General features: G+C 39.4%; 1 long non-coding RNA gene across 2 annotated transcripts; it reads right to left on the minus strand.

Annotated features, from left to right (window-relative positions):
- Positions 1 to 9,584: 9,584 nt before the first annotated feature.
- LOC137637264 (uncharacterized) lies at positions 9,585 to 51,890 on the minus strand. Of its 2 annotated transcripts, XR_011043505.1 has the most exons (8): positions 31,159 to 31,310; positions 30,430 to 30,554; positions 20,967 to 21,119; positions 18,827 to 19,003; positions 15,875 to 16,104; positions 15,152 to 15,276; positions 12,469 to 12,593; positions 9,585 to 10,412 (listed from the first exon to the last, which is right to left on the minus strand). It is a non-coding gene; the product is annotated as an uncharacterized lncRNA (long non-coding RNA). The 2 variants fall into 2 exon arrangements; XR_011043504.1 differs by lacking the exons at positions 18,827 to 19,003; positions 20,967 to 21,119; positions 30,430 to 30,554; positions 31,159 to 31,310 and adding exons at positions 37,332 to 37,515; positions 42,411 to 42,494; positions 51,752 to 51,890.
- Positions 51,891 to 69,624: the final 17,734 nt, after the last annotated feature.

Here is a 69,624-nt window from a genome sequence, read left to right on the forward strand (position 1 = left end):
AAACATAGGATCAGCACCAAAGCACTCCCAAGCTGGGACCAAGGAGGGCCCGGCAATGGCTGCTGATGACTCAGCAGATAGACTTATAGGCTCCCTCAAACCCCCATCCTTAGCTCACAAGAATGGTGAGGTTGCAGCGACCAGAGAAAGTATATATTTTGAGTGGGACTTGAATCCCAGAATAGCGTTCACCAGTCAGGGATGTTTAGTAGGAGATGATGAATGGAGAAGTATTGAAATAAAAGCTCAAAATAAGAGACGACTGACGAAATCTAACTGAGGCCTTTTGCGTCAATAGATGTAGGAGGAGATGGTGAGGATGGTGTATTTGAAGACATTTTGCGTTTATGATATGAAAAAGCAAAAATCGAGATTTAACAAGAAATTTAGAAAAAAAACCTCTCCTTGTTTACTTTCAATTCGATGTTAATGGAACAATTACTCAACTGGGGTATGGATTTTGTTATCTAAGAATAGGGATTCCAATTATCGATCATGGTGTGGCCTCAATTTTACCTGGTGTAGTCTAATGTCCACCCAATACCCAGGTGAAAACCAATCTGAATTTGTTAATAAACTCTGGCTAACCTACTACGAATCTGCAACCAACATGTGAAAAATAATAGTAAATATCTCAATGAACATAAAACGGGAATATATATAAAAGCTAAATTGTACCTTAGTTTCAAAACAAAAACGAAAAGTATTGAAAATTCACTTATTGGCCTAAAACAAGGGGTCATTTACAATCATCTCTCTCTCTCTCTCTCTCTCTCTCTCTCTCTCTCTCTCTCTCTCTCTCTCTCTCTCTCTCTCTCTCTCTCTCTCTCTCTCTCTCTCTGCCCACACTCTGGACCACAAACAAAAGGATTATTATAAACAAAGGCAATTTGTGAATTCTAGATAAAACTACGATTATTGCAAGATGAGAAACACATCTGAGATCGCCAACATAACCTATGAACACATATGTGATTCAACATAGACACATACTATAGAATTCTACAATTGTGGAACCAATACTTGTTCAGTGGCCACTTTCCTCTTGGTAAGGGTAGAAGAGAAACTTTAGCTATGGTAAGCAGCTCTTCTAGGAGAAGGACACTCCAAAATCAAACCATTGTTCTCTAGTCTTGGGTAGTGCCATAACCTCTGTACCATGGTCTTCCGCTGTCTTGGGTTAGAGTTCTCTTGCTTGAGGGTACACTCGGGCACACTATTCTATCTAGTTTCTTTTCCTCTTGTTTTGTTAAAATTTTCATAGGAAATATTTATATTGATGTTACTATACTTAAAATATTTTACTTTTCTTTATTTCCTTTCCTCACTGGGCTATTTTCCCTGTTGGGACCCCTAGGCTTATAGCATCCTGCTTTTCCAACTAGGGTCTTAGCTTAGCATTTAATAATAATAATAATAATAATAATAATAATAATAATAATAATAATAATAATAATAATAATAATAATAATAATAATAATAATAATAACACTTTTCGATTAAATTACGTACCCCAGTATCTGTGCACTGCCAAATGTGTACTTCAAGTTAGATTAACATTTATAACTGTTATAACATCTCAAAAAAAGTCTTTGAGGGTTAAAACTCAACAGAAGCACTTGTCCATTATGACCACCTTGATCCAGGTCAAATATTTTGGCTGTTGGTTATTCTACATCAGTTAAAACAACATATTTCTTTACACAGAAAATAACTTGATACTAAACGTAGTCTTATTATTAATTAGTAAATAAGGCTTACCATTTCCAGATTAAAAACATTTTGTGGAAATTCACTGACAACGAGTAGGTCCGTCCTCTTAAACGAAGAACAGATACAGAAAACCAGTTCTGTCTGGTTGGTCGAAAAATAGGCAAGGAACCACACCCCCCTTACAGTAAGAGTTAATTGCTCATTGACTAATGAGGTAATTATAAGTCCGCTAATGGAATGAGAAAAAGACACGAATTGCATACAAAATAAATCGTTTATCAAGGTTAATCTTTTCTGTAAAGGTTTTCCCAAGAATATATCCTTAAAACTTAAATAAAAAGCTGTGTTCCTACTTGGGCTTTTATCACGGTCATTTCCTGCTTTAATTTATACATAATTTTTTCTACACTAACAACTTCAATTATAGGTGATTACAGTGTACCTACCCAGAACTCAAACTACACAGCTATAGTTATACAGACTCCTATTATTAATTGAACAGTTAAAGCCACATCTAGAAACAATTTCATTTAATAACCTTTCAATAATCAAGGGAATGACCACCACAAGCTAAAAAGGCCATTTCGAGAAATATCTTTTCATAAAAATTCTTCGCCATTAAAAGACCCTTACAGAAATTCTATGGTTTGCTATCAATCATGGTAACCTACAACACCTATAATATATTCGAATCTACAGTATTTTGAGTGATAAAACAACATTTAGGACACAATAGAACAAAAAATCTTGTAAAATTTGTCCCTTCTTACCCAGTAAAGCCTTCATTGTTCACAGAATCACAAGTTCAAAGACAAGACACACTTCCTTCTTCCTGTCCCAGTGTCTGGGACAGAAATGAACCTTCTTCTACTGTCTAACACTGTCAGGAACATCCCTAGACGGTACCTAAAAGTTCCCTAATCCAGAAGTAATTTTCTCCAGGTAGTCCCCAATAAATATTGGAACCTGTAGCTCACTAAATACTGTACTATGTACTCCTGTATCTTCTACGATCATAATACATTCTGTATTTACTTTTAATTATGGTATTTGTGAAACCAACAACAGCAAAATTCAGTTTTTAATAACCAATTTATGTTAATGATTTCAGTTTGTGCTCTGAAAGATATATTAATCAAATTATAATTGTATTTAATCTTATTGAAGACTGAATTATTCATGGGTATTTAGGTAGTGTTTTACAGTTACAAGATGTATAAGAATTCCCAATCTAGATGTCCCCTAAAACCTCTAAAAAATTCTCAGATTTGGGGACAAATTCTCAACAAGTTGTCCCCCTGGTTAAAGAATTGCTTTATCCAATCAGAGACCTCCACCATAGTCTGCGTTCTATATAATGCCTTTTCATTAGCTAAAATTATAGTATTTTGCTTAGGATATATTTAAATATTCTTCCAATAGATTAATTTAATTATAATAGGAGTTCGGAAGTTATTCGATTTTAGATAATCTAATATTTAATGGATATATACGAGGGAAATGTATAAGCAAGTTACCCCTGAATCAGCGGGTTTTAAGAAAAAGAAAACGGTGCGACTTTCTATTCAGAGAAAACGTTATTTAAGGGCAACTATATATTTAACCACCACGAAAAAAACTTTATTTTTCTTTTTGTTATAAAGTTATCTTAGCAAATTTATGAGTTAATGCCCTTAGGAATATTATCTTCCATAACTTATATAGTTGTATGGTACAAAATTAGTAAGATTCACTTAAGAATAGTTAAACTATCACCACAAACTAAAATCTAGGATTTATAGGGGGTGTATGTACGATAGCGGCCACCTGTATGTAGGATGATGGCCAAGAATACAGCAGTATAAGGGGGATCACAGGGGCGGGGGGGGGGGGGGAACCCCCTATTAGGCAAGTAAGGACATGGCATGTAGGTTAGGTTAGGAAGGTTAGGTTAGGAAGTTTAGGTTAGCTAGTATCCATTCTCATACAATGGGAGGAACTGGCCGCTAATGTACAAAGGCTCCATTTATAGTTAGCCTATAGACTTCATGTAAACCAGTATTAGCAAATGTTTGTTTAACTCTCTTTACAAACATTTATCTTTTAAATGAAGGGAGATGTTATGTAAATACTCTTATAATAGTTTTGACAGATTAAAGAAGCAGTTAAACGATGTAACTATATTCTTTGTGATGTATTTGTTGCCTAGTTCACACTGGGTGAATGGAGGAGTTTTGAAATGAAGGAATTAAGTTTGGTTGGAGGTGTCTGATGCATTTTATTGAACACCAAATGGAATTGGAAATACACAGTATTTTACATTAAAAGCAGCTGCTTAATTTCATGTTTAAATTAATTTAAAGATCTAATAGTTGAGCGTTTTGGTGTAGGTCTACTGTATACTTCTGTAAATAGACTGCTATTTGAATATATTTTTTACTAGCTAAGCTACAGCCCTAGTTGGAAAAGCAATATACTATAACCCCCAGGGCTCCAACAGGAACAATAGCCTAGTGAGGAGAGGAAACAAGGAAACAAATAGAATACTGTGCCAGAGTGTACCCTCAAACAAGAGAACTCTAACCCAAGCCAGTGGAAGACGACCATGGTACAGAGGCTATGACACTACCCAATACTAGAGAACAATGGTTTTATTTTAGAATGCTCTTCTCTTAGAAGAGCTGCTTAACAAAGATGATGCCAATATAAAAAATGTCACTGAAATATAGATTGACGTATTGCTATAATTGTGAATGTAGCATTTGATAATGATAGCTGGCAAACACAAGATGAACCTCAAACTTCATTAGAATAGTTAATTTCAATTTTGGACATTATGAATACAGTAGGCCTTAAGTAACCTAAGGACAGAAGAGGTTACAAAATTCTCTTGCCTGAGTATACACTCGGGCAAACTATTATCTTCTTTCTCTTCTAGTTTTTTTTCCTAGCTTTTATAGTTTATATATGAAAGATGTTTTATAATTTTGTTACTGTTTTTAAAATATATCATATTAATTGTTAGTTACTTCTCTTGTAGTTTATTTATTTTCTTGTTTTCTTTCCTCACTGGGCCATTTTCCTTGTTGGAGCCCTTCGGCTTATAGCATCCTGCCTTTTCCAACTGGGGTTGTAGCATAGCTAATAACAATAATAATAATACTAATATTAATAGGTGGACTTAACACTAAGGAAGCAGTAATAATAAAGAAGACAAGATTGAATACAATAATTTAATAATTTAAAAAAAAAAATTATGGACATCCAAATGTGTAAGCTACGGACGAGCATCAGGTAACATGTAAATCGCATTGCTAACTCTCTTAACTTTGGTATTTTCTTGACATTTAAAATGAATTCCAAGAACAAATGACATCTATTGTCATGAAGAGGTGAACTATTGGACATTAAACATCACCCCCAAAAGATTTAGAATTTCAAACTCCTCATGTATATCAGTAGGCCTAGACATTTTCTAAATACCTGTATGATTAAAAATGTGAATGATTTAGGAAGGTTGACGGCTGTACTTTACATTGAAAAAGAGAACACTATCTGTTGATGAATCCACTTACCGTTATACCCAAAGCTTGTGTTCATCATAGCAGATTTTGCTGACACCAGCATTGAGCGATGGTTTGAAGGCTATTGTTCTTTAAAGGTTGCACATGAATGGCAGAGGTATGGCACAGTGACAATGCCCTAGAGACTGACCTTATATACATATGATCAGTGCTCAAGTCCCCTCTCCACCCAAAGGACAGGGGAGGAGCAGACAATGGCTGCTTTTAACACATCAGGTAGACCTATAGACTCCCCTCAAACCATATATACTTACTTCACAAGGGTAGCGAGGTTGTATACACTACAAAAAACTATCGAGGTTGCGCTGGTCTCAAGCCCCAGTCCAACACATTACGAAGACAGGGTTGTTTTCAATAGGTACCATTGAAGAAAATGCCAAGTGACGTGAAAAACTGCTATGCTTTACTTTACGTAGGAAGATGACATAGTTTAAATTAAATAGCCATGCTAACAAATGCAAGCCTTGACTTGCACTACAGAAGGATGGCAATGTAACACCAGAAAATTTCATGGTGCCTTTTTGCAACTTGCTCTAGGCTTCATTTGCACAAGAAGAATTGCGTACCTGTAGGTAGTAGGCTGGCCAAGGTACCAGCCACCCGCTGAGAAACTATTGTTGGAGAGTTATTGGGTCCTTTGACTGGCCAGATAGTGGTTATGGCTCAATTTTCTTTGCCTACACATACACTGAATAGTCTGGCCTATTCTTTACACATTCTCCTCTCTCCTCATACACCTGACAACACTAAGATAACCAAATAATTCCTCTTCACTCAAGGGATTAACTACTGTACTGTAATTGTTCAGTAGCTACTTTCCTTTTAGTAAGGGTAGAAGAGACTCTTTAACTATGGTAAACAGTTCTTCAGGATACTCTAAAACTAAACCGCTGTATTGTACTCTAGTCTTGGGGAGTGCCATAGCCTTTGTACAATGGTTTTCTATGGTCTTGGGTTATTGTTCTCTTGCTCGAGGGTACACCCAGGCATACTATTCTATGTTTCCTTATTTCCTTTCCTTACTGGGCTATTTTTCTTGCTGGAGCCCTTGGGCCTATAGCATACTGCTTTTACAATTAGAGTTCTAGCTTAGCTATATATAAATGTACATGTTCCCAATTATTGGCAATCAGTTGTCAGGAAATTTATAACGTGAATTAGACAACAAAGATTGGTAGTCAAATCAGAATACAGAGGACCATGCCCACTTAGTTTAGGCCTTACAGAGACATCCAAACAAAATATACAAAGCATTTTATCAACTCCAGGACCTTTGCATTAAATACATCTATAACATAAAAAGCATTTCTTGCAAAACAAAATAAAAAATAGTTAACACTACTTTAACATTACATAATTTACCAATAAACTAAAGGGACAACTTTACCACAAAGTTTATCAATTAAGAAAAATAACGTTTGTCTTAAGAAACCATAGAAACTTGAGGTATTAACATAAACCTGTGGAACACGAGAATAAGCATCAGATGGGTTAACTGAAAATATCCCATCCCTCCCTTTGATTGCATCTCAGGACAAAGGAGTACGAAGATATAAAAAGGGTAACATTATTCGAGAACAATTTTGGCTCTGAAACCCAGTAACAGTTGAATCATGATACCCTTATATTGAAGACCACTTGGACTGAGGCAACATAAAACTAACCTACTCTTTAAGCTGATGCTAAGAACGAAATAAAGTGTGTCAATGTTTGAAAGGAGATTCTTTCTATAGGTTCAAATTAAAAGGGGAATATTTCTTTACTAGAAATGAATGGCGACCGATTGTGCCACAGTTCCGATAGGCACCACTGCTATCTTGGGTCAACTTGGTGGGCGTTGAGGCAGATGCAGTACGGGAATCAGCCTATGAAGCTACATTTGCGGTGGAAAACAGGGAAGGGTGGGCTGTAGCGCCGTAAGCCTACCAACCAAACTCAGCTAAGTCCCTTGTCAGGCTACCTCACAAAATTGGAGAATACGCTATGGTAGATAGAATTGATTTTACAAAACAAATCTCGGCAAATAGGTGTATCACACATCTATATTGCACCATTACTGAAAAATTCCAGCCACTGCCCCAACTTTAAGGATCTTGAGCTAGAGAAATAGATGATATTTTCTTTATTACCAAGTTACAAACATGTCTATCAATTGCCATCTCTGACCTCTCCTTATGTTCAGATTCTTCAGTTCCAAAAATTAATGCATTCAGGACTTGATCATCTTATCCAAACAGGTAGATGCTCTGAGAATGGCTGACAAATCCTGTATAAAAGATATGATATTCCCAGAACAAACAATACGCTCTGTATAAAACCAGTTAAAGTTTTTTAAACATCTATTTCCCTCTGCATTAGATTAAACAATATTATATGAAAATCATGAGATTTGACTGGACTGCCATTCATGTGATAATTGCTAATAACAAGAAAAAAAATAATCTGCAGAATATGTCAGTAGAAGTTTTCTTTAGATCGACGCAGACAGATATTATTATTATTATTATTACTATCCAAGCTACAACCCTAATTGGAAAAGCAAAATGCTATAAGCCCAGGGGCTCCAATAGGGAAAAATAGCCCAGTGAGGAAAGGAAATAAGGAAATAAATAAGTGAAGAGAACAAATTAACAGTAAATCATTCTAAAAAAAGTAACAACGTCATAACAGATATGTCATATATAAACTATTAACAACTTCAAAAACAAATACTGTATGTCATATATAAACTATAAAAAGACTCATGTCCGCCTGGTCAACAAAAAAGCATTTGCTCCAACTTTGAACTTTTGAAGTTCTACTGATTCAACAACCCGATTAGGAAGATCATTCCACAACTTGGTAACAGCTGGAATAAAACTTCTAGAGTACTGCGTGGTATTGAGTCTTATGATGGAAAAGGCCTGGCTATTAGAATTAACTGCCTGCCTAGTATTACGAACAGGATAGAATTGTCCAGGGAGATCTGAATGTAAAGGATGGTCAGAGTTATGAAAAATCTTATGCAACATGCATAATGAACTAATTGAACGACGGTGCCAGAGATTAATATCTAGATCAGGAATAAGAAATTTAATAGACCGTAAGTTTCTGTCCAACAAATTAAGATGAGAATCAGCAGCTGAAGACCAGACAGAAGAACAATACTCAAAACAAGGTAGAATAAAAGAATTAAAACACTTCTTCAGAATAGATTGATCACCGAATATCTTAAAAGACTTTCTCAATAAGCCAATTTTTTGTGCAATTGAAGAAGACACAGACCTTATATGTTTCTCAAAAGTAAATTTGCTGTCGAGAATCACACCTAAAATTTTGAAAGAGTCATACAAATTTAAAGAAACATTATCAATACTGAGATCCGGATGTTGAGGAGCCACCGTCCTTGACCTACTTACAATCATACTTTGAGTTTTGTTAGGATTCAACTTCATACCCCATAACTTGCACCATACACTAATTTTAGCTAGATCTCTATTAAGGGATTCACCAACCCCAGGTAGTGGGCCAACCCACACCGTCTTAATTGTCTCAATACTATACTAGAGACTTAAAGGTTGAAGGTCTCTGGTTTCAGTTCCAGATTTATCAGAATAGATGCTCACCAGAACGTCAGGCAGGAAAGCCCTAACCCCCAACTGTGGTGCCCAACCACAGCAGTGGCCTCTCCAAACAGCTTAAACTCGCGGTCCCGGGCGGGGATCCATCTGCCGCCATGCGAATGCTAGGCAAACACGCTACCACTGTACTAGCCAGGAAGCTATTAAGCCTATTAAAAGGAAAGAAAACAGGGAAATTTTCTGGCTGTTGGGGTAAGCATCAACGTAAGGAAGCAAACAAGATTTTGAAGTATATGTGAACATCAGGTGAAGTTTGGAAAAATAAAAAAAAAAGAAAATGCTTAAAATTTACATTAATTTAGGATGGAAATAAATAAAATTAACTTATTCAATTTAAACAAAATTTATATATAAATTTGATAGTGTTGATTGAGGCATAAAACATCTGTTCAAGAAGTGTTATTCATTCAGCACAAAGGAAAATTCCCCAGTGAAAGAGACACTCATATTACACAATAACTGAAATTTTACATTTAATAGAAGACTGGCATGACAAAATAATTCTTACTAATGAATATTCTTCTATAAAGGTCTCAGGGCTTAACCCTTTTACCCTCAGGCTATTTGGAAATTTCCAACCCTTAACCCCCAGGGGTTTATTTTTTTCCCAGCACATTTTGCAGTATATTTTTTTCTTAATTGCTCTAACAGACTTAATTTTTGTCATAGAGAGGTCAGGTTGGTCTCATTCTCTTGGAAAATGCCTGAATTTTCTCAAAAAAATTATTAAAAATATGAAAAATAACATTTTTATAGCATTTTTTTGCAAGGACGTACCGGTACGTCCATGGGGGTAAAGGGATGGCTTTTGTGAAACGTACCAGTACGTCCTTTGGGGGTAAAAGGGTTAATACATTCTACCTCAAGTTAAAAAACATCCATACTTGTTTTAAATACTATAAAAGAGCTGTTTAGTTAAAAGATTCTCCCTCTTCAAGTAATTATACCAATCGAGATAGTCAACAACCTCTTTAATATCCAACTTTTGAGCCCTGCTGCTTATTATACATAACCCTAAAATGCAAAAAATAGAAACCTAAAAAACATCGGTGAAAGAAATTCTTTGAATGTAAAATGTATATAATGATGGACCAGAATCCTTCAAATGCTAATTTTTGGTTCTTTCTTTAAAAATAGTTCTTCACACTTTCCATTTAAAGGTTTAAAGTTTAAAGGCTGCTCATGAATAGCAGAGACAAGGGGCAGTTTCATTGCCGTAGATGCTAACCATATATACATATGATCAGCACCCACACTAGGACCAAGGATGGCTAGGCAATGGCTGCTGATAACTCAGCAGGTAGACCTATATAGGGTCCCCCAAAGCCGCCATCCTTACCTCACAAGGATGGTGAGGTTGCAGCGATCGTAGAAACTAACGAGTTTGACTGGGACTCGAACCCACGTCTGGCAATCAGCAGACAAGGACGTAAGCAACAGGACGGCGTCTTTATATGCAGCTCTTTCCACACGCTTCAACTTTACCGGGGCCAGATGACTTCAGCGTATTGCTTGCCTGAAATAGAAGTCTCGGAATTAGTCCTGTAGAAAAGACAATTTATGAAAGCTTTCACTGCAGAGATGACTGACGATTAATCTCACTTAGAAATTTGAAGGTTTAATATTTTTCATGAAATATTAATTTAGCTTATAATCTAAAGGTTTAAAATTTACAAAATTAATAATATATAATTGAATCTGAAAAATTCCTAATCATTCATTAAAAAGAAATCCCAAAATTGCTTTACAATTTAACCATATTCCTAAATATTCCCCTATGTCTCTCGCCAAGCTCTTCAAGTTTTCTAACACTGACAGTGTCATCTTTTCTTATTCCTGTACTGTACTGTGAAATCCAAAGGCTCTATCAACAAGAACAACCTCTAAATTAATTCATTGAAACCTAGTAAGCAGAACTATACAAAAAAAAAGGTCTGTGAGTTGTACTAGTGACAATTAAAATCATTAATAGCTAAGGTACAATCCAAGTTGGAAAAGCAGGATGCTATAAGCACAAGGGGTCCAACAGGGAAAAAATAGCATAGTGAGGAAAGGAAATAATGATATCAGTAAACTACAAAAGAAATGAACAATTAAATAAAATATTTTATGAGCAGTAACAACATTAAAATAGATCTTTCATATATACATACATATACCAAGGCCCTTCCCACAATTTTCGGGGGTAGCCGAAATCAAACAAATGAAACAAAAAAGGGGACATCTCTTTCATATATAAACTATAAAAACTTAAATAAATCAATAGGAAGAGAAATAACAGAATAGTGTGCCCGAGTGTACCCTCAAGCAATAGATCATTTATTCCAAAGACAGCAATAGATTATCTTCTAATGTAGGGGTAATTAACAAAGAGGCAAAGGGAAGAAAATCTTCAAGAGCAATCATCAGTACAGAATTAATATGGTGAAAATGAAGATGTTAGCTGACAGAAATAAAATCATGGTAGTTTCAAGATCTTTAATACTCTCAATTTCCGACTACTATTCGAATAAAATCATACCTTATTAACCTACAAGTGATAAGCACACTGACTTCTTACAAGACCCGGAGGCAATTGATACTTCAAAATACTAATGGCAATAATGTACATCATACACTGTAAGATTCCCCATCAGGTCACCTCTGTCAAACTTAGAAGTGATATTGTAACAGAGTTGACAAACATCAAGACGTTTGTCCACTACAGACATATGCATTACAGTATAGGCAAAGTTTGAACTCAGATTGGTTAAGTTTCCTCAGATATGCAAAACAAAGTAACTTATTAATACTATTATTACTAGCTAAGCTACAACCCTAGTTGGAAAAGGAAAATGCTATAAGCCCAAGGACTCCAACAGGAAAATATAGCCCAGTGAAGAAAGGAAATAAGGCAATAAATAAACAATATAAAAAGTAATGAACAATTAAAATAGAATATTTTATAAATTTAACTTTAAAAAATAATATATAAACTATAAAAATATTTATGTCATCCTGTTCAACATAAATTTTTTTTCGCAAGTTTGAACTTCTGAAGTTCTACCAATTCAACTACCCAATAATGAAGATCATTCCACAACTTGGTCACAGCTGGAATAAAACTTCTAGAGCACTGTGTAGTATTGAGCCTCATGATTGAGAAGGCCTGGCTATTAGAATTAACTGCCTGCCTAGTATTACGAACAGGATAGAATTGTCCAGGGAGATCTGAATGTAAAGGATGGTCAGAATTATGAAAAATCTTATGCAACAAGCATAATGAACTAGTTGAACGATGGTGACAGGGATTAATATCTAGATCAGGAATAAGAAATCTAATATATTAACATTATAAATATATAAATATTATAATTACTAGCTAAACTACAACCCTAACTGGAAAAGTAAGATGCTACCAAGGGCTCCAACAGGGAAAACAACCCAATGAGGAAAGGAAATAAGCTATGTATGATAATAGTAAAACAAAAATTCTTAAAATCAATAAATGTTAAAATAATCTATCATATATATATCACTGAAGAGAAAATACTGCCAATGCTCAATTCAGAAAGCCTATTTTACTTAGTTACCACTGCTTGAAGTTCCACTATAGAATGATCATTCTTAAGCCAAGGCATTGGTGGAAGGTAGTGTGCCAAACCTCTTATAGATTCTTGTAGATTTTAGTGTCTAGGAAGATACCGAGGTCTGACATCTGAAAGTATAAGCAATCTTAGACAAAGCGAGTGGTTGAAGGAATTAAAAAAGAAAACAAACTGAATATCAAACTCGCTTCAACCAATTTAAAATCATTAATGAAATACTACCACAAGAGGTAGTGGCACCCTAGCAGTACCAGCTGAACTCGGTTGAGTCCCTTGTTAGGCTGGGAGGAACGTAGAGAGTAGAGGTCCCCTTTTTTTTGTTTTGTTTAATTTGTTGATGTCGGCTACCCCCCAAAATTGGGGGAAGTGCCTTGGTATATGTATGTATGTACCACAAGAGGTAGTTTTTTTTAGCAAGTGTCAAAGTAGACCTTTCTCTCCTGTTTAGATTAAAATTCTAAAACTTTATTAGGAAATCTTATCTGAAGGTATTTTATAAAGCTTTCTCAATTCCTACATTTTTCTTTCTATTCAGAATTGATCCAAACTACCAAAGGTTATATCAAACTATAATCATCTTTTTAATCTACTGTAGTTTAATTTATAAAAAAAACTTCTCAGAGTAATTCTAAAAGCAAATAAAACTAGCACTCTGGAAATAACCAATTCACTGAATTATGTCTAAAAATTCTGAGCAGCAGAACTACCAAGCATGGAATATCTATTGATTAAATTATTGATATTTAGGATAATATAAAAACTAGCAACAGGCAGCAGTTAAACAATTTTGTCATCCATGGAGGTCCAGAAATAGGAAATATATTAACTAGGAGACATTAATGAAAATGAAAATAAAAATATATCGACACAATCAAATATTTTTGCAGGCACATTTCAAATTCCTTCTTGGTGAAGGAAAATCTTATCAACGAACTATAGTCAATTTCTTTTAGCGAGGCAGATTTGCACCGACTCGAAGGGGCGCCCTTTTAGCTCGGAAAAGTTTCCTGATCGCTGATTGGTTGGACGAGATAATTCTAACCAATCAGCGATCAGGAAACTTTTCCGAGCTAAAAGGGCGCCGCTGCGAATCGGTGCAAATCTGCCTCGCTAAAAGAAATGGACTATAGGACAACCGTAATCTCCTTCCTCTCTTACTGAACCCTATCATTATTATTATTATTACTTGCTAAGCTACAACCCTAGTTGGATAAGCAAGATGCTAATTTATAAGCCCAAGGGCTCCGATAGGGAAAATAGCCCAGTGCGGAAAAGAAATGAGGAAATAAACAAACTACAAGAGTAGTAATTAACAACTAACATGAAATATTTTAAGAACAGTATCAACATCAAAATAGATCTTTCATATATAAACTATAAAAATTTATAAAAAAAAAAAAAAGGGAAGAGAAATAAGACAGAATAGTGTGCCCGAGTGTACCCTCAAGCAAGAGAACTCTAACCCAAGACAGTGGAAGACCATGGTACATAGGCTACGGCACTACTCAAGAATAGAGAACAAAGTTTGATTTTGGGGTGTTGTTCTCCTAGAAGAGATGCTTACCATAGCTAAAGAGTCTCTTCTATCCTTATTCAAAGGGAAAGTAGCCACTGAACAATTACAGTGCAGTAGTTAACCCCTTGAGCAAAGAAGAATAGTTTTAAAAAATTTCTAGAAAGCCTAAAGGCTTAATTACTAGTTCTAATTATTACCAAGATTGAATTCAAAATAAAAAACTTTCCATATACAAAATTATAAAAATTAGCTACTGAAGAACACTGACTTTCAGAAGGTCCTCAAAGACATCTGGTGATACAAACAAATCCAAAATACATACATACATATACCAAGGCACTTCCCCCAATTCTGGGGGGTAGCCAACATCAAACAAATGAAACAAAAACAAAAAAGGGGACCTCTACTCTCTACGTTCCTCCCAACCTGACAAGGGACTCAACCGAGTTCGGCTGGTACTGCTAGGGTGCCACAGCCCACCCTCCCCCGTTATCTGCCTAGACATTATAATAAACTGCCAACTGAAATGAAGGACCTAAAGGGAGCAATTGAATTTACGAAGAAACTAAAGACATTACTTTTCACAAGATCATATGATTTGGAAGATGCTACAATAAAAAAATTGTATAAGTTATAATGAAAATGTTTCGTTAGATGATTGATATGGACCCGCCCGAGAAGTAGTTCACTCGACTTCAGTGGAAGGTTGGATTTAAACCCAAAATAAGTAAACACGTAAGATGAAGCTTCATAATGCTGCTGCTACCTCCGCTGTCATCTAAGGCATCGGAGGAAGCAGCAGGGCCTACCGGAACTGCCTCACAATCGCTCGCCATTCATTCCTATTTCTAGCACGCTCTCTTGCCTCTCTCACATCCATCCTCAAAACCAAAATGAAATCATAAAATCTCAGTTATTGTATCAAAACCTCATAATGAAGTACTGTAATCAAACAATATGTAATTCAATACAGTAAGCAAGACGACATGTGACTATTTGTTGACCTTTGCTGCTGAAAATTGTCGGCACGCAAGTTAAATGATGCTTACCCTAGGCCCTAATTTAAAAATTTGACTCGCATACAGTTTTTAGGAACCTATTAAGTTTTAAGTCGAGGACTTAGTGTAAAAACGGCTGCTGATGAGAACTTACCAATACAGGGTCAGTGGCAGTAGTGAGAAATAAGACTTCTTGAGCTCTGTCCTTGTTGTTAGCTGCAACAGTCGTCATAGACCTCTAACTTGCGCTGTGCTCTCGTTTCTCCCTTACACACCATCCTGTAATACGATAGAAAAGGAATTAAGCTATCCAAGCATTATCATTTTTATCTGGTTATTATTATTATTATTATTATTATTATTATTATTATTATTATTAGCTAAGCTACAACCCTAGTTGGAAAAGCAAGATGCTATAAGCCCAAGGGCTCCAACAGGGTAAACTAGCCCAGTGAGGAAAGGATATAAGGAAATAAATAATAAACAATATGAGAAGTAATGAACAATTAAAATAAAATATTTTAAAAATAACAACATTTAAACAAATTTCATATGTAAACTATAAAAAGAGACATATATCAACCTGTTCAACATAAAAACATTTGATGCAAGTTTGAACGTTTACCGATTCAACTACTTGACTAGGAAGATCATTCCACAATTTGGTTACGTCACTTTAAGCAAAAAGCAAACTCTTCTCAAAGACCTATAACACCTATACTGTTCTTTGTCCCCTATTGCCCCTCATCAAACCACAATAAAATAAGAACTCATCCCATTCTCAACATAATATACTCATTCAAAAAACTTTAGATTGAAGGGATTTCCCTCCTGTAAATAAGGCTTTGTTATAAAACGAATGATTGAGGAAACTCACCTAAGAGAAAGGGTCAGTGAGAGTAATGACAATCAGATTTCTTGAGGTCCATCCTTCTAGTCGTTTCTTGTATATGCCGAAAAACATCAGCCCTTGCGTCAGATGTATGCTGAATCGTCTACCTGAGACCGCTGCCAGTTTCACTCCTGCTGCTGAGCTTGCTCCAGAGCCTGCTCCAGAGCCTAGTCCCACGAGATGATGAGACTGGAGAATGCAAAGATGAAATATCACTGGAAGGAGAAAGGATTAATGAGGTAGAATCATTTTAAGTATTTAGGAACTATGATCTCCAATACAGGGTCTTTAGTATTACAATTCTTCTGTCTAGTCTTCATTTTGGGGCGATGGCAAACTCCCGTCAAAGATTTATGACAACTGTATTTTCATTTCTCTCTTCTTTAATCATAACAACAAAAGGAACTTAACCTAATCAAAATACAATATACAAAAAGAGCCCTAGAACGTTCAGAAACTTTCTAAGAAGCGGAATGACTGAAAACCAGTTTATCAAGTTTGGAGTTTAAAGAAAACTCTTGATTCTGTTGCATATAATTTTGATGTCATCAAAATGGCCACTTTACCATAAATATTTCAATAGAAATTCCTTATTTTTTGTCAAATTTCAATTATTCAAACCATTGTAAAGGGAATTTCATATACATAAAAAATGGTCTAAACATTTTTTTTCGTATAATGAAGTGTTTTTGAAATAAAAAGCTTTAAAAGTACATTTCTACGATTTGTTAAGTTTAAACAATATACATCATGATATCACTTTTAAATAAAAAACAAAATAATTATTCCTCTTATAATAAAGCTTCTTTTTTTGTGCCAGAATTGAATTGTGAATGAAGGATATTCTGATAGAAGGAAAAGGGAACATTTGGATGATGCAAGTGTACCCTCATGAGAAAAGAAATAATCAATTTAAATGTTAATTCATGTTTACTATGTCAGTCTTAAACAAAAGGAACTTAAGTTGAAAATTCAAAATGTGCTGGAAAACTTGTTGGCAGTATAAAGATTCGAAGTGACTCCGATAGTGATAATTATACGCATGTTTCGCAATATCTGAAGGACAATTCTATGGAAGACTTACTGAAGAACAATGTAAAATGGAAACTTTCTAGGTTTGGAGTTTGACTGGCCTGACATTTCCGTATCTACGCTATTTGAAGCATCTAAGTATTATTGTTTTTCATATTGCTTCATTCGTACAGTTTTGTACCGTTGATTATATTTACTACCTTGTCGAAGCATCCAAGTATTAACTTTTCATTTTGCTTCCTTCGTACAGTTTTGTACCAGTAATTATAATCATTTATTCTTACCCAACTTTCTTGCAATAAAAAAATGTACAGTACTTACAAAAAAATGCTAGAAAAATTCCATTACAGAAAAAATTATAATAAAGTAAATGAAGAGATGATAACAGTATTCTCTCAGATTTTCAATAAAAGACCCACAACCATATCCACAATTCACTCAAAACTTCTGAGTATGACTTGTATCTTTGGTAACCTTAAACTAGAAACCATCCATTACATACAGTTTCTACATCATCAGTAGGTAAAAAGCTGTATGATGCTCTGAACCAGGGAACTAATACAGAATAGAAACTTTAATTAAATGGATGTATTGACCTAAGAGACTGCCATGCCTGATTTCGCATACCACAAGGAGTGTTTAAGCAGAAATGTCGGCAATGTATTTAGAAAAACAAAAAACAGCTGAGGATTTGCCAAGAATGAGAGAATCTGGTAATCAGGTAGAATTTATTGATTTATAGTCGGAAGCTTTACTCTCAGGGAAAGTTGTCATAACGATGGACGCATAGAAATGTTACCAAGGAATTTGTCATTTCAAATGTGTTCGAAACCGATATGATTTCCAGAAAGTCCTTAATAGTTGTGTGGAAAATCCACAAACAGCAGTGAACGAGAAAAGAGACCTCATGGTACTGCACCAGTGCAACTCAAAATTATGAACTGCATCGGCATCACAGATGCGAATGAAAAAAAGTTGCTACCTCACTCTCATCATCACCTACGCTTATTGATGCAAAGGGCCTCTGTTAGATCTTGCATGTTCTCTATCTTGCACTTTTAATTCAATACTTCTCCATTCCCCGCTATTTCACGGTTCAATGTCCTTAGTCATGTAGGCTTGGGTCTTCCAACTCTTCTAGTGCTTTGTGGAGCCCAGTTAAATATTTGGTGAACTAATCTCTCATACCAAAGATGAATTATCATCTTATATTTCTCAAAAAGTCATCCATCATGCAGAAGAGAAAAAATATAAACCTTGTGGTAGTATGGCATAAAGAAGTAACTTCTGCCCATTGTAAACTAGTTCTTAAAAGTACACAAGAAGAAGCTGATACAAAAATGGTTCTTCATGAAGTAAATGCTACAGGAAGAGGTGCTAACAAGCTGTCTTCGCTCCAGACACAGTTATTGTGGTACTTTCTGCAAGACAATGACCAAAACTACCATTTCTGCCATTCTTAAAGACAAATTTTAGAATTGAAATCTCCATTGCTATTTTCATCATTGAGCACTTTGAAAGTATCTACATTACCTACAATTCACGGTCATTCAAGCTGTGACACAACTGCTGCCTTGGTCGGCAAGGCCAAACTCTTACTGAAGGCATTTAATATATGGAAACTAATTAAGCCTTGGAAGCATTGGCAACACTTGGACCAGAATCCTTCAAATGCTAATTTTTGGTTCTTTCTTTAAAAATAGTTCTTCACACTTTCCATTTAAAGGTTTAAGGTTTAAAGGCTGCTCATGAATAGCAGAGACAAGGGGCAGTTTCATTGCCGTAGATGCTAACCATATATACATATGATCAGCACCCACACTAGGACCAAGGATGGCTAGGCAATGGCTGCTGATAACTCAGCAGGTAGACCTATATAGGGTCCCCCAAAGCCGCCATCCTTACCTCACAAGGATGGTGAGGTTGCAGCGATCGTAGAAACTAACGAGTTTGACCGGGACTCGAACCCCCGTCTGGCAATCAGCAGACAAGGACGTAAGCAACAGGACGGCGTCTTTATATGCAGCTCTTTCCACACGCTTCAACTTTACCGGGGCCAGATGACTTCAGCGTATTGCTTGCCTGAAATAGAAGTCTCGGAATTAGTCCTGTAGAAAAGACAATTTATGAAAGCTTTCACTGCAGAGATGACTGACGATTAATCTCACTTAGAAATTTGAAGGTTTAATATTTTTCATGAAATATTAATTTAGCTTATAATCTAAAGGTTTAAAATTTACAAAATTAATAATATATAATTGAATCTGAAAAATTCCTAATCATTCATTAAAAAGAAATCCCAAAATTGCTTTACAATTTAACCATATTCCTAAATATTCCCCTATGTCTCTCGCCAAGCTCTTCAAGTTTTCTAACACTGACAGTGTCATCTTTTCTTATTCCTGTACTGTACTGTGAAATCCAAAGGCTCTATTAACAAGAACAACCTCAAAATTAATTCATTGAAACCTAGTAAGCAGAACTATACAAAAAAAAAGGTCTGTGAGTTGTACTAGTGACAATTAAAATCATTAATAGCTAAGGTACAATCCAAGTTGGAAAAGCAGGATGCTATAAGCACAAGGGGTCCAACAGGGAAAAAAATAGCACAGTGAGGAAAGCAAACAAGGAAATCAATAAACTACAAAAGTAATGAACAATTAAATAAAATATTTCAAAAACAGTAACAATATTAAAATAGATCTTTCATATGTAAACTATAAAAACTTCAAAAAAACAGGAGGAAGAGAAATAACAGAATAGTGTGCCCAAGTGTACCCTCAAGCAATAGATCATTTATTTCAAAAGACAGCAATAGATTATCTTCTAATGTAGGGGTAACTAACAAAGAGGCAAAAGAAAGAAAATCTTCAAGAGCAATCATCAGTACAGAATTAATATGGTGAAAATGAAGATGTTAGCTGACAGAAATAAAATCATGGTAGTTTCAAGATTTTTAATACTCTCAATTTCAGACTACTATTCGAATAAAATCATACCTTATTAACCTACAAGTGATAAGCACACTGACTTCTTACAAGACCCGGAGGCAATTGATACTTCAAAATACTAATGGCAATAATGTACATCGTACAATGTAAGATTCCCCCATCAGGTCACCTCTGTCAAACTTAGAAGTGATATTGTAACAAGAATTCACTGACATCAAGACGTTTGTCCACTACAGACATATGCATTACAGTATAGGCAAAGTTTGAACTCAGATTTGTTAAGTTTCCTTGGATATGCAAAACAAAGTAACTTATTAATACTTTTATTACTAGCTAAGCTATAACCCTGGTTGGAAAAGCAAGATGCTATAAGCCCAAGGACTCCAACAGGAAAATATAGCCCAGCGAAGAAAGGAAATAAGGCAATAAATAAACAATATAAAAAGTAATGAACAATTAAAATAAAATATTTTATAAATTTAACTTTAAAAAATAATATATAAACTATAAAAATATTTATGTCATCCTGTTCAACATAAATTTTTTTTTCGCAAGTTTGAACTTTTGAAGTTCTACCAATTCAACTACCCAATAAGGAAGATCATTCCACAACTTGGTCACAGCTGGAATAAAACTTCTAGAGCACTGTGTAGTATTGAGCCTCATGATGGAGAAGGCCTGGCTATTAGAATTAACTGCCTGCCTAGTATTACGAACTGGATAGAATTGTCCAGGGAGATCTGAATGTAAAGGATGGTCAGAATTATGAAAAATCTTATGCAACAAGCATAATGAACTAGTTGAACGATGGTGACAGGGATTAATATCTAGATCAGGAATAAGAAATCTAATATATTACCATTATAAATATATAAATATTATAATTACTAGCTAAGCTACAACCCTAACTGGAAAAGTAAGATGCTACCCAGGGCTCCAACAGGGAAAACAACCCAATGAGGAAAGGAAATAAGCTATGTATGAGAATAGTAAAACAAAAATTCTTAAAATCAATAAATGTTAAAATAATCTATCATATATATCTCACTGAAGAGAAAATACTGCCAATGCTCAATTCAGAAAGCCTATTTTACCTTAGTTACCACAGCTTGAAGTTCCACTACAGAATGATCACTCTTATGCCAAGGCAGTGTGGAAAGTATACAGTATACCGCACCACTTTCTCTTCAAAACCTTGTAGATTTTAGTGTTAAGGCAGAGTCAAGGCAAATATCGATGTTTGATATCTGAAAGTATAAACAATTTTAGACAAAACTAATGGTTGAGGGAATTAGAAAAAAGACAAATTGAATATCAAACTTGCTTCAACCAATTTAAAATCATTAATGAAATACCACCACAAGAGGTAGTGGCACCCTAGCAGTACCAGCTGAACTCAGTTGAGTCCCTTGTTAGGCTGGAGGAACGTAGAGAGTAGAGGTCCCCTTTTTTTGTTTTGTTTCATTTGTTGATGTCGGCTAACCCCCAAAATTGGGGGAAGTGCCTTGGTATATGTATGTATCACAAGAGGTAGTTTTTTTAGCATGTGTCAAAGTAGTCCTTTCTCTCCTCTTTAGATTAAAATTCTAAAACTTTATTAGGAAATCTTATATAAAAGTATTTTATAAAGCTTTCTCAATTCCTACATTTTGCTTTCTATTCAGAATTGATCCAAACTACAAAAAATTATATCAAACTATAATTATCTTTTTAATCTACAGTAGTTTAATTTATAAAGAAAACTTCCCAGAGTAATTCTAAAAGCAAATAAAACTAGCACTCTGGAAATAGCCAATTCACTGAATTATGTCTAAAAATTCTGAGCAACAGAACTACCAAGCATGGAATATCTATTGATTAAATTATTGATATTTAGGATAATATAAAAAATAGCAACAGGCAGAAATTAAACAATTTTGTCATCCATGGAGGTTCAGAAATATGTTATTTTCATTAGTAAGATAAATTTTTGAATATACTTACCCGATAATCATGTAGCTGTCAACTCCGTTGCCCGACAGAATTCTACGGAAGGGATACGCCAGCGATCGCTATACAAGAGGGGGGTGTACTCACAAGCGCCACCTGTGGCCAGGTACTGCAGTACTTCTTGTTGACACCACCTCAATTTTTCCTCGGTCCACTGGTTCTATGGGGAGGAAGGGTGGGTCAATTAAATCATGATTATCGGGTAAGTATATTCAAAAATTTATTTTACTAATGAAAATAACATTTTTCAATATTAATCTTACCCGATAATCATGTAGCTGATTCACACCCAGGGAGGTGGGTGAAAACCAATGTACATGTATATCAAGAAGCTAAGTATCCCGTATTTCATATTATCAGTTATTCAAAATAACAATGAAATTATAAGTACCTGGTAAGGAAGTCGACTTGAGCCATTACTCTGCCTTAAATAAGTTCGTCTTCCTTACTGAGCGCAGCGTTCCTCTTAGGAGGCTGAACAACTCTAAGGTGCTGAAGTATCAAGGGCTGCAACCCATACTAAAGGACCTCATCACAACCTTTAACCTCGGCGCTTCTCAAGAAAGAATTGACCACCCGCCAAAACAACAAGGATGTGGAAGGCTTCTTAGCCGACCGTACAACCCATAAAAAGTATTCAAGAGAAAGGTTAAAAGGTTATGGGATTATGGGAATGTAGTGGCTGAGCCCCCGCCTACTACTGCATTCGTTGCTACGAATGGTCCCAGGGTGTAGCAGTACTCGTAAAGAGACTGGACATCTTTGAGATAGAATGATGCGAACACTGACTTGCTTCTCCAATAGGTTGCATCCATAACACTCTGCAGAGAACGGTTCTGTTTGAAGGCCACTGAAGTAGCCACAGCTCTCACTTCATGTGTCCTTACCTTCAGCAAAGCAAGGTCTTCTTCCTTCAGATGAGAATGTGCTTCCCTAATCAGAAGCCTGAATAGTAAGAAACTGAGTTCTTAGACCTTGGAAAAGAAGGCTTCTTGATAGCACACCATAAGGCTTCTGATTGTCCTCGTAAAGGTTAAGACCTTTTTAGATAGTACCTAAGAGCTCTAACTGGGCAAAGTACTCTCTTCAGTTCATTCCCCACCAAGTTGGACAGGCTTGGGATCTCGAACGACTTAGGCCAAGGACGTGAAGGAAGCTCGTTTAGCAAAAACCGAGCTGCAAGGAACATGTAGCCGTTTCAGATGTGAAAACTATGATCCTGCTGAAGGCGTGGATCTCACTTACTCTTTTAGCTGTTGTCAAGCACACGAGGAAAAGAGTTTTTAATGTGAAGTCCTAAAAAGAGGCTGATTGGAGAGGTTCAAATCTTGATGACATAAGGAACCTTAGGACCACGTCTAGATTCCAGCCTGGAGTGGACAACCGACGTTCCTTTGAGGTCTCAAAAGACCTAGGGAGGTCCTGTAGATCTTTGTTGGTGGAAAGATCCAAGCCTCTGTGGCGGAAAACCGCTGCCAACATGCTTCTGTAACCCTTGATCGTAGGAGCTGAAAGGGATCTTACTTTCCGTAGATGTAACAGGAAGTCAGCAATCTGGGTTACAGTGGTACTGGTTGAGGAAACTGCATTGGTCTTGTACCAGCTTCGGAAGACTTCCCCTTGAGACTGATAGATTCTGAGAGTGGATGTTCTCCTTGCTCTGGCAATCGCTCTGGCTGCCTCCTTCGAAAAGCCCCTAGCTCTTGAGAGTCTTTCGAAAGTCTGAAGGCAGTCAGACGAAGAGCGTGGAGGTTTGGGTGTACCTTCTTTACGTGAGGTTGACGTAGAAGGTTCACTCCTAGAGGAAGAGTCCTGGGAATGTCGACCAGCCATTGCAGTACCTCTATGAACCATTCTCTCGCGGGCCAGAGCGGAGCCAACCAACGTCAGCCGTGTCCCTTTGCGAGAGGAGAACTTCTGAAGTACCCTGTTGACAATCTTGAACGGCGGGAATGCATACAGGTCGAGATGGGACCAATCCAGCAGAAAAGCATCCACGTGAACTGCTGCTGGGTCTGGAATCGGAGAACAATACAACAGGAGTCTCTAGGTTATCGAGGTAGCGAACAGATCTATGGTTGGCTGACCCCACAGGGCCCAAAGTCTGCTGCAAACATTCTTGTGAAGGGTCCACTCTGTGGGGATGACCTGACCCTTCCGGCTGAGGCGATCTGCCATGACATTCATACCGCCCTGAATGAACCTCGTTACCAGCGTGAGCTTTCGATCTTTTGACCAGATGAGGAGGTCCCTTGTGATCTAGAACAACTTCCACGAAAGAGTCCCTCCCTGCTTGGAGATGTAAGCCAGGGCTGTGGTGTTGTCAGAGTCCACCTCCACCACCTTGTTAAGCTGGAGGGACTTGAAGTTTATCAAGGCCAGAAGAACCGCCAACAACTCCTTGCAATTGATGTGAAGTGTCCTTTGCTCCTGATTCCATGTTCCCGAGCATTCCTGTCCGTCCAAAGTCGCACCCCAGCCCGTGTCTGATGCGTCCGAGAGGAGACGGCGGTCGGGTTTCTGAACAGCCAAAGGTAGACTTCCTTGAGAAGAAAGCTGTTCTTACATCACGCGAGAGAAGACCTCCTCTCTTCGGAAACAGGAACTGAGACCGTCTCTAGCGTCATGTCCTTTATCCAGTGAGCAGCTAGATGATACTGAAGGGGGCGGAGGTGGAGTCTCCCTAACACGATGAACAGGGCCAGCGATGAAAGTGTCCCTGTTAGACTCATCCACTACCTGACTGAGCATCGGTTCCTTCTCAGCATGCTCTGGATGCATTCTAGGGCTTGGAAGATCCTTGTGGCCGACGGAAAAGCCCGAAAAGCTCGACTCTGAAGATCCATACCCAAGTAGACAATGGTCTGGGATGGGACGAGCTGGGACTCCTCAAAATTGACCAGGAGGCCCAGTTCCTTGGTCAGATCCATAGTCCATCTGAGAATCTCCAGACAGCGACGACTTGTGGGAGCTCTTAAAAGCCAGTCGTCTGACGGAGCCGGACACAAGATCATGGTCCTGCTGCACAGTCTGTGAACTGTCAACCATGGGGAAGCGAGGAAGTACAGTGACAACCCGAAGCTGTCTAGACTGTCTGGGTCGTACAGACAACTCCTTATCGGGTTGCTGAGGTTGCCGCACTGCGTCACAACAAGTCACTTCTGCTGGTTGTTGAATGTCTTCCCAGTGACACACTGACTCCGTAAACAAAAAAAATCCTCTAACAAGGACTAAGCTTGGACTGCATGTCTTGCAACACAGCTCAAGGTCTATGGGAGCAGGTGTGGTAACAGACGGGGTTAGCGACTGAAGTGGAACCATTACCTTCCCTGGAAGCATGTTATGCTTAAATAAAAGTCCATAGGAGGCTACGCAGCTAAAGGCTCCTCTCCAAATGACAGAGTCCTCAAGGGAATATCAGAAGGAGGGAGAAAAGCACTTTCTCATCTACAGGGACCATATCCGAGAAAAGCTAAGTTCTCTCAGTGAGGGTTTCACTGGTGCAAAAGCAGCAGACTAGAAGGTAACGTTATGAAACTGCTTGACAGTCTAGTGAGTTGGCAACAACCAAAGATGTGTGACTGAGAAGCATGCGGTAAGGTATGCAGAGCATGCTGTATGCAGAGCATGCTGTATGCAGAGCATGCTGTATGTAGAGCATGCTGTAAGGTAAGCAGAGCATGTTGCATGGCGTGTAACATTTCTCAGAAATTCCATGACCAGTGCTAGATTGAGTAATATCGCATTACTGTCCATTGAAAGTGCACGTGCCGAGGGAATTGATTTAGACTGTTTTGTTGATGAATTTGATAGCCGGCATGATAATCGTAGAATTAAGCTGCACTAAATATACGTACTATAATCTACTTCACCTCAGGAAAGGGAAACTCGCCCTGTTGGCAACACTGCATTACTTCATGCATGCTTGCAGGGGGTTTTAATATCAACATAATATTTACATTACATTCATAACTCATGATTCATTTTTGTTTTGAAGATATTTTTGCCATATTTTTGCGATTTTGTTAAAAATATATTGCAAGGAATACATATATATTTTTTTTTTTTTTTTTTTTTTTTTAAGTAATACGAATAACCTCCATTATCATAATGTTTGTGTAGGCATACATGTATATGTTCTACAAATGCCAGTTATGAAAGTAATGAGGTGTTATTATTGTCATTTGTTATTTCAAAGTTGAATGGGAAGAGGCTCAAGCTGAGGAGAAAGTGGCAGATGCATGCGTTGAGGTGGCTGACTCATAGCATGAGGTTCCTGCCTCAAGAGTTGCGCTTGCCTCAAGGGTTGAGGTGGATGCGCAGTAGCAGGTTCCTGTCTCACGAGTTGAGGTTCTTGAGGTGTGAGCTGCGAGAGTTGAGGTAGCGGCTGCGCAGAACGCAGTTCCTGTCTCACGAGTTGAGGTTCTTGAGGTGCTAGCCTCAAGAGTTGAGGTTCTCGCCTTGAGGAAAGTGGAGGTAGCAGCTGCGAGAGCTGAGGTGGCTGCCTCAAGGATGGTAGAGGTTGTCGTACCTCAAGAGGTTGTTGCCTCGAAGATGGTCTAACTGCAAGAAACTCTTGCCTCAAAGGAAGAGGAGGAAGTAAGGCATAAGACTCCTGTTCCCATTGTTGAGGTTGCCTTAAGGAAGGTGGAGGTTGCTGCACAACGCTGGTAACTGGCAACTCCCAACGCGGTAGCTCACGCATGGAGGTAGCTTGAGGAACCTCAACCTCATACGTCTGGCAGATTGTACTGCGCAGAGGAGGAGGAGCGTTCGCAGGAGGAGGTGTATTAACCTTCTCTGCCTGAAACTCCTGCATCAACACCGCAAGCTGAGACTGCATTGTCTGCAGCAAAGACCACTAGAGTTTAAGAAAGACAACAACAAACGGAGCTACTGTCCGTTGAGACTGAGGGTCTAAAACAGCTGGTGCGGCAACAGACGGAGCTACTGCCTGTTGCGATACCACCTTGCCTCTCTGGGAGGTGTGCAGTTGTCGTACTGCAGCAAGTCCGAAAAGACCCAGGGCTAATGGCTACACCTAGGAGTTGGACTTGTGCGGAAGGGACCGACTTGCACTTAAAAGCTGCAAGATTTGGTCCATGGTTTCTGCGAGAAACCTCTTCCGCAGACGAGGAATAAAAGGGCTCTCTCGTCTTTGTGTGGGTGGGGTGATCACGTCGGCAACGTGTGTAGATACACCCGAAACCACGGAGGGAAAACGTCTGTTCGTCGATCAAGGCCTGCTGAACCCATAAGTCCTTCGACATTACTTCTCCCCTGGGCTTGGGAGCTTGTAAGAGGTCCCAGACTAGGCGAACAACTGGCACGAACAGACGAACCCTCGAACGCAACACTGTAACACTTTGCGCTAATCACTTATCACTTTTGATTTTCTGTTTGCACTTATTTCACTGAACTCGAAACTTTAAGTGGTTTGTACCTGAAACACGCAATTCTATCCTTCCTTAAAAGTTAGTAATTGCGAAAACAGAATTACAATGTAACAGAAAAATCTAATGAAAGATAAATAATTCAGTGGCTGGAAAGAGACTAAACACTAGATCAAATAAACTACGTTTAAAATCTCTCACCGCATAAAGCTTGAGAACAAGAATAAAACTCTAGAAATGTTTACCTTCTTCCCCTAAAGAGACTAGGGAGAAGAGCAAAAACGATAACAACGTTACTCGCTTGAACGAAACGTTTATCCTCCTCTCTCTCCCTCCGTCTCTATCTCTCTCTCTCTCTCTCTTTTGACTTAGAACCTGAGAGAAGAGCCCAATCATATATATCGTTAAAACATATTGTTGTTAAAGGAAAAAAACTGAAAGATTTCCCAAATAAAAAGTTCCTTTATTAGAATTAAAACCATTAAGCTAAGAAAGAATGAACAAAACGCTAGAAACGGTTACTCTTACTGCAACGTGACACCGTGAAAATTCTCTCTCTATCGTAACGATAGAGCGCAAGTTGAACGTTCTGAACGTCAACAACTGCAGAGACAAAACAAAACGTTAGTTCAACTTTGAAAACAGTACGAGACTATCAAAGAAATTCTTTCAAAAACATTAAAATAGCATAATATGTTAACAGGTAAAATCGAAATGACGGGCTCAATGTTAATTAACTTCGGTACCAAGAAAAGACCGCCTACTATTAGGAAAGGTCGAATATAAACAAATATAAAAATTAATTTTAATAAGTTTATAATAAAAGGAAGTTAATCGAAGAGGCCTATAAAAGGCGGAGAGATATAAAATAAATCTATAACTTTTGTTAAGCAAAATTAAGAAAGAGAGTCTATACTCTCTTAGACACCAACACTTCCGTCTAAGGGAAGGGTCGGCCATTTAAAAGTGAAAGAGTTCATACTCTCTTCGTCACCATAATTAATCAAATTAATTCCAAAAGCTAGCTAAGCTAATGATAAAACTTCCTGAATAGCGAAAGCTAAACTCTAGAGCAAATACATCACCAAATCGTGAGCAAAAAACTCCAGAATCAACAGCGTATCCATGTAGGTCTAGCCGGAGGCACGACAGAGGAAAAATTGAGGTGGTGTCAACAAGAAGTACTGCAGTACCTGGCCACAGGTGGCGCTTGTGAGTACACCCCCCTCTTGTATAGCGATCGCTGGCGTATCCCTTCCGTAGAATTCTGTCGGGCAACGGAGTTGACAGCTACATGATTATCGGGTAAGATTAATATTGAAAAAGTAAATATATTGACAAGGGGACATTAATGAAAAGGAAAAAAAATATATTGACACAATCAAATATTTTTGCAGGCACATTTCAGATTCCTTTTTGGTGAAGGAAAATCTCATCAACGAACTATAGTCAATTTCTTTTAGCAAGGCAGATTTGCACTGGCTCGCAGCGGTGCCCTTTTAGCTCGGAAAAGTTTCCTGATCGCTGATTGGTTGGACAAGATCATTCTAACCAATCAGCGATCAGGAAACTTTTCCGAGCTAAAAGGGCACTGCTACGAGTTGGTGCAAATCTGCCTCGCTAAAAGAAATGGACTATAGGAGAACTGTAATCTCACTCCTCTCTTACTGAACCCTATTATCATTATTATTATTACTTGCTATGCTACAACCCTAGTTGGATAATCAAGATGCTAACTTATAAGCCCAAGGGCTCCGGTAGGGAAAATAGCCCAGTGCGGGAAAGAAATAAGGAAATAAATAAACTACAAGAGTAGTAATTAACAACTAACAAAATATTTTAAGAACAGTATCAACATTAAAATAGATCTTTCATATATAAACTATGAAAACTTAAAAAAAAAAAAAAGGGGGAAGAGAAATAAGACAGAATAGTGTGCCCGAGTGTACCCTCAAGCAAGAGAACTCTAACCCAAGACAGTGGAAGACCATGGTACATAGGCTACGGCACTACTCAAGAATAGAGAACAAAAGTTTGATTTTGGGGTGTTGTTCTCCTAGAAGAGATGCTTACCATAGCTAAAGAGTCTCTTCTATCCTTATCAAGAGGAGAGTAGCCACTGAACAATTGCAGTGCAATAGTTAACCCATTGAGCAAAGAAGAATAGTTTAAAAAATTTCTAGAAAGCCTAAAGGCTTAATTACTAGTTCTAATTATTACCAAGATTGAATTCAAAATAAAAAACTTTCCATATACAAAATTATAAAAATTAGCTACTGAAGAACAGTGACTTTCAGAAGGTCCTCAAAGACATCTGGTGATACAAACAAATCCAAAATACATACATACATATACCAAGGCACTTCCCCCAATTCTGGGGGGTAGCCGACATCAAACAAATGAAACAAAAACAAAAAAGGGGACCTCTACTCTCTACGTTCCTCCCAACCTGACAAGGGACTCAACCGAGTTCGGCTGGTACTGCTAGGGTGCCACAGCCCACCCTCCCCCGTTATCTGCCTAGACATTATAATAAACTGCCAACTGAAATGAAGGACCTAAAGGGAGCAATTGAATTTAAGAAGAAACTAAAGACATTACTTTTCACAAGATCATATGATTTGGAAGATGCTACAATAAAAAAATTGTATAAGTTGTAATGAAAATGTTTCGTTAGATGATTGATATGGACCCGCCCGAGAAGTAGTTCACTCGACTTCAGTGGAGGGTTGGATTTAAACCCAAAATAAGTAAACACGTAAGATGAAGCTTCATAATGCTGCTGCTACCTCCACGGTCATCTAAGGCACCGGAGGAAGCAGCAGGGCCTACTGGAACTGCCTCACAATCGCTCGCCATACATTCCTATTTCTAGCACGCTCTCTTGCCTCTCTCACATCCATCCTCAAAACCAAAATGAAATCATAAAATCTCAGTTATTGTATCAAAACCTCATAATGAAGTACTGTAATCAAACAATATGTAATTCAATACAGTAAGCAAGACGACATGTGACTATTTGTTGACCTTTGCTGCTGAAAATTGTCGGCACGCAAGTTAAATGATGCTTACCCTAGGCCCTAATTTAAAAATTTGACTCGCATACAGTTTTTAGGAACCTATTAAGTTTTAAGTCGAGGATTTAGTGTAAAAACGGCTGCTGATGAGAACTTACCAATACAGGGTCAGTGGCAGTAGTGAGAAATAAGACTTCTTGAGCTCTGTCCTTGTTGTTAGCTGCAACAGTCGTCATAGACCTCTAACTTGCGCTGTGCTCTCGTTTCTCCCTTACACACCATCCTGTAATACGATAGAAAAGGAATTAAGCTATCCAAGCATTATCATTTTTATCTGGTTATTATTATTATTATTATTATTATTATTATTATTATTATTATTATTATTAGCTAAGCTACAACCCTAGTTGGAAAAGCAAGATGCTATAAGCCCAAGGGCTCCAACAGGGTAAACTAGCCCAGTGAGGAAAGGATATAAGGAAATAAATAATAAACAATATGAGAAGTAATGAACAATTAAAATAAAATATTTTAAAAATAACAACATTTAAACAAATTTCATATGTAAACTATAAAAAGAGACATATATCAACCTGTTCAACATAAAAACATTTGATGCAAGTTTGAACGTTTACCGATTCAACTACTTGACTAGGAAGATCATTCCACAATTTGGTTACGTCACTTTAAGCAAAAAGCAAACTCTTCTCAAAGACCTATAACACCTATACTGTTCTTTGTCCCCTATTGCCTCTCATCAAACCACAATAAAATAAGAACTCATCCCATTCTCAACATAATATACTCATTCAAAAAACTTTAGATTGAAGGGATTTCCCTCCTGTAAATAAGGCTTTGTTATAAAACGAATGATTGAGGAAACTCACCTAAGAGAAAGGGTCAGTGAGAGTAATGACAATCAGATTTCTTGAGGTCCATCCTTCTAGTCGTTTCTTGTATATGCCGAAAAACATCAGCCCTTGCGTCAGATGTATGCTGAATCGTCTACCTGAGACCGCTGCCAGTTTCACTCCTGCTGCTGAGCATAATATACTCATTCAAAAAACTTTAGATTGAAGGGATTTCCCTCCTGTAAATAAGGCTTTGTTATAAAACGAATGATTGAGGAAACTCACCTAAGAGAAAGGGTCAGTGAGAGTAATGACAATCAGATTTCTTGAGGTCCATCCTTCTAGTCGTTTCTTGTATATGCCGAAAAACATCAGCCCTTGCGTCAGATGTATGCTGAATCGTCTACCTGAGACCGCTGCCAGTTTCACTCCTGCTGCTGAGCTTGCTCCAGAGCCTAGTCCCACGAGATGATGAGACTGGAGAATGCAAAGATGAAATATCACTGGAAGGAGAAAGGATTAATGAGGTAGAATCATTTTAAGTATTTAGGAACTATGATCTCCAATACAGGGTCTTTAGTATTACAATTCTTCTGTCTAGTCTTCATTTTGGGGCGATGGCAAACTCCCGTCAAAGATTTATGACAACTGTATTTTCATTTCTCTCTTCTTTAATCATAACAACAAAAGGAACTTAACCTAATCAAAATACAATATACAAAAAGAGCTCTAGAATGTTCAGAAACTTTCTAAGAAGCGGAATGATTGAAAACCAGTTTATCAAGTTTGGAGTTTAAAGAAAACTCTTGGTTCTGTTGCATATAATTTTGATGTAATCAAAATGGCCACTGACCATATACAATTCAATTGAAATTTATTTTTGGTCCAATTTCAATTATTTAAATCATTGTACATACATACACATACCAATGCACTTCCCCCTATTTTGGGGGGTAGCCGACATCAACAAATGAAACAAAACAAAAAGGGGACCTCTACTCTCTACGTTCCTCCCAGAGAGTAGAGGTCCCCTTTTTGTTTTGTTTCATTTTTTGATGGTCAAAACATTCCAGATTTCATGTGAAAAGGTACTGAGACAGAAGGAGGTAGTGCAACTTGGAACACTCCGCCACCTGTACGTCCAAGAACTCGAGCGCTGTGGATTTCCAAATCATGATTCCAGAAGTAATATGCTGAAAAACAGACTTTATAGACAAAATAAGTGAAATGGATTGCTTTTACAAAAGTGATTCCTGTAGACAAGGTGTTCTAACCCTGATAAAATTATACTTTACTATTCCGAGACATTACTGTTTTCATACTTTGTAATGCTGACGGCGCCCGGTCAAAAAGAACAAGGGATGTAAACAGTATCCAAAGAGAGCAGCCAAGTAGAAAATAATTAAGTTATGTGTAAAATTTATATGTATCATCTGTAACATAGTGAGGGGACAATAAATATGTGAGTACTGTACTGTACACGCCCACATAAAGTGTTAATTTATGTCACAAGGTATGCATAACCTACAACGTGGTGTACATCACAAGTACCTGTGTTGAAGAAACCGTGACTTAGGCATAGAGGCTTCATTCCAAGGATAAATTCAAGGACGTTGCCTTGTACCTGTGCAGTGTTCAGGTAAAGTTCAACGATTCCCCACCACTTTCTTGGTCTCCTATAGCTGATGAGCTGGATGGCAGGGCAAGAGAATAATACCACCCAACAGGCTTAGTAATGTAAAGTTCCTAAAGCAGATGTGGACGAGTATAAGAAGAGCCGGCATCTGGTTCTTTCGATAGCTCGGGTGAGTTTTAACCACCGTTGTGTTCTAACAACTTTGGAAAAATATCAATAGTCAATCAAATCATAGTTAGTTAACTGGTTTCTATCATAAATCACATATCTATTTCATTTCCAATAAATCTGTGACAAAGGAGTGGAAGTTACCTAAACACATCCTCCTTTGCAGAACTCTACACCACCTGTATTATTATTCTTACATGCTGGACTAAAAAACAATCAAAATAAAATATTTCAAAAACGGTATTATTATCATTATTATCATTATTATTATTATTGTTATTATTATTATTATTATTATTATTAATATTATCATTATTATTATTATCATTATCATTATTATCATCATTAATTATTAAGCTACAACCCTAGTAGGAAAAGCAGGGTGCTAAAAGCCCAGGGGCTCCAACAGGGAAAATAGCCCAGTGAGGAAAGGAAACAAGGAAAAATAAAATATTTTAAGAACAGTAACATTAAAATAAATATCTCCTATATTAACTATAAAAACTTTAACAAAACAAGAGGAAGAGACATAAGATAGAACGGTGTGCCCGAGTGTACCCTCAAGCAAGAGAACTTCAATCCAAGAAAGTGGAAGGTCAGGGTAGAGGCTATGACACTACCCAAGACTAGAGAACAATAGTTTGATTTTGGAGAGTCCTCTTAGAAGAGCTGCTTACCATAGCTAAAGTCTCTCTTCTACCCTTACCAATAGGAAATTGGCCACTAAAACAATTACATTGTAGTAGTTAACCCCCTGAGTGAATTGTTTGATAATCACAGTGTTGTCAGGTGTATGAGGACAGATGAGAATAAGTAAAGAATAGGCCAGACTATTCGGTGTTATGTGTAGGCAAAGACAAAATGACCCGTAACCAGAGTGGAAGATCCAATGAAGTACTGTCTGGCCAGCCTAAGGACCCCATACCTTTCTCGCAGTACTATCTCAATGGGTGGCTGGTGCCCCGGCCAACCTACTGCCTACAATGCAAGGAACTCACGCATATGCTTCGTAGATTGGGTCCCTGTGAGTCGTATGATTTTGGCTTGGAAATTGAGACAGTAGTGGCAGAGGGTTCCATGCTTCCTTTTCTATCACTCCCCAAAGTGGTGCTTGTAAATGCCAAAATTTTCACGTTGAGTGGACAACTTGAACAAAATAACTATAAACGTCTATGATTCAAACCTGAAGGACAGCACTGGAAGGATCATGATACAAGAGTTGAAAGCAAACACTGACACTGCCAACTAGGTTAGAACCCTCCCCTCATGCAACGTATTAAAACACGTTATTTGAAAATTGAAGCCCCACCAATATTGCCCTTTTTTCATATTTATGGCTGCGTACGACACAAATTTCCCACAGGAGCTACGTTCAGTTCACCCATCAGAAGTTCAAAAGTTCAAACTGGCAGGAAATGATTTTATGTTGGACAAGCTGACATAATTCTTTTTATAGTTTATATAAGAACTATGTTTTGATGTTGTTACTGTTTTTAAAATATTTTACTTTAATTGTTCATAATTCCTCATATCGTTTATTTTCCTTATTTCCTTTCCTCACTGTGTTATTTTTCCCTGTTGGAGCCCTTGGGCTTATAGCATCTTGCTTTTCCAACTAGGGTCGTACCTCAGCTAGTAGTGATAATAATAATAATAATCAGAAACAATAACATGTACTCAGACTGCACCCAAGTGTACCAACTGTGGTTCCTTAATGCGAATGATCAATGGCATAAAAGAAATACAACAGGTCCATGGATTTGGAGGCTTCATTTCAGCTACTGGCAAAGAAAATATTCCTAAAGATAACCTTTGAGTATTTCAACCCCATCAATCAGCCGTTCACTGAATATTCTGTCATCAGGGAGTTGTTGAAGCAATCGGATGATTGGCCGGAAATATGTTCTCAGCGCTTATGACCTTGCAAGTTGCATAAAAGCACTCCTCTGATTTGGAAATTTCCAGAATACAAGAACCATGTGGTACCTTCGGGGCCTTTAGACACAGATGAACTACATGGGCATGTTGACTGGTCATAAATGCATTGGTTTAGGCTACTCTGAAATCCTCCTTGAGGCTGGACTTCTAACCAATGGCTGCCTTAAGAGTCTGCTAAAAGGGAGAGCATATGCGAAAGCTCTGTTCTGGCTCAAGATGGTAAGTGAAGCAAAGAAGCAATATTTGATAGTACTTCAGTGAAGAGGAGAATGTAACTTCACTAAGTCGCTGATATTGAGGCATTTAAATGTCTGATGTGTGGCTTTAACTACAGACAGAAATCTATTGACATCATGTAGAATCATTTTAAGATGGTTGGAAAAGATGAGCGACTGACAGCGAAATCTAAGACTGACCTCTCCCATGGCCGTCTTTCCGAGACAACCTCATTCCGCACATTGGTTGTGTGAACCATCCCCTTGCTATCTACAAGCGAGCGGATATTCCAATCTTCTGGTCTCCAAAGTCACATGACCCTGGACAAGTTTGGGAAAGAAATGATGAGGGTGTTTGGAGCCAGTGTGGTCATGCGGGCCAGTGCTTCCCCCTGACCTGATAGATACAGTTGAGAAAACTACAGATATGGAACAGTGTGATGAGGACATTGATGAAGGACAGCATAGTCAGGATGGTGATTATGAAGAACATTGCAGCGATTATGATTATATCAAAGTATGAACAGTTTTTGGAGTCATTATGAAGCTTCAAATTTGTGGGTCTCAGATTTATATCATCTTGTATTACTGGGATCTGCATGTAATATATATTCACATCAATTAGTTACTGGAATGATTGGAAGATAAAGGTACCAGAGGAATGTTACAGCACCTTATTCCAGGAATCTTTGGAATATGTAAAGCCTTTTTATCATTACAAAAATACTCGTTTGGCATCTGCAAAAGACTGTCCTCTTTTCTTATGAGCCCAAAAAGCAGTTTGTCTTGGATTGTGATTAATTCAACCAATATTTACAGATTTTAAAATAATGAATCTGCATCTCCTGCCATTCTGTGGAAGACTTGAAGCAGCATTAACTAAGGTAAAGTATTAAAAATACTGGTGGTTTTCTAAGACAGTAAGACCTCTATTTTTTTTTTTTCAATTTTTCTTAGGACGCAAAAGTTATGGGTAGGACAATATAAAGGACCTTTTCATATAGAAAGAAATTAATCACAAGTGCAAATTAGGAATCATTGGAAAGGCTATTGCCTGTACAATCACAAGAACTCTTTAATTATTCAACTAGGGTATCCACAACATCAAGTCAGAGGCCCAAGGGTAAAACATTACCCCATTTTTCATTATCTGACCTGTACCTCTATAACTACCCCTATTAGTTTCAAGTTTGCAGGGAAGAAACTGTACATATATGGGCTGTTTTTGAAACTACAGGTACCATGAATCATCAAACGTGTATATCATTAGCTGTAAATATAGAGTATGTGAAAATATTGGAAAAGACATTTTTTTTAATGAGTTTATTGATAAATTGCAATTTGACACAAGAAAAGAGGACAGTCTTTTGCATGTGCCAAACAAATATTTCTTCTCTCTTGTTTTGATTTTAATTATACAAATGTTATTCTGAAAGTCATATTTCCTCTAAAATAGTTTACAAAGGCTGACTCAATTAAAATTATCTGCTCTCTAGTAAAAAATTTATCACTGATAACTTCAACCGAAACAAACTCATTCATAATTACTATAAAAATCTTTAATCTTTACATTTAAATAAAAATTCTCCAGCAGAGTAAGTCTTTAAGTACAAAAGAAAACGGCAGCAAGTAAATTTCCAACTCACTCTGGATTATGTAAAAACATTTTAAGGAGGATGAACTACCAAACAAAATATCTATTAATGAATACAAATAAAAATCTTGACAAATATGACACTTAATTTTGTTTCTCCCTTACTGACCATTCTTTAACAATAATAAAAATTACAAATTTGAAAGTAAATTGTATTTTCCCTAACGATAAAAACCTTGAGCTCTTTATATAAATTTGGCCTGCCATCACCTATCCCCTCATATTCCTGTCTTCAATCAAAAGTGATGAGACAACACTGGTGTGTCTGTATGCATGTGTATGTGTGTCTGTGTGTGAGAGGGGTAGCCGGCTACCTCCCCTACCTGGTGCTAAGTAGCAGTAGGGTAGTTACACCTTGCTTAAAGTCTTATGGCTAGTCTTCCAGTTTCGCTGAAAGTATATCCCTAATAAAGAGCGAGAGGGTTTGCATTTAGCGTCGGAACAAAGAAGATTTGATCCTACCCTCAACACAATAGCCTATACAGTACAGTACCTCAAAGTAACCTATAAGGTTACTTTTTTTCCTAGCCAATAACACTTCAATTTGTGAAAAAAAAAAAACCACTTTCCAGATAATCAAAAACAAAAAGCAACTTACTTATAAAGGATTTCCATCCAGTACAAACAGATGGGATGTTTTACGAGTTCCCAAGGGAACTTTATAATCAGGGTCGGTGAGAGTCACAAGACGCAAGTCTTGATAGTCGCATGTTGGTGCAGCCAGAAAAGAAAAAACGTGGCAGCGTCAAGTCACATTCATCTTGGGGTGACAGCAACCTTACCTGGAATATTGCTCAATTAAAATAAATCAATATAAAAAAAGCCCTTTTCCTAATAGTGTCACTTGAAAAATTCTAAAATTTGATCTAAATTCAGAGAAATTCATTGCTAGGCACCAAGACTTCATTCCAAAGTTACATAGTACATAAAATATATAAATAATTCCATTATGTTATAAACTAAGCATTAGGTTTATCATGCTGTTATCCATTTACAAAATATTTGTACGACCTTAGTGAGTATTCTTAACAAAACCAACATAGCTTCAGTCGTGATAGAGCTACACGCTTCAACCTATACACAGTACTGAACAGCTTTGAGATACAAACACAGTTGTCAAAACATAACTTATGTTTTTGTTTATCACACTTCTGTACTTATATTTTCTCATTATGCTATGTATAATACCATTATACCATTATCAGAGATAAGTATGTACTGTATTTTTTAATTTCATGAATAGAACTGTTTTTTTGTAATTCATCATCATAACTGCTTGTTGCACACCTCGTCACAAGGTCACATATATCAGCATAACATGTCAAATTTGAAAGTACTTTGTATTTTTCCTAACGACACAAACCTTTAGCTATTTACACATGGATATTACTTTATGCGAAGCTGAAAGAAAACGGATTTTGATGTAGGAAAAATCTATTTCTAGGTGAGATAGCCATGTTGTCCTGATGGAAGGTCCTTCAGACAGCTTCCTTACTGTATAATATTTCTGCGAGTGATATTATAAGAGAATTACCGTCAGGTATCACGGGGTTCCAACCCCCGGAACGACTATCCTAAGATATCGTGTGTAATCAGGGACGTATCCGTAGATAACCATAGATATCTGCACCCCTAACAGACTTAACCAAGTGAGGAGACTTTTAACGAGGGTTAAGCACCCATCCACTAAGTAGCGGGGTGGGGGGTGGGAGTAGTAGCCACCCTGCTCACTAACACACCTGAGCTATTAACCTAATTTGCTAGGAAGTAGGACTTCAAGAGGGACAGGTACTGGCGGGCCAATTTATATAAATAGCTAAAGGTTTGTGTCACTAGGAAAAACACAAATTACTTCCAAATTGTCATTTATTCCGTCACTAAATAACAAACCAAAGCTATCTATATGGGATGACTTACCCTTGAGAAAGGTGGAAGTCTGTGCCAATTGGCTTTTTGGCTTTGACCCGGGGTTTTCCCCTTTATGTGTTCTGCACATAATTGGCGGAAACCCTACACCTCACTAAATCTGTACAATGCATGGTCCGAGCCTACGCAAGCTGTGTGCTCGTTATACTAGCAATGAGACTGTCTTGCTAAGAGTTCTTCTGAGCCATAGGTATCTTCAGAGGTCACCAAGACATTACCTAATACCCCATCGTTAGGGTATGGGGACGCAACAAGTATTGAAACAGTAAGAGGTTACACTAGGGAAAATGGTTTACCTGCAGATAGTTGAAGTCAGGTTTGCAGAGGACCCTGGGGGCTGATTCCTCCAGAGAGGGAAAGATGAAGAAAAGACTAATCCCATATAACCTTCGCCTTCAAACCCTCTGCTGATTATCCATCCAGGAGCATAAGGTGTTTAATCCACTTGTAGTGCAGCCACCACGGGACCAATGGAAAAAAAGTTTCCATGTTCCTGTGTGTTGAATAATGAGTTAGGACAGGTCAAATCTGGCGGGCAAACGGCATGTGTGCCACCTACGGGTACAAAAGGTAAACAGGGAAATAAACAGATTCACGAGGGAAGTCTCAGCTACCGGAACTGTTATACTACAATAATCTTAGGAATATTATCTTGATCTATTTGTAAGTAAAGTATAAGACGGTGCATTATTATTATGAGCCCAGAGGGGGCATTATGTTTTATATATATTGCGGGCTACATAGCAGTCAGATGAGATTCACACCTTTGGATAGGCCAATCAGGGGTGCATTTTACAGTTCTCCTAATGAATAATTTTATGCAGGTCTGGCATTAAATATAAGCACGCTTCACAGTGTACATACATAGATTAATATATATGACAGTGCATATCCCATATCCATGCATGCCACAGGAAGGTCATATTTATATGTATAGATATGTATGTAGCAGGATGGCCTATCACAGGTATGGTAGCCTATTTTATTTTATAACCATTACAAGTGTGTAATTTCGTACATTTATTTTTTCAGCTTCAAACATTCGTTGCGTGTACCTCAAATAAAGTCATCAAATGCACGAATGTCTTATTGACCATGTTTGAAGACATATTGTAGACAAGAACGCAGGACATACAGACATGGCCACGTCATTGAGGTGTGAGGCTCCTGGGTACACGGAGGTGAAGCGGACGGATGATATGCCAATGTGCATAGCACTGATGCAATTACATCAAAAGAACAAGCATGACGAAAACTCGTCACGCCAGAAACCCCCCCAAAATTAACCGCCCATTACTGAAACAAGGCGTCTGTGAAGATGACTGGGCCGCTTTTACAAGGCGATGGGAAATGTTCCACGATGGAACGTCTTTGGCACCTAACCAGACAACAGCTCACCTGCTCGCATGTTGTGAACCAGAACTTGAAGCCGCCATATTCAGAGAGGACTCCGCCATCGCAACAAAGACAGAGGTGGACGTACTAGCGGTAATAAAACGTCTAGCAGTACTGAGTGTGGCCTTAAGCGTATGGATGACGACACTACTACAAACCACTCAGACCCCAAGTGAACCTGTAAGGCAATATGTGGCAAGGTTGCACGGGTGGCCAATGTGTGTCAATGGACCGTCACCAACACCTGCACAGAGACGATTACATGCGACTACACAGAGGAGATTGTGAAGTTGATCCTGGTAAATGGCCTCGCAGATGAAGAAATCAAGAGAGATGTGTTGGGAACCCCAGAGGTCGATAACAAGACACCAAGCGAAACGGTAACACTCACTGACAGGCAGGAAACAGCTAGCCGGGCCACGTTAAGTGCAAACCCATCAGTATCAGCCAGCGGTTACAGGAAACAAGCGAAAATGACAACGAACACACGCCCCCTCGACCACATCGAAAAAGGGCGATGAACAAGACACCTCAAGGTATAAGTTTTGTTGCCAGTGCGGACGCCTCACTCCAAAGTTCGGAAAAGTGAGAGGCAAAGTAAAGGAGTTCAAGTCATGCCTAGTATGCTGGAAGGAAAATGTCCAACGGCAATAGAAGCCGCAGCAATAATCGGCAGGTACTGAGGCAGGGGCGTTATTCTGTCGCACGCAAGAAGAGGACACAGATGCGGAAAACAACAAAGTATACGCGTCAGGGATGAACTCCTCAAACGAACTTTTACCTCACCCATTGCTACCCATCCGCATATCGGTGAACCCTGCTGCTTACAACAAAAACATGACGAACAAATCCTCATCCCTTATGGCGGCCGCGGACTCCGGGGCTCAGACGTGCCTGATGGGGCTGCCAGTCTTACTGGAGATAGGTCTACACCAGCGACACCTCAAGCCAGCTAATAGACGCATCTTCGCAGTCAACAACCAGGAAATCAATGTGTTCGGCTCCATACACCTCATACTGTCAGGCAAGAATGAGCAAGGAGCGCACATCACAACAACTGCCACGGTGCGTGTCACAGACACCGTCAACAAGTTTTACATCAGCCGAGCAGCTATGACGAAGCTTGGCATCATTGACCATGATTTCCCCAGGATTGGTGCCACAGGCAGGGTCGCAGTATGCCTATACGGAAGGAAGTCCTACAGCAACAACTCGCTCGCAGAGTGCGGATGCCAAAGTAACACTCCACCTTCCCGGCAACCAGCCAACCTGATGTTCAAACCGTCAGCAGAGTTCACCAAAAATATGAAAGCGTGGCTACTGGAACGATATGCATCGTCAACCTTCAACACGTGTCCACACCAGACACTGCCAACAATGACCGGACCCATGGAAATACGAATCATCGACCCTCACGTGGAACCAACGGTGACAAAGAGACCCCCAAACATACCGGTACACTGGCAAAAAGAGGCAGAGGCCCAACTGGAAAGAGACGTAGCACTGGGTGTGATTGAACCCGTACCACCCAACACATCAGTGACCTGGCTACACAACATGGTTTTCACACAAAAACCAGATGGCCCACCACGCCGCACTATGGACACATAGCCCCTAAATCGATATTGCGTTCGAGAAACACATCACTGAGCGGCTTTCATCTGTCCCCTCTGTAAGAGAATGTAAGCAAAATAAATTGACTAAGGACCCATGTCCAATTCTTTTTGATACGCCTAATTTTAATACTAAATCAGAACACACACTAATGAGGTAATACACTATAGCTTACAGTATACTGATACAAGACACCCCAACCCAACCATTCAAAGCAAATTCATTTGAAATTCAGTTCCGTACCTAGTGCAATATTCACGTTTTGTTGCACCTAGAACACGTTTGTCGTATACATTAGACTATCACAGAAAATTTGAACTTTGCTATGTCAAACCTTCATTAACCCTTTTACCCCCAGGCTCTTTGGAAATTTCCAACCCTTAACCCCCAAGGGGTTATTTTTTTCCCAGCACATTTTGCAGTATATTCTTTTTTAAATTGCTCTAACAGCCTTAATTTTTGTCATAGAGAGGTCATGTTGGTCTCATTCTCTTGGAAAATGCCTGAATTTTCTCAAAAAATTATAAGAAATATGAAAAAAAATTTTATAGCATTTTTTTTGCAAGGACTTACCGGTACGTCCATGGGGGTAAAGGGATGGGTTTTGTGAAACGTACCAGTACGTCCTTTGGGGGTAAAAGGGTTAACATGAAAACATACACCTTCAAAATATAATTCATTCATGTCAGCACAATCTAGGAACAAACTACTGTCAATACACATCTTAAGAATACCATTTCACCTTGGTTAGAACAGCTTCAAGTTCCACTTCAGTGCAGTGTTGGAAGGCAGCTTCACGATAGAAAAATTTCAACTTGTTTGATATCTGAAAGTATGAGTCATTTTAAACAAAACTAATGGTTGAATTTACAAGTCAAACACAAAATGAACTTTTGGTTTACTTCGATGAATTTAAAACCCCTCATAAAACACTAACGAGAGGCAAGGTCTCTTGCAAATGACAAAGAATAAACTCCTCTCTCTCTTGTTTTGATTAGAATTATACAAATGTTATCACTAGTTTTTTTTATCTGAAGTTTTTTAAATAAAGCTTTCTATTTAGAACTGGTCAAAGATTCAACAATTTCAATTACCAAAAATGAATTCATTACTACAAAAAATTATAAATCTACGTTTAAATTTATGGAAACTTCTACAGCAGAGTAAATCTATAGGTATTAAAAAAAAAAAAAATTAGGTGAAGGCATGACGGTAGAACTTACAGTCTATTAAGTTTCTTATTCATGATGAAAAATTTGGAAATAATTTGTATTTTTCCTAACGATACAAACCTTTACCTATTTATTAGGGGTACTGTATTACTTTCAGCAAAGCTGAAAGGATGAGCTAACAGAAAGACACGCCCTGGAAGGGCTGACATCTTCAGGAAAGGCTCGCGAACGAGACCTCCATGGTGTGTCATGATCCGGGGTATATTGAGGAGAGGGTGAGCAGTGAGATAGCGATCGGAGATATGGTAATCGCTGGTGTGCTGGAGAGCATTGACGCGCTAGAGAACGCTGGTGCGTTGGCGAGGTTGGCGAGCCACTGGAGCACGATCTCGACGGTGCCTAGCATCAGGAACGGAGACGGCAAGGAGGATGATGAGTCGTAGAAGATCAGCGCGTAGGATGAACTAGAACAGGGATGTGTCTTTTGGAAGGACGAACATCCTCCGAAGGGGATCGTGCGCGATCCACAGGAGAGTTCAAGGCTGAAATCCGATGATTAGCGGCAGAGTCGTCGGAAGAAGATCCAGTAGCAGGTGAAGGTCGAGGGCCAGAAGACGACTGACAAGAAGGCTCCTCTGCGGAGGAAAGCTGCGTTGATGAAGCTGAAGAGCCAAAGAGGCAGGCACACTTCTAAAGTGATGACGCCCTCTGAGGTTGTTGGATCAGCAAGCTGACCTTCAGCAATCCTCTGAAGAGGCGTCTCTATGAGTGGCCCCTCCCGTGAACGAGAGAGGTGATCACTTCACAGGACAGACTTGCCTTGGACTTTGTTCCGGCCCCGACAGTAGAGGCGACTCAGCAAGGGGGAAGCGTAATCTCAGCTAAGATACAGCAACCGCAGTTGGTGTCGATGTGAAGTGATGAAGATGATGAAAGAAAGTTCTCCCTTGGAAGAGAGGACAACCCAACACATGGGGAGGAAAACTCACCCTCGGAAGGGAAAGTAGTCCAACCCCTGGAGGCGGACCTCAACAAGCCTTGTTCATGTTGAAGATCTGCAATGAGCAGGAAACGTAGCCGTAGCTAGTTCCACGAAGATGGAGTGCTGATCAGGAGCGGCCACGGTCGTAGAAGAACAGGAAAGTGACGGCAGATTCCCCAGGCACGACCAGAACTGCTCTACTTTGTCGGCTTTCTTAGATAAACGAAGAATGGCATCGCTAACTGAGGAAAATAAAATAAATTATGTAAGAAAAACTCCCTTGGGAAAAGTATTTAGTGAGCAGGCGGGAAAGGTGTCCACCGAGAGAACAGACACAAAATAAGAACTACGCACTCCCTTCCCAGGCCGACATTGATGGGAAAAGGATAGCGGCAGCGAAAAAACTGCAATAAAACAAGAATTACAATGAATTAATTCAGGTAAAAATACTCACTAATCGGAAGAGCCACTGGACCCTCTGGCGGGAAGGGTTCCCCGCGGAGAAGCTAGAAAGGTAAACAACAAACAATTATAATTTCACATAATTAATGACGAAACCAATCGGAAGAGCAACCTAACCCGCAAACGGGAAAGGTGCTCCGCCCTGCAGAGTATACTGTCGGAAGCCATTGAAAGGTGAACGACGATGACCTTGAGAAAGAGTAAGACAGATGTCAAGCTCTGAAAAGGCCGCACTCCCTTCCCCGGGTAGATTCCACGCAGAGGGGAAGGCGATGACAACAGGTGAACGATGACGATTCCCCTGCGGTGTCGGCCGACTCACACGGAAGACTATTCGCCAACGGGATGACGGATAGTCAAGGGGGAAAGGTCGGAAGGGAAGGTTCTCCGTCCTTAGGAACCTACCGTACTACGTTGTCACACACACAGATTAAACACTTTAAAGAAAACAACCGGTCTCCACCCGAGCCAAAAGCAAAGTGAGCTCAATCACTGGTGTGTGAGTGGGAAGGGTAGCGAGCCAACTCACCTAACCCCCACTAACTATCGGGATGGGTGGTTAACCCTTGCTAAATTTTAATGGCTTACCCTTTCAGCTTTGGCAAAAGTAATACCTGTAATAAATAGCTAAAGTGTGTATTGTTATGAAAAATACAAAATATCTCAGAATTTGTCATTTTCAGCTTCATCTCATTATTATTATTATAATAATAATTATAAGAATAGAAATTATAACACTGTGAAAATATTGCCAAAGGAATTTGATCGGCGACTAGCTGAAGTACTTTTTAGGATGCGAGCGCGTGCGCCCGCAAAAAAAAAACATACAGCTGGTGTAGCAATCATACCCTCACTGGTTTGCCTACCCCTCTTGTGGGCGGGGCTTGCTATCGTTCACAAGCGTAATGAGAAGCTGACAACATTCGTCTGGCTGCCTTGTGGACGGGGCTTGCTATCGTTCGTAAATGTAAGCAGAAGCTACTACTGTTTCCTTGGGACTAAAGGCTTGAAATAATAACCCTGTAAGGGTATACAGTACATCACAAGTCCGTTGTGCGATTGCTCCGAAGAGCTCTCCATTCCGTCGGGCAAAAAAGCCCAAGAAAATAACCCTGAAGGATTATGTTTCAAAACTCGGTGTCTAACGAGAAGTCGTCGTGTCCTGGGGCATACTGATACATGCGGCTGACTCCAGCCATCGATAGTAAATCGTATTTGTGGCAATAACCTTGGGGTTTTGTTTTGGTGGGAGCGCATGCGCCACTAGAGTTCGTTTCAGCCTTTATACAGTTTCAACAAACATCTGTAGTTGTGTAAAACTTCTCCTCAGGGAAGAAAGTTACCCACGAAGAAGCAGTCTCGCATGAAGGGTTTGTTGTCCCAGAACGTAAAGAACACAAACACTAGGCAGATTCGTATAGGCTTGCTAGCAAACATGGTGAGAATCAGTGAACGGTGGCAATTGTCCGCAAACGCATGCAAGCGCTTGAGAACGCCATCTGATACTGGCGAACTTTGGTGAACGTTCACAAAACACTGGCAAGCGCTCTAAAACGCCAGCGAGAATTTGAAAAATGGCAGCAATGAATCTTACCTTCACTGCTAGAGCCATTAGTGTACACTACTGTAGCGCTGATGAGGAGGGTTTCACAAAATCGCCATGGTCCATAAGGCGAGGCGAGGGTCTCACAAGCTGCCATGGGTACTCAGGTGAGGTGAGGGTCTCCCAAATTCACCATGGGTACTAAGACGAGATGGGGATCTCGCATGAGGCGATAGGCTCGCAAACTGCCATGAGAACTAAGGCTCGCTGAGGGTCTCGCAAACCCTCGTCTCGGGTTTCTCGGGTACTAAGGCACTGAGGTTTCATATAGGCTTGCCATTGAACGTGGTGAGAATCAGCGAACGGTGGCAAGAGCTCGTGAACGCTACTCCTCATACCCAACGGCACTAACGGACTCATTACGGCACAAATCATTTTGCGTTCTGGCGTTTCCAAATGCAGTTTTGCCACGGCAATTAGCTACTACTCAGCAACTTGGAATTCCTACTCTGTTAGTGGACTAAATACGGTTCATTACTGAGTTTCGGAGTGTGAGGTCAGATGACAGATTCAGACGTCTACCGTAACTCGCCCCTCGCAACCGAAGGGCATGGCGCGATATTCACACAAGTAACGCAAACGGCTCCACAGATGTCGATGGGACAGAAGTTACAGCTCCCTCCATTCACACCGGATGCAGCAACGGTATGGTTTCAGCGTGCTGAGTCAAACGTCAGGTTGGCAAACATCATCGATGAAATAATTAAATCGGACATGGTGATGTTAATGCTAACACCAGACGCATTTAGGGGGAGTTCCCCTGGCTGAAACAGAGGCCGGGACCCATGAGGTACAGCGACCTGAAGAAGAAACTGATGGACATCTACGACCTCCCGGTACCCCTGAGGGCCCAGAGAGCCCTCGACCTGATGACAATGCCCCTCGGCGACATACGTCCCTCAGCAGCCTGGGACGAACTGATGGACATCCTCCTGCTGAACGAGCTCGGCTGCGATGGGCGTCCCAAGGGGATAAGCCTGTCAAGGTAGATCTACGTGCGTTGCCTTCCCAAAAGCATCAGCGCCCAGTTGGAGGGTGCCGAGGGCCTGGACGTTCCATCGTTGGTCGCGAAGGCCGACAAACTCCACCTGGCAGCCCAAACTGCCAGATACGCGCCACCACCTCTGTCAACGCCGTCACGGAGGAGCCAGACAAAGTAGGGGTCAACGCGATCCACAGCGGGAGACCCCAATACTGTACTCCTGCCCACGGCTTCTGCTGCATGGACAGTAGCAGCAACGCCAGCAGCGGCCCCCAGCAGGAGCAACAGCAACAACGAGAGGACCACTACCACAAGGCCTTTACTTTCCCAGATGGTGCTACTTCCACCAAGTCTGGAGGAAAGGGGAGAAAACGAGTCCAACAGTGCACTCATCTAAAAAATCTAGGTGGGCGACCACACCTACAAGCAACCGTGGAGCAGGCGAGGCCCGATCACACGGGCTTCTACATCCTCGACGTAATCTCAGGAAAAAGGTTCTTAGTGAGTACCTGCGCTACGGTGTCAACATTCCCACCTTCAAAGAATGGCCAAGGCCTCCAATCAGACGAAAGGGCCGCCCTGGTTGTCACGAACAGCAGCCCCATAACCTAATACGGGATAAGGACACTGAAGATATCAATCATAGGCCCGGAATTACAGCTGGCCTTTCCTGATCACAGATGTCAAGGTGCCCATCCTGGGCGCCGACTTCCTCGCTCACCACGGACTGCTGGTAGACATGCGTCGCAAACGACTAGTCGAGCAAGGGACCTACCAGTCCCACCACCTCTCCAGCAGGACCAGCCTTCCCAAATGTGCTCAGTCACGCCCCATGAATACAGCTGCCTGCCGCAGGAATTCCCGGAGGTCTTCAAACCCGAGCTCCACCAACTGAAGGGGTTCCCTGCCAAGCATGGGATATTCCACCATATCTCAACGACGGGTCCCCAAACCCACTGATGGTTTAAAAGCTTCCCTTCGCAGAAGTTACAGGACGCCAAGCATACCTTCCAGGAGACAGAGCGCATAGGAATCTGCAAAAAGGCGATTATAGACGCCTAAATCTGGCCACGACACTTGACCACCTACCGTTGCCAAACATGCAGGATCTCACCGGGGCCCTCCACGGGGCCACTATTTTCTCCGAGATGGATCTCAAAGTCTTATTATAAGGTCGCCATTCAGTACGACGACATCCCAGAGATGGCCATCATCACCCCCACCCCATTCGGGTCCTACGTCTTTTCCTACTCGACATTCAGCCTGAGAAACGAGGGACAGCATCTTGGGGGACGTTCCATTCTGTACCGTCTACGTCGATGGCATCCTCATGTTCTCTAAGACGCGGGGGGAACACCTGGGGCACGTGAGGACGGTTCTGAAGCACCAGTAGGAGAATGGCCTCGTGGTACGCTTCGACAAATGCACGTTCGAGGCTGAGAAGGTGGAGTTCCTGGGACGCGAACTATCAAAAAAGGGGCATGCATCCTGTGACGTCGAAGGTGGAGTCCATAAACCAATTCTCCACGCTGACCTCCGTGAAGTCCCTTCAAGAATTCATCGGCATGACGAACTACTACAAGAAGTTCTTACCCAATGTCGCCAGTTTGATGAAACCTCTTCTCAACGTCCTGAAGGGGAAACCAAAAAAGCTACAGTGGGGTCCCTCTCAACAAGTACTCTTCGAGCAAACAAAAACTGCCCTCTACATGGCCACAACCATGGTGTACCAAGACCACGGGTCACCCGAGGTTAACTACGGACGCCAGTACGTTGGATGCGGCACCATCCTAAAGCAGGTGATCAGCAACGTGCCCCAACCATTCACCTTCTTCAGCAGGATGTTAAAACCATCCGAGACTCGCTACAGCACTTTCAAACGCAAGCTTCTGGCAGTGTACCTCGCCATGAGGGACTTGAAATACCTGCTGGGGGGAGCTTCATTCATCATCCAGACAGACCACCAGCCTCTGGTCCACGCCTTCAACAGCCCAGGAACGACATCTGGCGGCCATCTCTGAGTTCGGCTGCACTATTAGCTATGTCCCGGTGGGAAAAAACCCTGTGGCCGATGCTCTGTCAAGAATCAGCATCAACTCCATCCTCATCGGGGTGGACTACGAGGAAATCAGCCCAGGAACAAACAGGCGACTCCACCACAGCAGACGCGAGGTCCTCCTCGACCTCCTTTCGATGGCAGGACGTCAAGTTACATCCCAACGGCCCCACTCTGCTCTGCGATATCAGCACAGCCCGCCCTTGACCTTTCATCCCACCGATGAGATAAAGGCTGGTATTCAATGTCATCCACGGTCTCTCACACCCCTCATCGAGGACTACCACCAAAGTTCGTGTGGCTGGGGATCAGGAAGGACTCATACGAGTCGGCAGGTGCATGTACGGCGTGTCAAACCAGCAAGGTCAGCCGTCACACCGAGTCAGGAGTCGGCAGTTTCCCTCAACCTAAGCGACGGGTTGGACATATCCACGTCGACATTGTGACGCCTTCACCACCCTCGGGTGACGCCAGGTACTTCCTCACATCACCAAGCCTGGGGATGCATGGTCCACCCAACAGCAACGATACTTGGCGCCCATCTCCGACTTCGGCTGCACTATTAGCTACGTCCCGGGGGGAAAAAACACTGTGGCTGACGCTTTGTCAAGAATCAGCATAAACTCCATCCATAGTCAGCAGTTTCCGTCAACCCAGGCGACGGTTCGGACATATCCACGGCAACATTGTGGGGCCTTTACCACCCTCCGGCAACGCCAAGTACCTCCTCACAATGATCGACCGTCCAATGAGGTGGCCAGAGGCAACTCCCATGACCAAAGCATCGACTGACACCTACACCCAGGAACTTCTCTCCGGCTGGGTCAGCCATTTTGGGATCCCAGACAACATGAAAACCGACAGCGGACCCACTTCCATATCGAACCTGTGTGTATCCCTCACTCGCCTGATGGGGACCAACCTGCACAGCACGACTGCCTAAAACCACACAGCCAACGGCATGGTCGAAAGAGGCCATTGGTTCCTGAAAGCAGCCTTAATGGCTCGATGCACAGACGAGAATTGGGTTGAGCAACTTCCCTGGCTCCTCCTCGGTCTTCGAACGGCTGCGAAAGCAAACGGTGATGCCTCTTCGGCAGAAAAAGTCTATGGGGAAACGCTCATGGCCCCTGGCTAGTTTTTCCCCTTCAATCCAGACACCGAAGACGTCAACCTCGCCCAGCTTTGTGAAAGCACAGGAAAATTCACGCCTTGCCACAAAACGTATGTAGACAGGACAAAGCAATTTAGACCTGCCTCGCTGGACACCTGCCCCTACGTCTTCGTCAGACAGGACGGTCACTAGCTCCCACTCTCACGTCCTTATAATGGGCCCTATCATGTGCTGGAAAGGACGAAGAAGGCATTTAAGGTCAGGGTCCACGAAACAGAAGACTGGCTGACTGTGGACAGATTAAGGCCTGCTCGTTCACAAAGCGATGTCGACGTGTACGAGCAGCAAGGGCGGCGCCCACGAGTACTTCCCCAGAACAAACAAATAGAAGACGCAAGAAGTCCGACCAGACGCAGTTCCAAGAAACTACAACCAGCAGTCAAACCCCCTGTTTCTCCTCAACGGGGCTGCATCCTGAGACTGCGTATCGAGAATAACGGCCCTCCAGTCATAGTATTTCGACGAAGGGGATGCCTGCAACCCCCGTCTTGCTACAGCGACTAATATGTATATTTTACCCATTTATTTCTTTTCATACAATCATTAAAATGATCCCCTTTTAATAACTGTCTTGGGGAGGTAAGTAGTTGCAAAGACAACATGTAGGACGTTGTAGCACACTTTTCAGCATTGTAAATACAGTATTCTCTGTAAATACCCTGTATATATTGATTATGCATTTAGGCGCGAAATCATTTGCCCTTCATTTTTATGTGTGATTCATTATTATATGTACAGTAAAGTGTGGGCTTTTATATAAATCATAACGTCAATGTTAGAAAACACAAATGCCTGTTCGCAGTCGGTCAGGCACCTGCCCAGCAGGGTGCTACTTTGCTGTCCGCACAGGTCAATGTCCTCTGCCCATCTCAGGAATAAAGCATCACTCGGCTATGGTCAGTCTCTCGTACCTCACAACCTTCCTTGCACAGGGAACCCGTGAGAACCAATGAAGGCAGCTCAAAACAAATGGGCATTTTATTAAGCATTAGGCCAGTTACTTTTAACCGAAAACCGGTTAAAAAGGTTGGCGAGAGAGAAAGACTATGTATTTACCGAGCTGAAATAGAAAGTGAATGTTAGTCACTAGTGCTGGTGTGACCACTACCTAGAGGCGGGTTGTTACACCGTGAAAAAAAGTTTTATCGGCTGGTTTTAGCTTTGCCGTAATACTCCTCCATAGTAAAGAGCGGACGGTTTGTATTTTGCACAGGAGCAAAACCAGTTTCAGGAGTTAAGCTGTACAGAACCTAATAAAACCCACCTAACCTAACCTAGTAGTTCCCAGGTCACAACCCCTAGCCGGGGCAAGTCCCCAGACCCCCTTCCCAGGTCACACCCATTAGCCAGATTGATTTAAGTATAGATTTCTTATATACAATTTACCAAAAGTTTTTATTACAACATACAAGTGTTAATGATATATGGAATCCATATGATGTTATATTTAATCAAATAACTTTTATAATAAATGCACTATAGTATAAAGTTTGTGGGTCAGTCCTCCAAACGACTCTGGGTCAGTTTTACCCGAGATTATGGGTCAATCCTCTGCCTGGGTCAGTCCTCCGGCTACCATAAATTATGGACGCCTACTAAACTAACCTTTCCCCCCCTAACCTAACATACAAGCCATGTCCTTACCTACTTACCTAACTGGGGGGCTGACGGCCCCCTGCGACCCCCTTACACTGCTGTATACTTTATCATCATACAGTTGGCCGTTACTATACATACACCCCAGCACAAATGATGAAACTCCTCCATCTGAAAGAAAAATACACACGATCAGTTCAAGACAAAATTTCCATCTGAATCAAAGATGATGAAAGAATTAAAGCTTTTTTTTTTTTTTTTGACAAAAAATTTGTAAATCTATGCATTTATTTAGTAGAATAAAAGAACGATATATTGACATAAAACATCAAATTTTGAACTGTTACAATCTATAACTTTTTTTATAATACTGGAAATCATATAGAGAATTAACAGTACTGTACAGGCTATTTGATTTAAAAGTACAGTCATTGTTAACAGACGCCCTTTATTTCAGTATATTGATTTTCACATTTTTCACTTATAAATAATTCTGATTTTAATCTTTAAGTGTAAATAAATATAAATATGGCTAGAATATTGTCCCAAATGATTAAAAACAATAAAAATAATCAAAATATCATAAAAATAAGTAAAATAATGCCCTAATCTACCCGGACAATCCTAGGGTACACATGACCATAGAGACATCCTTCAGGACAAGTCTCAATATGGCCAGGGTTGTCTAGGGCCAATAGTCCTGGACCCAACCTTCTACGAGCTAGAATATTGTCCTAAATGATTAAAAAAACAATAAAAACAACTAAAATAACAAACAAAACACGTAAAAACACTGCCCTAATCTACACATACAATCCTAGGGTACACATGACCAAAGAGGCATCCTCTGGGACAAGTCTCAATATGGCCAGGGTTGTCTAGGGCCAATAGTCCTGGATCCATCCTCCCACAGGCTAGAATATTGTCCTAAATGATGAAAAAACAATAAAAACAACTAAAATAACAAACAAAACACGTAAAAACACAGACAATCCTAGGGTACATATGACCGTAGAAACATACTTCTTTACCAGCAATCTAAGCCTGAAAAAAGACATTTTTTAAGCCTAATATATAATGCTGGGGGTAATTTATTTAATTATCAAGCCATTAGTATTATATTATATCATATTAATACAAAATTATTCCAAATTTACCTTTAATTTCATAGATATAACTCGAATCAAATCTATGAGTCTTAGCTCTTCATTCCTTCAAATGTTTGTTTACATTTTTCTCGGGATCCAAAACCCGGAAGAAAAGTTAAAAAGGTTCCAGTTTTTCAATTTGTTTTTCATTTTTAAATACTTATTTATACTATATTAGAGTTTTAATACTTGTTTAAAGAATTATATATAAATTTTAGTTGTATTTTTTATTTATTTTATGTCTCATTATGTGAAAATACAATACGGAATATAAAATTTTAAGACATATGCTGGCATTTCTTGGGTCATTTTTGTGTATTGTGATGGTTTTCAGTATATTATTATAACTTAATTCATCATGATATGGTAAAATTATTTATTTTAATACTACAAATACTATATCTTATTATAATTATTACTTTATTATAATATTTAACTAAATGTATGCTACATTATATTACTCATACATGAAAGACATTACAATTTTTCATTCATATAGTAAAATATAAATTCAACCAAAATAATTATTATTCTTATTAAATGTCCATAATATTATGTATAAATGACCAATAAAAAATTAAAATGCAATATAGCCTACATTGGGAAACATTAATGTTGATACGTATATACATAATCATATAAAAACATATTCGTAGTATAGGGCGAGTTCTGGACGAACCATAGTTTTTTTTTTCTTTTAATTCATAAAAAATTCTTTTTAGTGAATTAACCTAAATTTGAAGTGATCACTATAAAGTACAATAATTGAGCCACCTTCTCTCCGAAACACAATTTTTTCATCACAATATAAGATGGTGAAATGAAGCTTCAAAAAGAAAGGAGGCCTCAAACAAAATATTTGTTAAAAAATAAAAATAATAGATAAATTTGTAATTAGCCACCAGTTAACATTAAAATAGACCTCAATGTTGATTTAAATCATTTGCAACATAAATAGATAACTATGTTTAAATAAAGAAAGCGATATAATTTTCATCTTGCTCATATACACAAAAAATTGAGAAAAAATATGGTGTTACATTATCTGCTTTGCCTTAAAATGCTTGCAAGGCTTAAAACAAACAAAAAATAAGTACTTTATAAAGTTTCCAGGATGATAGAACTAATTTTGGCTATTATGAAATAAATGAAATTGTTTTTCACACTTTAATTGATTGATTGATTGATAGATAGAAAGTTTTCTGGCATCCTGACATCTAAGGTCATTGACGCCGATACCATTTACTGTATATGAAAATTAAAAGAGAATTCGTTTAAACCATAAAAATTAAGAAGTCATTACAATAGTTAAATAGTTTTCAGAAGACCTGCTTCTGAAATAAATCTATTTCTTAAGTTAGTAAAATTAGGGCATTCGGTCAACACATGCCTCACTGTTAAAGGTACTAAGCAGTCCTCGCAATACGGTTGGTGTTGGCCCTTCAGCAGAAACTCGTGTGTCAACCGTGTGTGACCAATACGGAGACGACAAAGAGTCGTCTCCCATTTTCGGGGAATCATGTTATACCTCCAAGGTGATATGATATTTGTTACTTCCCTCATTTTATTGCCATCTTGACTGTCCCAGTGCTGTTGCCATTCATCACAAACCAATTTCTTGATGTAAGGTAGGAGATCGTTACATGGAATGGGATACCTCCTTAGTAGCAACTCGAATGCCGCATTCTTCGCCAGTAAATCTGCCTTCTCATTCCCAGACACACCTACATGTGCTGGAACCCAACAAAATCGAACAGTTATACCTTTCCATCCAATAATAAAAAGCCATTCTAAAATCTTTAAAACTAGAGGGTTACTAGAATTAAAAACTTCTAAAGCTTGAAGAACACTCCTTGCATCACTAAAAATTGTAAAATTACCCTCCTTTTCCAAAGCTATTTTCTCAATAGCGGTTAATATGCCATACAGTTCGGCAGTAAATATGGAAGCTGTTAGAGGAAGTGCACCTCTGCAATTAAAATCATTACTATGTACTCCAAATCCAACGCCAGCATCAGATTTGGAGCCATCAGTATATATAAAAGTCGATCCCCTATGTTCTTCGACATGTTCCATAAAAAGAGACCTGGCTTCTAGGTCTGATATATTCTTCTTAACTCCAATAAAGTATCTACAAAAAGATATGTCAGGTAATTTCCATGGAGGCGTTGATGATACCTTGAATGGAAGCACCTTATTTCTAATTATATCCAGATTGTTTAATAATTGGTTAACCCGAAACCCAAAAGGTTGAGGCAACTCCCCAGCATCAACAAGAGACTTGAGATAGGGGAGGTTCTAAAGGCTCCTGTGGACAATCTAATGCTAGCATGATGCATTGAATCTAGTATTTTTAACCGTCTTGGGGTTGCTGAGGAGTATATTTCGCATCCATAACTAATTTTGGATAATATCAAGGCCTTGTATAATTCTAAAATTGTATTGCGGTCTGCCCCCCATGATGTATGGGACAAGACTTTTAAAAGATTCATAGCTTCAACACATTTAGCTTTTAATGTTTTTAAGTGAGAAACCCATGTAAGCCTACAGTCAAATATCAACCCTAAAAATTTTGCTTCACTTGCACATGGGATCCGTTGACCTTTGATGTATATATCCGGGTCTGGATGTACTCCCCGTATACGACAGAAATGGACAATTGTAGTTTTACTTGTTGAGAACTTAAATCCATTCATATCGGCCCAATGGATAATTTTATCAATAGTGAGTTAGATTTTTCTCTCAATCATTGCCTTTCTGGCTCCAGCAAATGATATGGAGATTGATTGATTGATTGATTGAAAGTTTTCTGGCATCCTGACATCTAAGGTCATTGACGCCGATACCATTTACTGTATATGAAAATTAAAAGAGAATTAGATTAAAACCATAAAAATTAAGAAGTCATTACAATAGTTGAATAGTTTTCAGAAGACCTGCTTCTGAAATAAATCTAAAAATTCCGCTCGCATAGTAAGACACATCATGTCCAAGAATCTTGGCAAGGATAAACCTGCCATCCTCACCTCGAGCCTCAAACAGATATCTATTTCTTAAGTTAGTAAAATTAGGGCATTCGGTCAACAAATGCCTCACTGTTAAAGGTACTAAGCAGTCCTCGCAATACGGTTGGTGTTGGCCCTTCAGCATAAACTCGTGTGTCAACCGTGTGTGACCAATACGGAGACGACAAAGAGTCGTCTCCCATTTTCGGGGAATCATGTTATACCTCCAAGGTGATATGATATTTGTTACTTCCCTCATTTTATTGCCATCTTGACTATCCCAGTGCTGTTGCCATTTATCACAAACCAATTTCTTGATGTAATGTAGGAAATCGTTACATGGAATGGGATACCTCCTTGGTAGCAACTCGGATGCCGCATTCTTCGCCAGTAAATCTGCCTTCTCATTCCCAGACACACCTACATGTGCTGGAACCCAACAAAATCGAACAGTTATACCTTTCCATCCAATAATAAAAAGCCATTCTAAAATCTTTAAAACTAGAGGGTTACTAGAATTAAAAACTTCTAAAGCTTGAAGAACACTCCTTGCATCACTAAAAATTGTAAAATTACCCTCCTTTTCCAAAGCTATTTTCTCAATAGCGGTTAATATGCCATACAGTTCGGCAGTAAATATGGAAGCTGTTAGAGGAAGTGCACCTCTGCAATTAAAATCATTACTATGTACTCCAAATCCAACGCCAGCATCAGATTTGGAGCCATCAGTATATATAAAAGTCGATCCCCTATGTTCTTCGACATGTTCCATAAAAAGAGACCTGGCTTCTAGGTCTGATATATTCTTCTTAACTCCAATAAAGTATCTACAAAAAGATATGTCAGGTAATTTCCATGGAGGCGTTGATGATACCTTGAATGGAAGCACCTTATTTCTAATTATATCCAGATTGTTTAATAATTGGTTAACCCGAAACCCAAAAGGTTGAGGCAACTCCCCAGCATCAACAAGAGACTTGAGATAGGGGAGGTTCTAAAGGCTCCTGTGGACAATCTAATGCTAGCATGATGCATTGAATCTAGTATTTTTAACCGTCTTGGGGTTGCTGAGGAGTATATTTCGCATCCATAACTAATTTTGGATAATATCAAGGCCTTGTATAATTCTAAAATTGTATTGCGGTCTGCCCCCCATGATGTATGGGACAAGACTTTTAAAAGATTCATAGCTTCAACACATTTAGCTTTTAATGTTTTTAAGTGAGAAACCCATGTAAGCCTACAGTCAAATATCAACCCTAAAAATTTTGCTTCACTTGCACATGGGATCCGTTGACCTTTGATGTATATATCCGGGTCTGGATGTACTCCCCGTATACGACAGAAATGGACAATTGTAGTTTTACTTGTTGAGAACTTAAATCCATTCATATCGGCCCAATGGATAATTTTATCAATAGTGAGTTAGATTTTTCTCTCAATCATTGCCTTTCTGGCTCCAGCAAATGATATGGAGATTGATTGATTGATTGATTGAAAGTTTTCTGGCATCCTGACATCTAAGGTCATTGACGCCGATACCATTTACTGTATATGAAAATTAAAAGAGAATTAGATTAAAACCATAAAAATTAAGAAGTCATTACAATAGTTGAATAGTTTTCAGAAGACCTGCTTCTGAAATAAATCTAAAAATTCCGCTCGCATAGTAAGACACATCATGTCCAAGAATCTTGGCAAGGATAAACCTGCCATCCTCACCTCGAGCCTCAAACAGATATCTATTTCTTAAGTTAGTAAAATTAGGGCATTCGGTCAACAAATGCCTCACTGTTAAAGGTACTAAGCAGTCCTCGCAATACGGTTGGTGTTGGCCCTTCAGCATAAACTCGTGTGTCAACCGTGTGTGACCAATACGGAGACGACAAAGAGTCGTCTCCCATTTTCGGGGAATCATGTTATACCTCCAAGGTGATATGATATTTGTTACTTCCCTCATTTTATTGCCATCTTGACTATCCCAGTGCTGTTGCCATTTATCACAAACCAATTTCTTGATGTAATGTAGGAAATCGTTACATGGAATGGGATACCTCCTTGGTAGCAACTCGGATGCCGCATTCTTCGCCAGTAAATCTGCCTTCTCATTCCCAGACACACCTACATGTGCTGGAACCCAACAAAATCGAACAGTTATACCTTTCCATCCAATAATAAAAAGCCATTCTAAAATCTTTAAAACTAGAGGGTTACTAGAATTAAAAACTTCTAAAGCTTGAAGAACACTCCTTGCATCACTAAAAATTGTAAAATTACCCTCCTTTTCCAAAGCTATTTTCTCAATAGCGGTTAATATGCCATACAGTTCGGCAGTAAATATGGAAGCTGTTAGAGGAAGTGCACCTCTGCAATTAAAATCATTACTATGTACTCCAAATCCAACGCCAGCATCAGATTTGGAGCCATATATAAAAGTCGATCCTCTATGTTCTTCAACATGTTCCATAAAAAGAGACCTGGATTCTAAGTCAGTCAAATTCTTCTTAACTCCAATAAAGTATCTACAAAAAGATATGTCAGGTAATTTCCATGGAGGCATTGATGATACCTTGAATGGAAGCACCTTATTTCTAATTATATCCAGATTGTTTAATAATTGGTTAACCCGAAACCCAAAAGGTTGAGGAGATTTTGGGTGCAACTCAAAGTAGGTTGAGTGCCTTACAAGGCTTGCAGTTTGAAAGGCTGAAGAATTGGGGAGTCTTTGCAATCTAAACCAATACCGAATAATAGAGGACATTCGGTAAAGGTCCAGAGGCAACTCCCCAGCATCAACAAGGAGACTTGTGATAGGGGAGGTTCTAAAGGTTCCTGTGGACAATCTAATGCTAGCATGATGTATTGAATCTAGTATTTTTAACCGGCTTGGGGTTGCTGAGGAGTATATTTCGCATCCATAACTAATTTTGGAAAATATCAAGGCCTTGTATAATTTTAAAATTGTATTGCTGTCTGCCCCCCATGATGTATGGGACAAGACTTTTAAAAGATTCATAGCTTCAACACATTTAGCTTTTAATGTTTTTAAGTGAGAAACCCATGTAAGCCTACAATCAAATATCAACCCTAAAAATTTTGCTTCACTTGCACATGGGATCCGTTGACCTTTGATGTATATATCCGGGTCTGGATGTACTCCCCGTATACGACAGAAATGGACAATTGTAGTTTTACTTGTTGAGAACTTAAATCCATTCATATCGGCCCAATGGATAATTTTATCAATAGAGAGTTGGATTTTTCTCTCAACCATTGCCATTCTGGCTCCAGCAAATGATATGGAGAGATCATCCACAAATAATGTTGCGAGAACATCACGGGAAACGACTGAGGATATCCCATTAATTGCTAGTGCAAAAAGGGTTACACTCAGCACACTCCCCTGAGGAACTCCTTCTTCCTGGCATTTACTCTGTGATAGAGCTTCCCCAACTCTCACTTGGAATGAATGATTTAAAGTTTTCAGGCATCCTGACATCTAAGGTCATTGACGCCGGTAACATTTAATTTATATATACAAAAGTAAAAAATGAAATAAAATAAAAAAATAAAGAGTATTCAATTAAAATCATAAAAATTGAATGTCATAAAAGTTAAATATTTTTCAGAAGACCTGCTTCTGAAAGAAATCTAAAAATGCCACTTGCATGGTAGGACACATCATTTCCAAGAATCTTGGCAAGGATGAACCTGCCACCCTCACCCTCGAGCCTCAAACAAATATCTATTCCGCAAGATGTTATAATTGGGGCATTCGTTCAACAAATGCCTTACTGTTAGAGGTACTAAACAGTTGTCACAATACGGTTGCTGTTGGCCCTTCAGCAGAAACTCATGTGTCAACCGAGTGTGACCAATACGGCGACGACAAAGAGACGTCTCCCATTTTTAGGCCATCATATTATACCTCCAAGGAGATATGTCATTTGTTACTTCCCTCATTTTATTGCTATCTTGACTATCCCATTGCTGTTGCCATTTATTGCAAACCAATTTCTTGATGTCAGGTAAGAAATCATTACAGGGAATGGGATATCTTCTTGGCAGCAACTCGGATGCAGCCTCCTTAGCCAGTGAATCTGCCTTCTCATTCCCGGACACACCTACATGTGCTGGAACCCAACAAAATTGAACTGTTATACCTCTCCGTCCAATAAGGAAAAGCCATTCTAAAATCTTTAAAACTAGAGGGTTATTAGAATTAAAAACTTCCATAGCTTGAAGGACACTCCTTGCATCACTAAAAATTGTAAAATTACCCTCCTTCTCCAACGCTATTTTCTCAATAGCAGTTAATAGGCTATGCCATACAGTTCGGCAGTAAATATGGAAGCGGTCAGAGGAAGTGCACCTCTACAATTAAAACCATTACTATGTACTCCAAATCCAACGCCAGCATCAGATTTGGAGCCATCAGTATAGATAAAAGTCGATCCTCTATGTTCTTTAACATGTTCATTAAAAAGAGACCTGGCTTCTATGTCTGACATAGTCTTCTTATCTCCAATAAAATATTTACAAAAAGATATCTCTGGTAACTTCCATGGAGGCGTTGATGATACCTTGAATGGAAGTATCTTATTTCTAATTATATCCAGACTATTTAATAATCGTTTCACCCGAAAGCCATAAGGTTGAGGAGATTTTGGGTGCAACTCAAAGTATGATGCTTGTCTTACAAGGCTTGCAGTCTGAAAGGCTAGAGAGTTAGGGAGTCTTTGCAATCTAAACCAATACCGAAGAATGGAAGACATTCGGTAAAGGTCTAGAGGTAACTCTCCAGCATCAACAAGGAGACTTGGGATAGGCGAGGTTTTAAAAGCTCCAGTAGACAATCTAATACCTGCATGATGTATCGAATCTAATATTTTTAACCGGCTTGGGGTGGCTGAAGAATATACCTCACAACCATAACTAATTTTGGAAAAAATCAAGGCCTTGTATAATTTTAAAATAGTATTGCGGTCTGCCCCCCATGATGTATGGAACAATACTTTTAAGATATTCAGATCTTCAACACATTTAGCTTTTAGCGCTTTTAGGTGAGAAACCCAGGTAAGTCTACAGTCAAATATCAAACCTAAAAATTTGGTTTCCGATACACATGGTATCCGTTGACCTTTAATGTATATATCCGGGTCTGGATGTACTCCCCAGATACGACAAAAATGGTCAATGGTAGTTTTACTTGTCGAGAACTTGAATCCATTCATGTCAGCCCACTGGATAATTTTATCAATAGAGAGTTGGATTTTTCTCTCAACCATTGCCATTCTAGTGCCAGCAAATGATATTGAGAGATCATCCACAAATAATGTTGAGAGAACATCCTGGGGAATGGCTGAGGATATCCCATTAATTGCTAGTGCAAAAAGGGTTACACTCAGCACACTACCCTGAGGAACTCCTTCTTCCTGGCACTTACTCTCTGATAGAGTTTCCCCCACTCTCACTTGGAAAACTCTAAGTGAAAGAAATGCCTGAATAAATAGTGGCAGCTCTCCTCTCAATCCCAATTCATGAATGGTTTTAAGAATACCATATCTCCATGTGGTATCATATGCCTTTTCAAGGTCAAAAAATACTGTAACATGGTGCTGTTTGGAAGCAAAGGCTTCACAAATAGAAGACTCAAGTCGTATCAACACATCAGTCGTTGAGTGCATTTTTCGGAATCCACATTGAATCGGTGATAAAATACCTTTCTTTTCAAGGTACCATATCAGCCTTGCATTGACCATCTTCTCCATGATTTTACATAAACAAGATGTCAATGCAATAGGACGATAGTTTGCTGCTAAAAACTTGTCTTTACCGGGTTTTAAAAAGGCTAAAATAATGGCTAGTTCCCAAACACTTGGGTAACTATGATCATGCCATATTCTATTAATAATGCTTAAAAGAAATAGCTTTGTATTAAAATGGACATGTTTAATCATTGCATATGGAATTCCATCGGGTCCAGGGGCTGTATCGTTGCAATGAGAAAGTGCGGAATCAAATTCTCTTTCAGTGAAAGGAGAATTATACGACTCTTCCCTTCTTGTTGCAAAATTTAAAATTTTATTTTCTTCAGTGCTCCTATACTGGTGACCAGGGGCTCCTTCATACTTGCTGGATACATTTGATAAATGATTAGCCAAGCCATTGCTAACTTCATTTGCTTCAGTTACATACTGGCCATTCACCTTCAACACTGGTGGTGGGTTGGGGATGAATTTGCCAGCTATCTTTTTTACTTTCCTCCACACAGAAGATGGTGGTGTTCTACTGTTAATGGAGGAAACAAAAGACATCCATGACTGGCGCCTTGCTTCTTTCATGGCACGACGGAACTGTGCTCTACATTTCTTGTACATAATTAAATTCTCATCAGTTCTGCGTCTACGCAATCGTGTTAGAGATCTTCTTGTGGCTCTGTGGAGTGCAGTTAGTTCTGAAGACCACCACGGGACTGGTCGTCGTTTGAATAACCCTGTTGTTTTGGGAATTGAATTGACTCCTGCTGTATGAAGAGTTCCATTCAGCAGGTCTATAGCATCATCAATACTTTCAAAATGTTCTGCTCTCCCTTCGATTTCACTTAGCTCACAAAATTTAACCCAGTCTGCCTTGTCTAGATTCCAACGTGGCGACCTTTGCAAAGGTGGACCCTTGTTGGTGTTTATAATGATTGGTGCATGATCACTAGTATGCCAATCATCTAATGTCCTCCAATCAAAATCAAGAAGGCAGTTAGAGCTTGCAATTGAAAGGTCAATGCATGACAAAGTACCTGTCTGAACATGGAAGTGCGTGGGCTCTCCAGTATTAAGGAGCCCCACATCCTCATCCTCCACTATTGATGAGATAATATTGCCCCTTGTGTTGGCCAAAACATCACCCCATAAAGGATGTCTACCATTCATATCTCCCAGTAAGAGAAAAGGTTGAGGGAGTTGTTGAATAACTTCTGCTAAATCATCATATAAAATATCATCATTTGGAGGTAAGTACAGAGAGCATATTGTATATTTTCTCCCTATATCAATTTGTACAACAACTGCCTGCAGGGTTGTACGTATAGACATGGGTATTTGGGGAACATCTCGACGAATGTACATGAGACTTCCGCCATGGCTCCCTGCTTGTTGATTATATGGTGTTCTATAGCTAACATACTCTCGAGGACTAGGAGTGTTAGAATCAAGCATACTTTCCTGTAGACATACTATTATGGGGGAATGCTCATGAACTAGGAGCTTAAGTTCTTCATATTTCGCCCTCAAACCCTGACAGTTCCATTGCAAAATGGAGGAGAAAACTATGGATTATTTCTGGAAGACGTCTTGGGTGAGATCTTCCCATTAGCAGTTTTTAATCTAACATTATTACTTGTAGGTTTCTTCAGAGATGGTCTTGTTATGTTGGGTTTTACGTTGGAGTTTTTCTTTGTATCTTTTTTATATATTTGTTGAGGGGGATGGTGGACCTCAACTTGAATTTCTGATTTATTTAAATTGTCTTCTGGTTGATCGCCAACATCAACAGACAAAACATCATATTTATTTGATGTCATAATTCTAGTATTTCTTATGGAAGGGGGTGAGAGAGATGGAGGTCTCTCTCTTTTACGATTAATAGGTTGCGAGTTACCAGGTTTTTGTACCTTCCCCACTACAGGTACACCTGATAACTTGGTGTCAGGTGGAATCTCCATTAAATCAGGCAAGGATATGGCCTGGGAGAGGTTAGTACTATCCTTTGTAATGGGGGACAAAGGTTTGATAGTGCTGGGCAATGTCTTTTGGTTGATACTCAATGATAAATGTTTAGGAGGAGATGTTCTTATCTTATGCACCACTTTATCAATAGATTGTGAATTCCTTTTTCGAGAACTACCTAGAGTAGTAGGTGGGTGAGATGATTCCCGAGGAACTTTTTCTCCTGTTTTTAATGTTTTTGCATAAGTATTAGATTTATTTAATGATCTCTTGGCATACCCCACGCTTACATGTTCAATAATTGATTTATTGAGGGCAGCCTCTTCTAACTTATAAAACTGGCAGCTCCTATCATTAGATTTATGATTAGAGTTGCAGTTTAAGCACCTTGCCTCAAGTGTACAATCCCCATGGTAAATTTTGGAGCAAGTATTACAAATTTTTTCATTATTGCAAACTTTGGAAGGATGTCCAAATTTAAAGCAATTATAACATTGCAGTGGCTTCTGCTTAAAAGGTTGAACTCTGATCCTTTCGTTTTCTATGTCTATGTGGAAAGGTACATCAGCATCCTGGAAAGTAAGAACAATCATTGATGTTCCAGGTACTTTATGTACTTTCCACACTGATAGGGGACACATGGCCAATATCTCCTCTTCAGTAAATTCATACAGATCCCTATTAAAAACCACTCCCCTTCCATAGCTAAAGTTTAGATGGGGTTTGATGTCCAATTTTATATCATCATTTACTGACTTCAAATTAGACAGTATAACAGACTGTGTGTATGACTTGGCCTTTATCAAGAAACTTTTCTTCCCGAATCGAGATATATCTCCAGGTGCGATCGTACCTACCTTCCTCTGAAGAAATTTGCATATCCGGAAATAATTTTCCGTACCTCCTACAGATTGAGCAAGAAGCCACATTGGTGGTTTTGGCTTTCTTTGGGATGGTATATCTGCCTCTATATCTTTATCAGCCCAGTCTGCTGGTCTGTAGACATCCAGATCTTTAGGTGCCCCATCACACAGAGCACCCTTAACACTCATATTACCTACTTTAATATCAACAATGTTACAGCTTGCATTAAATGCTTCCTCGTGACAATTAAATGATAACCAAGATTCCCAATTATCATCTTGAAGTTTCATTCTAATTTCTTTTATTGATCCGTAACACTCAAATATTTTATGTAGCACATCATAATTAGCTTCTAAAGGGATTTGGGTAACGTGCAGGACTTTCAGTTTTCCTGTGTTGCCCAAATTACCCTTTTTCAGAAAGTTTAAAGAACAGTCCTTTTTAGTTCCTACGTCGTCAACGGAGTTTTCTTTAAATGAATTGCCAGAGGTCGTCAACAGTGCCGGGGCGAGTCAGCATATCCAGGGGAGGTGGGGTCATTCTCACAAGAATCCATCGGAATAAAGAAAAGAGAAGAGTGATTTTTTGAATAGTTTGATTTACCTGCTTGAGAACATTAAGGCATCACATGTTGGAAAGGAAATTTGCACTCTCCACTACCGGCACAGTGAGAGTATATTTCCCAGATGGTCCACTCCATACCCTACCCGAAGGATAGCATCAAAACAGATATAGAAGCACAGGTGTAAGCTGAACCCGCCTGTTAGGACTGAGACCAAGAAACTATAGAATCATCCTCCCCATATCTGTAATGACGGGCTTCCGGCCAGAAGCCAAGAGTCCTACCCCAAGCACTGGATCCCCCTGGATTCCGAAGACCCAACACTTGGAATAGTTCCGCCAAAAAGGTCCAAATCATCTTCGGGATGGCTGAGATCATCCTATACACTCACATATAGCTTTGAGCACAAAGGCCTCCCAACCGCGACACCTTTCACATTCATCAAAGCAGGCAGCAATACCGGATGCAGAAACATCCGCCCAAGAGGCAATAACAGATGTAGAAACATCCATGCCATAAAGAGAAAAAAAAAGATAATAACATACATATATATGTAAAATATACACATATACATATGGAAAATTTTACTCATAGGGTTGGGACAGCATCATGAAAGAAAGTTTATAATATTAGGAGAAGGTTGAAGCAATATAAAGAGGAAGAAAAAGATAAGAAAGAGAGAAATTTCGATTCGAACTGGGGGAGCAATTTCCCCAAGTTCGAGAGCCCTCTTGCCCGTCACGAAGTTTCAGCACGGGAATAAAATGCCGTGCTGAAGCTCAGTGACTTCATCAAGGCATTCTCTCATTAAGAGGGTCTCACTTGGAAAACTCTATGTGAAAGAAATGACTGGATGAATAGTGGTAGCTCACCTCTCAATCCGTACTCATGGATTCTTTTAAGTATACCGTATCTCCATGTGGTATCATATGCCTTTTCAAGATAAAAAAAAACTGTCACATGGTGCTGTTTGGAAGCAAAGGCTTCACAAATGGAGGACTCAAGTTGTATGAGCACATCAGTCGTTGAGTGCATTTTCCTGAATCCACATTGAATGGGTGATAAAATATTCTTCTTTTCAAGGTACCAAATCAGTCTTGCATTGACCATCTTCTCCATGATTTTACATAAACAAGATGTCAATGGAATAGGTCGGTAGTTTGCTGCTAAAAACTTGTCCTTACCGGGTTTTAAAAAGGCTAAAATAATGGCTAGTTCCCAAACACTTGGATAACTATGATCATGCCATATTCTATTAAAAATGCTTAAAATAAATAACTTTGTATTAAAAGGTACATGTTTAATCATTGCATATGGAATTCCATCGGGTCCAGGGGCTGTATCGTTACAAGTAGCAAGAGCAGAATCAAATTCTCTTTCAGTAAAAGGAGAATTGTATGACTCTTGCTTTCTTGTTGCGAAGTTTAAAACTTTCTTTTCTTCATTGCTCCTATACTGGTGACCAGGAGCTGCTTGACACTTGCACGATACATTTGAGAAATGGTCAGCCAGGGCATTGCTAACTTTGGTTGCTCCAGTCATATACTGGCCATTTATCTTTAACACTGGTGGTGGGTTTGGGGTGAATTTTCCTGCTATCTTTTTGACTTTCCTCCACACAGATGATGTTGGTGTTCTACAGTTAATGGAGGAAACAAAGGACATCCAAGACTGGCGCCTAGCTTCTTTCATGGCACGGCGGAACTGTGCTCTACATTCTTGTATATGATTAAATTCTCCTCATTACGGTGCATGCGCAATCGAGTTAAAGACTTTCTTGTGGCTCTGTGCAGGGCAGTTAGTTCTGACGACCACCAGGGGACTGGTCGTCGTCTGAATATCCCAGTTGTTTTGGGAATGGAATTCACTCCTGCTGTGTGAAGAGTATCCATTAAGTAAGTCTATGGCATCATCACACTTTCAAACTGTTCTGCATTTTCCTTCAATTTCACTTAACTCCCGAAATCTATTCCAGTCCGCCTTATCAAGATTCCATCGAGGTGATCTTTGTAAAGGTGGACCATTGTTGGTGTTTATAATGATTGGTGCTAGATCACTAGTATGCCAATCATCTAATGTTCTCCAATTAAATCGAGCAGACAGTTAGAGCTTGCAACTGATAGGTCAATGCAGGACAAGGTACCTGTCTGTACATGAAAATGTGTGGGCTCTCCTGTATTGAGGAGTCCGACATCTTCATTCCTCCAAAATTGACGATATAATATTACACCTTGCATTTGCTAAAACATCACCCCATAAAGGATGTCTACTATTAAGGTCTCCTAGTAAAAGAAAGGGTTGTGGGATCCTATTTTTTTCAATAAAAACTCATATATCTTCTATATTTTAGCCGGAGAGCGAAAATATGCGATGACCACATTTATACCCATAAAACGACTCTATGCTGTAGTCTAACACAAAATCTGACACCCAAAAATTTGGGGCATTATCTCTGACCCCCTACTCGATTCGGACCCAAAAATAGGGCCCTTTTTCAATAAAAACTCATATATCTTCTATAATTTTAGCTGTGAGAGCGAAAATATGCGATGACCACAATTTATACCCATTTAAAACGACTCTATGCTGTAGTCTAACACAAATCTGACACCGAAAAATTTCGGGCATTATCTCTGACCCCGGCCCTTACTCGATTCGGACCCCAAAAAAAGGGCCCTTTTTCAATAAAAACTCATATATCTTCTATAATTTTAGCCGGAGAGGGAAAATATGCGATGACCACATTTATACCCATAAAACGACTCTATGCTGTAGTCTAACACAAAATCTGACACCAAAAAACTTGGGGCATTATCTCTGACACCGGCCCTTACTCGATTCGGACCCCATAAATAGAGCCCGTTTTCAATAAAAACTCATATATCTTCTATAATTTAGCCGGAGAGCGAAAATATGCGATGACCACATTTATACCATAAAACGACTCTATGCTGTAGTCTAACACAAAATCTGGACACCGAAAAATTTCGGGCATTACCTCTGACCCCGGCCCTTACTCGATTCGGACCCCAAAATAGAGCCCCTTTTCAATAAAAACTCATATATCTTCTATAATTTTAGCGGAGAGCGAAAATATGCGATGACCACATTATACCCATAAAACGACTCTATGCTGTAGTCTAACACAAAATCTGACACCGAAAAATTTGGGGCATTATCTCTGACCCCGGCACTTACTCGATTCGGACCCCAAAAATAGAGCCCTTTTTCAATACAAACTCATATATCTTCTATAATTTTAGTCGGAGAGCGAAAATATGCGATGACCACATTTATACCCATAAAACGACTCTATGTTGTAGTCTAACACGAAATCTGACACCGAAAAATTTGGGGCATTATCTCTGACCCCGGCCCTTACTCGATTCGGACCCCAAAAAAAGGGGCCCTTTTTCATAAAAACTCATATATCTTCTATAATTTTAGCCGGAGAGCAAAAAATATGCGATGACCACTTCATACCCATAAACGAATCTATGCTGTAGTCTAACACAAAATCTGACATCGAAAAATTTTGGGGCATTATCTCTGACCCCGCCCTTACTCGATTCGGACCCCAAAAATAGAGCCCTTTTTCAATAAAAACTCATATCTTCTATTATTTTAGCCGGAGAGCGAAAATATGCGATGATCACATTTATACCCATAAAACGACTCTATGCTGTAGTCTAACACAAAATCTGGACACCGAAAATTTGGGGCATTATCTCTGACCCCGGCCCTTACTCGATTCGGACCCCAAAAATAGAGCCCTTTTTCAATAAAAACTCATATCTTCTATAATTTTAGCCGGGGAGAGCGAAAATATGCGATGACCACATTTATACCCATAAAACGACTCTATGCTGTAGTCTAACACCAAAAATCTGACACCGAAAAATTTCGGGCATTATCTCTGACCCCGGCCCTTACTCGATTCGGACCCCAAAAAAAGGGCCCTTTTTCAATAGAAACTCATATATCTTCTATAATTTTAGTCGGAGAGCGAAAATATGCGATGACCACATTTATACCCATAAAACGACTCTATGCTGTAGTCTAACACAAAATTCTGACACCAAAAAATTTGGGGCATTATCTCTGACCCCGGCCCTTACTCGATTCGGACCCCCAAAATAGGGCCTTTTTTCAATAAAAACTCATATATCTTCTATAATTTTAGCCGGAGAGCGAAAATATGCGATGACCACATTTATACATACCAAAAAACGACTCTATGCTGTAGTCTAACACAAAATCTGACACGAAAAATTTTGGGGCATTATCTCTGACCCCGGCCCTTACTCGATTCGGACCCCCATAAATAGAGCCCTTTTTCAATAAAAACTCATATATCTTCTATAATTTTAGCCGGAGAGCGAAAATATGCGATGACCACATTTATACCCATAAAACGACTATATGCTGTAGTCTAACACAAAATCTGACACCGAAAAATTTGGGGGCATTATCTCTGACCCCGGCCCTTACTCGATTCGGACCCCAAAAAAAGGGCCCTTTTTCAATAAAAACTCATATATCCTCTATACTTTTAGCCGGAGAGCGAAAATATGCGATGACCACATTTATACCCATAAAACTAATCTATGCTGTAGTCTAACACAC

This window comes from Palaemon carinicauda, unplaced genomic scaffold (genome assembly GCF_036898095.1).
Source record: "Palaemon carinicauda isolate YSFRI2023 unplaced genomic scaffold, ASM3689809v2 scaffold608, whole genome shotgun sequence".
Lineage (NCBI taxonomy): Eukaryota > Metazoa > Arthropoda > Malacostraca > Decapoda > Palaemonidae > Palaemon > Palaemon carinicauda.